General features: G+C 46.0%; 1 long non-coding RNA gene across 1 annotated transcript; it reads left to right on the top strand.

The window, feature by feature from the left end:
• The first annotated feature begins 25,465 nt into the window (after positions 1 to 25,465).
• LOC146191949 (uncharacterized) lies at positions 25,466 to 45,076 on the top strand. The gene is made up of 4 exons (XR_014706719.1): positions 25,466 to 25,731; positions 28,649 to 28,770; positions 32,876 to 32,972; positions 44,749 to 45,076. It is a non-coding gene; the product is annotated as an uncharacterized LOC146191949 (long non-coding RNA).
• Positions 45,077 to 72,089: the final 27,013 nt, after the last annotated feature.

Below are 72,089 nucleotides of genomic sequence, written 5' to 3'. Positions count from 1 at the left end.
CGGCGAGAGTGCAGTCGTCCGCCGCGGTAGCGGGCGGCACCACTTTATTAAGCGCTGCTGTGTGTGCTGCGAATTTGTCGTCTTCGTTCATGGTGCAGCTGAGGGCGCACGTTTTTCTTTGTTTTGCTCAACGATACGTCGTGCAAACAACGCTGATACGACGTACGGGACAGGGATGCGATGTTAATTGTTTCTCCGCAGGACGAACACATGCATGGCGGCATAAAAACGTTGATGGATGGCATTTTAGAGACTAATTCTTTTATTTGCGCTTCTTGAACCGTGGTTTAACTTGCAAATATAGATTCTTGAAGCTGGACAGCTCGATGGTATATCTCAATGGGTCGCACTTCACGTTAAATCAATGCAGCGATGTCTGGATAGCATCTTTCGTAGTATCTGTATTCCTCGTTCGGTAGCTGCCCGTACGGTTCATTCGCTGTGTGTGTGTGTGCTTGAGTGTGTACAGTTACCATTGCGATTATAAAATAAAATAAAAACTACACGTATCCTGAAAGATACAACAGATACATTCTCACAGTTAACTCTGAGGAGTTCGGCCTGCGGAAGCGGAGCACAGTCCTTCCTAGTCGCCGCGGCCGCTGCTGCTGTTTTCAACAGCTCCCGCCATGCCAAACGGATATTATACAGTTTGCTGGCGCGCTCAAAAGCACCAAATAGCACCAAGGTGTCAAATAGCTTTCACGAGCATCGCGGAACAACACTTTTACACTGCCGCATCGCAGCATCAACACGCACAGCACAGCCCAAGATGGTGTCAAGAGGAGCCGCAGCTGACTTTCCAGTTTGGCTTATACGGGGCGCCAGCAAACTAAGATGGCTGCTCTCAGGCATCGCAACTAAAATCGTAGCTCTTTTGGATACTGTAGAATTTCTGCAAATAACTTGTATGGGAGGTTTTACGTCACATCGTCTGTACATCATTGCTTTGATTTTTTGATGTGAGGCGAGCAGCAGAACCTGCTCTCCTCTACAGCTTCAGAACAATGGATAATGTCGTAACGTGTGAGCGCAAATGGGAATTTGTGTCCGGTTTCTTTACCCCTAGTTTCTGCACATCATGGGTAACATCAAGTAGAGACAAGCGTTTGAGGTGATTATTCTTTTACCGATTCCAAGCGTCAATTCTACACTCGGTACTAAGAAAACATAGAGGCCTCTCGAAACTGGAACACTAAACGTGCGTGTATCATATCTGCCCCGCTGGGGTGGTGCAGTGGTAAGACGCCCGACCACTGTGCCGGAGTTCCCGGGTTCGAACCCGACCGCGGCGGCTGCGTTTCGATGGAGGCGAAACGAAGTGGCGTCCGTGTGCTGCGCGATGTCAGCGCACGTTAAAGATCCCCAGGTGGTCGAAATTACTCCGTAGCCCTCCACTACGGCTCCTCTTTCTCTCTTTTCACTTTCATTCCCACCTTCCTCCCTTTCCTTACGGCGCGGTTCGGGTGTCCATAGAGCAAGTGTGACAGTTACTGTGTCTTTCCCTTCCTGTGAACCAATTTAACTTTTATTTTTTATCATATCTGCTTGTGCGCGTATTTATCTTTGCTTCCAAGCCCACATGTGCCGACCCTTCCCTTCGTGATAACTTTTCATTTCACTATGCCCTCTCGCCCAACGTGGCTTTATATACGATGCAATAAACGCCTTCTGGGATTCGTTCCCTCGACACGTACTGGTGTTCGTCACTCTGTCAGTCACGATGACTGATACGTGGTGTCAGAAGTGGGATCGAAACTCACGCCCACATCCGTGGACGTTCACCGCACTTTTCATTCATCACGTCTGATTTCTTTTTGAATATGTACTCAACCAAGCCCAAAGAAATCCCCATTTTTACTATGTGTGTGTGTGTGTGTGTGTGTGTGTGTGTGTGTGTGTGTGTGTGTGTGTGTGTGTGTGTGTGTGTGTGTGTGTGTGTGTGTGTGTGTGTGTGTGTGTGTGTGTGTGTGTGTGTGTGTGTGTGTGTGTGTGTGTGTGTGTGTGTGTGTGTGTGTGTGTGTGTGTGTGTGTGTGTGTGTGTGTGTGTGTGTGTGTGTGTGTGTGTGTGTGTGTGTGTGTGTGTGTGTGTGTGTGTGTGTGTGTGTGTGTGTGTGTGTGTGTGTGTGTGTGTGTGTGTGTGTGTGTGTGTGTGTGTGTGTGTGTGTGTGTGTGTGTGTGTGTGTGTGTGTGTGTGTGTGTGTGTGTGTGTGTGTGTGTGTGTGTGTGTGTGTGTGTGTGTGTGTGTGTGTGTGTGTGTGTGTGTGTGTGTGTGTGTGTGTGTGTGTGTGTGTGTGTGTGTGTGTGTGTGTGTGTGTGTGTGTGTGTGTGTGTGTGTGTGTGTGTGTGTGTGTGTGTGTGTGTGTGTGTGTGTGTGTGTGCGTGCGTGCGTGCGTGCGTGCGTGCGTGCGTGCGTGCGTGCGTGCGTGCGTGCGTGCGTGCGTGCGTGCGTGCGTGCGTGTGTGTGTGTGTGTGTGTGTGTGTGTGTGTGTGTGTGTGTGTGTGTGTGTGTGTGTGTGTGTGTGTGTGTGTGTGTGTGTGTGTGTGTGTGTGTGTGTGTGTGTGTGTGTGTACCTCCACCTGGGGCACCAAGACGACTTCTCATAGGTCTTACCTGCCCCTCCCTCATCATTTCTTCTCATTTCTTTCACACACATCTCACCTCCTCCCCCTCCCCTCCCCTTCTTCCCCCGCCATTCCTTTAGTTCTGGCCGCACCAAGACCCGCGCCATGCACCCCTGAAGAAGGACCCGAGCCGGTTTCGAAACGTCGGGGTTTTGTAAAATAAAACAGTGGTGGTTGGAGCATTTCAAAATTTCACTTAGTTATCAATCCAACCAGACCGGCAAGTCTGCCGAAATGTTTAGCTTTCTCCGTAATATGGTACTTACCTTACCTGAGGGCTGACAGTGTATGACCGGACGGATGCCTGCAGAATAAACTTATCAAGGAGGATGTGCAGCCTTCCTGTTTAACGGTAGTTTGAATTCAGTAGGAGAACAAATAAAAATCAGTGAAGGTACAAGGGAGCCTCGTTTAACGGTTGAATACCACGTATTGCACTCGAGTGCAAAACTGTGAATTTTCTCGTGGGTATACCTGCAGCTGGAGTTTTGAACTTCGAGGCTGACGCGCACTTTTTCTGCTTTGTTTTGTTGAGCTAAATGTTGGGGAAATAATTCAATAGTAATTGTTCGGGCTCCCTGGTGCGTAACTAAATAATTCAATCTGCTTTATAAATTCATACGGTATCTTGGGCGCAAAAGAAGGACATAAAGTAAGTTCTTCGATCGCTTTCATGCGTAATAATTCGCACATACTTTTGTTTACTGCACTCTGTCACTACTAAAATCTACTAGTGGAAAGCATGCGTATAAAACATCTAATATTAACAAATTTTGAACCTGTTTGCGAAGATAACAGGAGCCTTCTGGCTAAATGCAGAAACGCATATATTTCCAGCGGAAAATATTTTGAGTGTACATGATATGAATAAGAAAACAAGCTGACACATTAGTGATAATGCCGCAAGCAAATCATACCTAGGTGAAGTCAACGAAGAGATGGACATGGGCAGGACATGTAGTGCGAAGAGAGGATAACCGATGGTCGCTTAGGGTAACAAACTGGATTCCAAGGGAAGGAAAGCGTAGCAGGGGGCGGCAGAAAGTTAGGTGGGCGGATGAGGTTAAGAAGTTCGCAGGGGTCAAGGGGATGCAGCTAGCAGAGAACCGGGTTAAGTGGAGAAATATGGGAGAGGCCTTCTCCCTGCAGTGGGTATAGTCAGGCTGATGATGATGATGATGATGAAGTCAACGCAGCAAGAGCGGAACTATTTCCGAGCGAAGTGGAGCTCTCTTATGTGTCGGTCATATGGGGGCATCTATGGTGCTCAGTACACCCAGGAAGTAAGTGCACACTTGCAGAACGCACCACTCAATATACAATGGGCTCCTTGCTTTTTTGCTCCCTTTTACTTTGACAGTCTCGCTATTTTCATTCGTATACTTTGTGCATTTCTCGCTGTATCTTTCCAGAGGCTTCCATCGTCACCCAGCAAGGACATGTTTTAGCGTGGCGGAAGGATGCAACCGGCTGCAAACACGCTCGCCTTCGACACTGCCGTCCCCCTCCCCCCCCCCCCCCCCCCAAGTTTTCTTTTTGAATATTTTTTGTTCAGGTCCTGTATTTTTTATCTTCTCGCCACGTAAACCTTCAAACCATAAATGCTACCTTATTGGGGCCTCATTGTTTCGATAGATTCGCGCCTCGAAAAAAAGTGTCTGTAAGCGATGCAACTATGCATTTCACACAAAAGGCAGAGATTTTCATCATCCGGTCAAAAGGCTTTGCCCTTTACACGTAGCTAGTCAAACTGAAAAAGTGTTTTGCTACCAAATTAGGAAGAGTTTCAAACAATCACACCCAATATTTATTTTAATCACGTGCACTAATTGTGAAACCTCGCCCGCTACAATAATACGATGTGTTGAAGGCCGATGCGGAAACTGCTGCCATCAGTAAAGTTAAATTTTTTGGAGGCATAGTTTTCAGGCAGTTTGATTTTGTGGTTGATCGGGTACCTCTAGGAGCAAACATCAACACCATTTTCATTTTATCGCCGTATACTCAGTGAAGAATAGGTAACTACGGTAAGAGTCGCGAGTTGGAACGAAGAGTAAATGACTGCCAGCGCATTAGGTTCCTACATCTGTTGTATAATCTACGCTGCGGATATTTCGCCGCTCGCGTGTTCATGACCGCCATACAACTTTGCTACATAGCACGAAATCAACGAATGCGTTTCTGACAACTTACTGAGAGGAAACCGCGTGATAAAAAAAAATTAACTGATTTTAATAACACGCGTGACCTTATTAGTTCAGTATATCGGTGTGTAGTTTATAACTACTTGTAATTACGCGCGGGAACACGCAGATGCAGCGTTTCTCAATGTGTTCAGTGCCTCCGGACGCAATATACAGAGATAATGGTCATAGTTATGCTGCTTGTAACTAAACTTTAAAAGTTACATTGCACTTTATGTGGCATGCTGCAATCCCATTAAAAGCAGTATTGCGTTGGTGATCCCCAAATTTACATCTCAAAAGCGCAATAGGGCTTGTATATTTGTCGTAGAATAAACAACTTTTGCAATGGTCGCGCCGTGTTCCATCGCATGTTGAACGCCTGTATTGCATTGTGTAAAACAATAGGAAATGGGTGAAGAACGTTTCGAGCACCATAGCGCTTTTACAAACTATTTCAGTTGAACATGTCTGGAATTGAGATATGTTTCAAGACTAATGTTCAAAAGCCTGAACTACACGCAGTGTGCACTACAAGTTCGCACTCCAAGTTCTGTGGTGTGTTTTTGGTGGCCCTTGCATAGAGACAGAGGCCCGCGCATCTATGGCTCTATCAAGTGTATGCAGCACTTCTAAAATGAGACACGTAGGGTGCAAAAAGGCGCTAAGTAGGGCTTTGAGGGGCGAATGGGTATATTCAGACTGCGTAACAGGCAAGGGGCGGGAGAGAGGCTTCAGTCCGCTCATCATCTGAAGTTTCGGAATTGGGCAAACATCAGGGTGACACTACAATTGAGCAATTAAGTCAACAATCCTTATTACTAGGAAAGTCAGTCAACTGAAATTCTTTCAACTTGGCTCACGATTTGCCAATGCTTTCCTAATCTTCCATGTTGAAGTCAAATGTAGTATTCTTTTTTTTTATATTTAACGAGGGAAAGTGGCAGTTTGTGTAGGAATTAGAGCACCTCCTTATGTAATTCTCTTTGCACTCTGAAGGTAAGATCCGCTGTCAAAATTCGCGAGTCGGTATATATATTTTTGTCAAAAAAAAAGAGATTGCGCTCATTCAAGACTACAAAATGTAAACTAGCAACGCTATTGCGAATGTCCGCCACTAAGGTCTGCGTCGGGCATAGCAACACAATTCCCCAATGAATGTTGAATCCTGGCTACATCCCATACATTTCCTACAAACGCAGAAGTAGGTGGCGCGAGCCGGAGAAGCAGTTTATTGGTCACATTCCGTACGCAGGAAGAACGGTCGGGCATTATAATTATTATCGGCGCACTTAATATTTTCATATCCACTGAATGTTGTGAATACAGTAAGTTTAAGACATGCACAATGCATTGTGCAGTGTTCTCAATTGGAGGAAAATAGACGAGGCTATTTTTTCCGGTCTTAGAAAGCTGGCCATGCTCAAGTGACATTGGAACTCATTTAGCGGCATGCAAAGAAGTCGAAACAATAAAAAGGTAGGTCCTGTTTAAGAGAAGCGTATTTGAGCTATTATTCAAGCCATAAAAAATCAAGAGCGAATACTACTAGAAAGGTGACTACGCATTGTGGAACTCTTAAGAAACATTGCGCGAGCACAATGTCATGAATCGACCAATCATGGCCCTGAAATACTCTTTTGGAAGCCAAAAATGGTTAAACATCCTTTTGAAAGTTCTTTATTTTAGCTCAGATCCTCATATTGCATTGCCTAAAGGGCATTGGCCTGTGAGGTATTTACTGGATATTAGAGAATAATATCTGGCTCTGAGCTTTGAAATTTGCAGTGAGGAATCATATGATGATCGGTGCAATAAAACATATCCAATTTCTATCGCCTATCTCCGGGCTATGAGCTGTTACCTTTTTGGAGTAAAACTATTCGACGTATAAATTCAAGATTTAACGAGTACATTTCAGAACATTTATTTGCCTATGTTTTCAAGGGCTTGGCGCCTTCACCGTTAGCCATAACCTTCATGCCGGTCAATACAGACCGCTTCGAAAACAAAAATTATACACAAACCCTTTCTTCGCCTTATAATAGCAAGGCTACGAAGAGTTGCACTTAATATAAGGAATAACTTCAGAAAAAAAAAAGGGCCTCACAATGATTACTGTTCCTTTTCTCTTTTGCAACTGAAACTCTTTTTTATTATTCCATTATACAGCAAGCGCATCGTAGTAACTAATAACAGATTTTGTTTCACTTGCACAACGTATACTCGAATACACCCTCTCTCGCTTGGCGCCAAATTATTGCTGAAAATGCGAATTGTCTTAGCACCTCGGCCGCGATGGTAGAAAGCTGCTGCAGCTCAAAATGTACCTAATCGGCACATATTTTGGCGTTTGTAGTTTCCTTGACGGAAGCGGCGGTGGGAGCGGATGGAATCGCGCGCCCTATTGTTTCTACCTGTACATGCCCTAATTCTTACAAGAGAGCTGGCTTGCCGGCGGAGACGTTATGACGTGAACTGTTCTCCGGCGCTTTCTCGCCGCATTAAATTAGGAGCGTGCGACCGGGATCTATCTTTAATTAAATCTCTTCGCCACGCGCAGACCTGACAGAATTGGCAGGTTGATCTTTGCCCACCGGGCTTCAGCTTTTTTCTTGACAACTTTTTGTTCCCGCGATATCGTTTCTCTGCATAATACGATGGAATGAGAATAGAACGGTGCTTTTATTCTCTTTTGGTGATGGATAAGAAAAGAGAAAACACAACGTTAAGTTTGAGCACAGTCGTTCACAAAATGTGCCATTAACGGCAACAGCCACGAACAAGCCTGCACCTAAACTTCCCTAATCTTTGGTGCCGCGGGACAAAGTCCTAAATTAAATGCGATAAAATGCTGTGTCATTCTACATTTCCAGGAAACTTAGGAGGAACAATGCATTACCCTCCCAGATGTGTTCGGAAGAGCTATCGTCGACATGAGATCTAATATCAGCTTTTTGAATAGTCTGCTCGGATTACTTTATTGGAAAGAGGTATCCGTATCTTTAGCAACATTAATAGCTAAAACATTACCGTGCTTTGCACATTGCATTGTTCTTCGCCAAAAGCTCCTAGCAGATAGAACTGATAGCGACCAGGAGCAAGGATGCTTTTACTAACAGATCTCTTCCAGGGTTCACTTTCCTCGCTGGAAAGGGCGCTGGGCGGGGAGAATAGTTTTGAATCCTGTAGAATGAACTATTCTCCTTTTCTGGCACCCTCATGAAACTCTGTTTTCGTGCAGGCCAAGCAAAAACTTATCAATATTCAGAAGAGTAGCAGCGTCTCAAAGGACATTTTTCTTGACTGATAGGTAATGAAAAGCTCTGAGCAATAATGAACCAACCAAACGCAAGCCGATTGACAAGAAGATACCATAGAGCAGTAAGATTATATGCCTAAGCGTAGAGAGCATTTCAATCCCCCACGGCAATTGTGCTCATACATCTCCGCAATGTGACTTTTATGTTTATCGAAAAAATTGCAATCGGCTCTTGTGGGTGGGTAAGCCGTCCGGGTAAGCCGCCTCTCGGGCCGCAGTAACATGCTGCCTTTCGGTTGGGTAATTTCAGTGTCAACAGCTTTCCAGGATATATATGCGAGCGCACTGCCTCTGGAGATCGAGACCTTTATGAGCGTTCTCCGAGTACCGTGCCGCGTGCAAGTAGGGGACGCCGGCACGCGTTAGGCAGGCCGTTGCTGTGCGACCACCGTTCTGTCAGCTTAGTCATGAAACCCGACCCGATTTGCTGCAAATAATGACAGATGCCTTTGCTCATCTCTTCGACGCGGACTCGGTTTTATCACTATCACAAGGGAGAAGGCAGCTCTCGATCTCGAAACGAGTGAGGCGAGCTACGGGCCATACTCCTATGGCACAACAGGGCTAATAAACATATGCGGTCTCTTCAAACCTAGTGATGCTGCAACGAAATTATTTATTCTGACTTCCGTTCCTCAGCTAGAAAAATATCCTTGGCAATAAAACTATACTGGAAGCATTTTTGTGAAAATGTTTAAAATACGTAAATCATATTATTAGAGCCGCATAGAAATTTCAGAAATTATTTCGATAAATATCAGTGCGAGGTAACATTATAAAAGGCGTCACATGAGACGTAAAGCAATGATGTGCTTTTAGTTGTGCGACCGTACAGAAATACCGTTATGCAATGGAAGGCAGTCATCTTTGTTTGAAGGTTATCCGTCCCGGGCGTCTGGCTTCGTAAGTTGTTTTCCAACTCTTTTGCTTGGTTTTCTCAGGTTTTAGATTCAACATGGTTTAGCACTAACGTGGTGCAGATGAATCAAAATCAACATCTATGCCATAAAACGCATGAACATGAGAAACAATGAACATTTCAGTGACGGCATTTAATTAAAAGAAAACGTAAGAGTGACTAGCTTATAAGCATTTAAAACAATCTTTTCTAATGTTCATGGCTTTACACAAACACAATGCCTTTTAAAAGCTGACATCGCTTAAGATTTGGATAGCCTTTGGTATTAAAATATCGCGCTGACCACTAAAGGCAGAAATAGAAACAAGACAATTGAATTTTCTTTAGATAGAGACATTTCTTGGCCCTTTTAAGTAAAGCTGGGCCCACTGCTGTGAAACAGACGTCTCCACAATAACAATTGATGTGCTTATCAATGCTGAAAAATAAAATGCATGTGATATTTTTAGGCACCATTGTTTGCTAAAAAGTGTGCGTAGCTTTGCCTACTGCACCTATGCATAAAGTTGCTACTCGAGAGGAATTTTTTCTGCCTTAAGAAAATAAATATTGAGGGTATTCTTTCCGCAGCTAATTACAGCCATTTCGTTCATTAATTTTTCTCATCGGCAGCGATATTGTTAGCCATTTTGCAGTATCACAAAAAACTGCTACTTCTCAGCAAATAGCCCGAAAAAACATATGCTGATGAAAGCGTGGCCCTTCGTGCATGTCGTTATATTCAAGCCTGACTCGAAAGATGCCAGTTTAAGACCCGATTTGCATCCTGCTACACATCAACAACACGCTCGATAATCCAATGCATACTTTTGTGAGTTTGAGAAATAGGGCCATGTTTTATTCGGTCTTCAATCTTTAATTTTTCGTAAGTGTAAAACAGCCAATAATGTAGAGAGTTGATTGGAAGCATTCTGCAAAAATTAAATGCGTGTGTAAGGTTAGGATTATTTGAATGTTGCAGACCATTCCGCCTAAAACAGAAAATCGCCGCGCTGTGAAGGCGTCAGTTTGAGGGTTAGCGACCACTCAGGCTTGGACAATTTTCAAGGATTAAAGAAGCGTTCTACTTCTCTTTCCGTCTGATGTCTGGGCCGCAATAAGGTGTTCAAAGAGCACTTATTCATGCAGAGCATGTAGGCAACTTGTCCAAAAGGAACATCTACGTTGCTGGCATCTTGCTTCTATCTGGTTCGGTGCGGAGCAGAAGGAGGGAAGCAAACATTTACGGTAAACGTACCTCAATGGTCACACGTTTTTCGCCATTGAGCGCACGATATCATCACAAAAGTATAAAAGAGCCGGTTATATGCACGAAGTAAATAAAAAAGTGCACGGTTTCCAGGCGTTCCTGTCATAACAGCCCCAGAAAAGAACAAAAGCAGTTATAGCTGTTTCAAAGCCGACATCTCAAGAAACTACCTACGGTCTTCGACTAGATCATTACCGTCGCCCTACGGGTCTGACGGGATGGCAAAACAGTGACCTATAGGTTATAACAGCAGGTTTGGAGAAAGGCGAGTGTAGCTATCGCAGCCCCTGAGTCAGAAATAGCAAGCACTCTGCCTACTCGGAGTTTCGGATGATCCAAGCAATACCGAGACAAAAGTGCTACTCAAAGCTCAACTTTTGACGCCAGGACAGTATCAGCTCCTAAAACGTGGCACACACGATGTAGCTAAGTGAGGAGCAGAGGTGCAAATGACACGTGCGGAGGGGGAAAGGGGGGGAGCGGAGAGCAAGCGAGGCTAATCATGGTGCTCTTGGCAGCGAGTGCCAGTTGAGTCCCAGGGTGGAGCACGCTTGGCCCACCATCAAGTGTCATTGCGAGCCCGGTGTCGGGGAGCCGCTCATTTGCTCTGGAAGGAGATTAACAGCCCGTTGTTGCAGGACTATCCATTGTCAGGGTGCGACATACGCTTATACTCTTTCACTTGTCTGCGCAGCCGCCTAATTGCGGGAGGGCTTGGGATATCTCGGGTCGTACTGCCAGAATTCGTATGTGTCAGAAATTTGCAGGAAGAGGAGCAATGCCATTCGGCAATATGTACAAGCTAGTAAGCAAATGCGATTACGTTTTGGGGGAGTTTGCCACAAACATGTGCAGTTGTCTCTGTTTATACTAATCGGACGTTTTTGTGTCAAATTTTCAATGTAATTGGCGCGACAGATGACGACAAAGAGAGCACACAAATGGCATTACCAGCGTATTTATTGTGTATTTCACCATAAACCAACTAACCCGCATGTATAGAACATTGTCACGGACAACAGGGCTAGAGATGACTAAAACGACGGGACGAAGCTGTACCAGCAGGAAACGTTCGGAGCACCGCACGCGAGTCAACTTCAGTGTCGTCTTCTTCCAGGCGCAGCAAGAACATGCGGACACCAGGTGGCATTACTCCCCCTCTTAAAAAACGAAATAAGGGACGGAGCGCGAGCGATGGCCAATGTAAGCGAAAAGAAAGATCAGCACATGGACAGCATAGATAATGGAGGCGGGGTAAGGGGTCCTACGCGACAACGAAACAAGCGCATAGCGCACTACCGCGTGAAATAGAACTTCATGCGGACAACGTGCATGACCTCGGAGCGTGGTTGCCGACGCGAGGGCTGCAGAGTACCCACTGGAAGAACTTCGTAAGTCACTTCCGTGACTCGGCGCAGAACTTTGTAAGGTCCGAAGTAACGGGAAATCAGTTTATCACACAAGCCGGGACGACGCACCGGGGTCCACACACAAACTTTCTCTCCAGGAGGGTATTCGACGTGTCGATGACGGAGATTGTAGCGGCGTGCATCCGTGCCCTGCTGTTGTTGAATGTGAATGCGGGCAAGTTGACGTGGTTCCTCAACGCGTTGAGCAAACTGCTCGGCGTATGGCGTGAGTGGATGATCATCTGTGCAGTTCGGAAGCATGGCATCCAACATCGTCTGAACGTCACGTCCGTAGACTAGGCGAAATGGTGGGCTCATCGTGGCCGGAGGTTGGGCTCATCGTGGCAAGCAAAAAAGATATCGTCGCGAAGGTCGGCCGGCACGACAAGGAGGTGCGCTCGATCCACAGTGCTTTAGTTTTTTTTTTTGAATAAAACGCCATTCCGAAGACAGAATGCAGACAGGTGCCTTCCGAACTGGCGGGGGACGTCAGCAGCGCGACCCTCCAGGTGGTCAATGACAGGTCGAAGGTCTGGGTCAGCGCGCTGTCGGGTCATAATGTCTGAGGCATTCACTAGTCCAAGAAAACCTCTGTCGTCCGTGACGTTATCGACACATCCGACGGGTGCCCGGGAGAGCGCGTCAACATCTTCGTGGTTCTGACCAGATTTGTACACAATGGAGTAATCAAATTCTTGGAGGCGAAGGCTCCATCGTGCTAGGCGCCCCGATGGGTCACGGAGATTGGCCAGCCAGCACAAAGAATGGTGGTCAGTAACGACTGTAAACGCACGGCCATAGAGGTAAGGCCAAAATTTCATAGTTGCCCACACAACCGCGAGGCATTCCTTTTCCGTAGTGGAATAATTTGTTTCAGCGCGGGAGAGCGTGCGGCTGGCATACGCAATGACCCTTTCCACGCCAGCTTGGTATTGAACGAGTACAGCGCCAAGGCCGATGTTGCTGGCGTCGGAGTGGACTTCGGTGGCAGCGTCTTCATCAAAGTGCGCGAGAACAAGGGTAGTTTGCAGTCATCTGCGCAGCTCCGCAAAAGCCTCCTGTTGCTCGGCGGCCCACACAAACTGTGTATCATCCCGCCTGAGGCGGGTAAGGGGTGCGGCTATCTTGGAAAAGACGGCGATGAAGCGGCGGTAGTACGCACACAAACCCAGGAAACGTTTTAAACTCCTATTCGTGGCAGGAACGGGAAATTTGGCGACAGCGGCAGTTTTGTCGGGGTCTGGCCTAACGCCTGCGGCACTCACAAGATGACCGAGAAACTTCAACTCTTTGTAGCCAAAGTGGCACTTCTCAGGCTTGAGCGTCAAGTCAGCTGACCGGAGCGCATCTAATACTGCGCGAAGGCGTTCGAGGTGTTCTCCAAAGGTTTCAGAGAACACGACAACGTCGTCGAGATAAACTAAACAGATTTGCCATTTGAGGCCGGCGAGAACGGTGTCCATCATGCGCTGAAAATTAGCCGGCGCTGAACATAGGCCGAATGGCAGCACTTTAAACTCATACAGTTCATCTGGGGTGACAAAAGCTGTTTTTTCGCGGTCCCGCTCATCGACCTCAATCTGCCAGTTCCCGCTCTTCAAGTCAATGGAGGAGAAGTAGTGGGCGCGACGAAGCTTGTCGAGCGAATCGTCGATACGGGGCAGCGGGTAGACGTCTTTTTTAGTGATGTTCAACTTTCGATAATCAACACAGAAGCGAAGGGTGCCATCTCTTTTTTTTTCACTAGCACAACAGGGGACGACCACGGACTGTTGGAGTGTTGGATGACACCATCACGAAGCATCTCCCGAACCTGTGTCTGAATCGCTTCACGTTCCGTCGTTGAGATGCGATACGTCTGCTGGCGTATAGGGCGGGCATCATCGGGAGTAATTATACGGTGCTTCACAAGAGGCGTTTGCCGAATTTTCGATGAGGTCGCGAAACAAGCACTGTATTTTAGAAGGAGAGAACGCAGGTCGTGCTGCTGTGTTTCCGAGAGATCCGTACTTATATCCAGACGATCAAGGGATGGACGCACATTTTCAACTTCTCCGAACATAAAACATTCAGAAACGTGCGCTAAGGCGTCGGCGAATGCGACTGCGGTAGCGCGGAAAAGATGGCGGGGTTCGTTTGTGAAGTTAGTCACCAGAAGCTCAGATTGACCGTTACGGAGATGAGACTCCGCGCCGAGGTGATGCCCTGGGTGAGCAAAAGGGACTGGTTGCCCTCAGCGACCGCCGTTCCGTCACGTAGTTCATCGCAGTTAACAGTCGCAAAAACACTGGAACGTGGCGGAATAGAAACGCTCTCGGCAAAAATTCGAAGAGGGGCACGGCTTTGGCGGTCTGCGGTGTCAGTATCATCAGCTTTCTCGGTCGAAAAGGTCACGGTACGCTTCCGGAGATCGATAATGGCCCCATACTCCCGGAGAAAATCGACACCAAGGATGCAGTCGCGGGACAAGTCAGGTGTCACAAGGCAGCTGACAACAAACATGAAGCTGCGAATTTGGACTCTCGCCGTGCACTGACCGCTCGGAGTTACGACATGTCCGCCAGCGGTTGGAATCTGCATGCCAGACCATGGCGTCATCACTTCTTTTTTTTTAAAGCGCCCCTAGCTTCCCGCTTAAAATCGAAAAATCAGAACCAGAGTCTACCAATGCGCTAACCTTATAGCCGTCGAGGAGCACGGGTATATCCAGCGAGAGTCTATCTTCACGTGTACGAACTGTCGTCGGGGCCGTCAAGTCGCGGTCGCTCACAGGTCGCGGTGTCGGGGGGTCTTCGTCGCGTCGATTTGAAGCGGCCTCGCCCCCTGAGGTCGCTGACTTCAGTTTTCCCGGCTCGGACTAGGCGACTGTCGCTGCGCCATTCCGGAGGAGCTGGACTGCAATGATGGTCGGCGTGGAGACGGAGATCGTGACTGTCGTCTAAAAGTTGGCGCCATGCGCTGCTGGGCTACGTAGTCCTCCATATCCCGGGGTCGTTGGCCTAAAGGAGGGCTACGCATGTCGATGGGGAAACCCTTCAGTCCCAGTTGTCGATATGGGCATTGTCGATACAGGTGACCAGGTTCTCCGCAGTGGAAGCACAGGCGCTGCCGATTTGGGGCACGCCACAGGTCTGCCTTTCGCTGGGGTGGTCGGCGGTTATCGATGTACGGCTCGGGGTGGGCTGAATACAGTGAGCATGGGTAGGGTGGCAGTAATTGTGTGGAATCAATTGGGGAACGTCGCAAGAATCCGCATACGTTGGCCGACAGGACTCGGTGGGAAAGGATGGCGGGTTAGCAGATGTTAACGAAGGCCGAAGTGCTTGCAGGAGTTCTTCTCGGGCAATGCTAGCGACAGAGCCGACCATCGGCTGAGGAGCACCGAAAAGCTTCTGGAGCTCGTCACGCAAAATAGAGCGGATGATGCCGCGAAGAAGATCTGGACTAGCCCCGAAGGCCGAATGCGGCTCAGTGAGCGAAGCGGCAAGTACCGGCCTGTCGTAGGTCGTAGACCGCTGCTGGAGCATCCTTTCCATCGTGATTGCTTCCGAAAGAAACTCGGCAACTGTGCTCGGCGGATTGCGCACAAGCCCAGCGAACAGTTGTTCCTTTACGCCGTGCATGAGATGGCGCACCTTTTGCTATTCGGGCATGGTCGGGTCAGATCGTCGAAACATCCTAGTCATGTCCTCCACGTACATCGCTATGGTCTCTTTCGACATCTGTACGCGAGAGCGTAAAGCCCTTTCCGCTCGTTCTCGGCGATCCGGGCTGGTGTAGGTGTCCAGGATGCAGCGGCAGAACTCGTGCCACGATGTTAGGGCGCCTTCGCGATTCTCGTACTAAGTACGAGCGCCATCTTCTAGGCTAAAGAAGACGTTCCTAAGCTTTGCGGCGTCGTCCCACTGATTAAATGCGGCCACCCGTTCAAACTGGGTGAGCCAGTCTTCGACGTCTTCCGTCTGAGAGCCGTGGAAAGCCTTAGGCAGTCGTGGTGTCTGTAGAGTGTAATACGTTGGAGTTTGCATGACAGGTCGAGGGGCGGCTGCGGTGGTGAATTCCAACGGCCCGTGCTCAGGCGGTAGGCCTAGCTTCCTCCTGCTAGCGCGGTGAACAGGAGTGTCGATTGGCACAGGGCCTGAATCCTGGGTATGCGGAGGTGTGCGGGACATATACTGGGATCGACACCCAGCACCTCCACCAAAATATGTCACGGACAACAGGGCTAGAGGTGACTAAAACGACGGGACGAAGCTGTACCAGCAGGAAACGTTCGGCGCACAGCACGCGAGTCAACTTCAGTGTCCTCTTCTTCCAGGCGCAGCAAGAACATGGGGACACCAGGTGGCAATATCTTGCACTTGAACATTTGTTTTCTGCGGCATATGATGTTACACAACGTGGGGGATTTTATAGATGTCATGGAAATAAACATATTCCTAGATTGGCCACTAAAACACTGCACACTACGTACAAGCAATGCAAGATTTGTTTAGCTTCTCAATCTGTTAACGAATAATGAACTCTGCATGGAAATTATGAAAACAATGTTATGGACGACGGAACTGGTGCGTTACGTGCTGTTTAGCAAAGGTAGTACTTCAAGCCCCTGAGACGCCACGTGCGGCTGTGCCGACTTTTTTTAGTGTGTTTTATTGACACGTTCATCTTGGCCACGTGCGGTGGCTGTCATTACTACGCATTCCGCTTCCGTTTTAATCGAAGCACTCTCTGTTCCGCCCTTTAACAAGCTTATGGAGCCCTTATTTCATCAGAAGCGCATCTAGTCACTGTGCTCGTTATTGCCGCCGTTTTATATTCTTTTAAAGAAGTATATGCAATTCATTCCGGTCCGCATTTGCTCGTAGGTTCGGTATAACAGCAGAGTATATTGACTGATGTTTGCCGTCTGCTGTAATGCCGCTTTTTCCCCACGTTGAATTACCGGAACTATTCTCAAGTGAACGGTTTTCCCGCTAAATGTATGTCGAATGTTGGAACACACCTTGAACAGGTGTTGTTGTGCATATAATCCGGTGGATTGGGACTAGCCAGATATGTGTAGCAGCTTAGGGAAGAGTGGCTGCAGGAATCTAAATTTGGACGCTGGTTACTGGTAGTTCCAAATATACATTAACGGTGCTTGTAAGCAGCTGTTCGTCCCCTTCATAGAATTCGCAAGTGTCTCACGAGAAAACGTCCCTGCCAGTTACCTTCAGTTGAAGAAATCACTAACTGCAGCTGTAACCAGTGTGGAAGTATAGCTGCATTCGTGGACACAATGAACAAATACGGGGATGTTTCTGACGGCAACGCTTTCTTCGAACTGTCCGAGTTTGCTGATGTTCTCTGGCTGGAAGCAGGGGTTGGACGCATGCAGATTCAACTGAACATTGCTAGATATAAACAGGAATTCTATTATGAAGAAAAGTGAGGGATGCAATCATAACTATTCCAGCAGGACTCCGAAGGCAAAATAATTGATGTTGAAATTGATTTGTCTGTAGATGTAATGCTAAACATCGGCACGATACGAAGACGTATGTTACCGGAAGCGTTGGAATCCTGCCTAACACAGACAATACTCATCGAGCGAGAAATCGAGAGTGATCGGAAAACCATGGTAAAGAAGGCGGCGCCTTTAAGCAAGTTAAGGTGCATGCCGTCGTTCCTTTTATTCAGGAAAGAAGGGCTTTCGGATCATTAAGGCTAGCAGGATGTTCCAGGGGATGATATTCGTAGTCCAAAATTTATAGTCGTAAGGAAAAATAGCTAGTTTCCAATATATTGTTACGGGTAGAAACTACGCAGAGAGAGAGAGAGAGAGAAGGCAGAGAGGTTAACCAGGAAAGCTTCCGGCTTGCTACCCTGCACAAGGCAGTAGTGTATAATACTAGTCCAGGCTCAATGGGCACTGCTTATCTCCCCACACTCAGCGTTGTCTTCGTCAGACCGACCAAGAAACTTCGTCTTCCTTTTAAGCAATGCCAGCATGATACGCCAGACAACATTATCTTCTCCGCGAAAGCACAATCCCGGTGTGTTATAGGTGGACGAAGCTGAGCGTGATACGGCTTGAGGCATGTCAAATGCAGAATGTCGGAGGCTGGTGGTACAGAGGATTTCGCGCTCAGAGGCGCGATTTCGCATGTGACGTCGGTGACTCGGCGCAAGATAAGTTAAGGCCTGCGTATAGCGTGGGGCAATTTTTTCACACAAGCCCACTCAGCAGAATGGGAGCCAAAGCAAAGCGAAAGAGTCGGGAGCGTAGTGAACATTATGGTGGCAGCGTCTACTGCAACGGGATGCCTTGGAGCCTAGGAGGAAACAGCCTATGGTGAGTAATTTGGCTGGCATCATTAGTGCGGGCGATGGCATCATAAGCCTAAGTACTGATGGCGGCGTCAGTAGCGGGCAGCGATGTGTCAAAGAGGAATAACGGGTGTCGGCCAAGGAGCAGATAAAAGGAAGAGTTGCCAGCGGTATCATGCTGAAAAGAGATGTAGGCGAATGTTACAAACAGTACATTAATGTCCCAACCTGGTGGTCGTCAGAGTCATACTTTGATAACAGATCTGTGAGCGTACGGTTGAGGCGTTCTGTGAGGCCCTTGGTCTGAAGGTGCACAAACGAAGAACTTCGTCAACTACTCTGGAGAGGAAGCAGCGACCATGATCTGTGAGTAGTTCACAGGGGCACATGATGGAGTATCACGTCGTGGAGAAGGAAGCCAGAGACGTCTGGTAGCGCAGCTCGTAACGATTGCGCGTTGAATGCGTAGCGCGTAGCGCGTAGCATAATCGATCACGACGGTGATCCATTTGCTGCCAGAGGTCGATACTGGGAAGGGTGGATATTGAGCAAGTCAACGCCGACACGGAAAAACGGGTCAGTCAGGATGGAGATTGGCTGTAGGTATCGTTTTCTTCCTAATTTGAAGTGTATCAGTTTCCCGTATGTGAGAGGGGTTGAAGGCTCTGGAGCAGCCGGCGCAGGAGCCCGGAAAGTATGCCCCCGGGCTGAAAAATCCAAAAATAACACATGCCCTGCATGCGGTGAAGTCTCTGACATCCTGCATATGATATGGTATTGCAAAGAGCAATTAGAGTAATACAAAGCTCGAGAACTCAGCCAAGCGGAGTGGGAGGCAGACCTGGCCCACACGGCTCTAAGTGAGCAACCCAATCTGCTCACCAGGGCCAGCGAGGCAGCCTAAGGTAATGGTATCCTGGACTGAGTAAAATAGCCACGAAATTCCGTTTACCAATTAAAGTCTACTCTCTCTCTCTCTGGAAATAAGGATGGTTACTTCCGGCACTGACAAAGCTCACATTAGGCCACACAATGCTGGACGGAACGATAGAGACCCAGCCAGTAGAAACATCGGCGCGAGCAGTCATAGGTGTGGGACGCGCCAAGGTGGCCAGCAGTCGGAGCATCGAAAGTGTTCGACAATGATGGAGCGCAGATGTAATACTGAATAGCAGGATAAAGCGCGTAAAAATGATCTGTTTAGTATAATTACAAATTTAGTGGTTCTTTAGCGGGTTTTAGGACTTTCTGTAGCGGGTTTTGTGTTTTTGAGTTGGAAACACTGGTCTCCGGGGCTGAAATAAAAAGCCGAAACTATATATAATGACTACAGCACATTAAAGCTGGTGAGAAGCGAGCGCGGGATCTCCTGACACAGCTGTTAGCGCCTCTCAATAGTCATTTGACACTTCTTTTTTTCTTATCACACCACCTCAACACGTCACGTGCCTCCTCCACCACCTAGAAATGTAGAGCTGCGCTCTTAATTTCCAGGAATGGCATTGTTGGACAAATATGTCATCGACTGCAACTTAGCACAGCTTCTGCCATGTTCTTTGAGACGCCCGTTTATGCACCTCTTGATATGGCGTGTGCAGCAGGCACAACACGTTAGATGAATTTTGTCTTAGACTACTGTGCAAGGACCTCTGCACTGTCAATAAACCAGGCCGAAATGTACGCGCAACCCCGGGAACAAACTCACAGCATGCGGCGCGGTTTACAAAATTGCTAATTATGAGTATATCTTCAGCTTTCTGTCTACGCTGCTCAACATCTTTTTTCCTGGAATGAGCAGGCTGAAGCCGAAATTTGATGAAAATGTGTCCAAGTAAACTTTAATATCAAACTATATTTTAACAGCAAACCTCTAGTGAGTCGCTACGACTGTCAATTTCCTCGATTTCTTCGTTCATACCTAATAAGAGTTGTTGTTTATGGGCAAGAAAAAAAAAAAGTTAGCGGCTCGGCCACACTGTCCAGTTTCATTTTAGCACTATGCAAGCATGGTATATACTCCTTGATTAGATGCTGGGTTTCAGGCAGCTTTTATGTTTGTCATTTAAGTAGCGCCTGTTGGTACTATACGCGCTGCGGAGGCAAACTGGTCACCGGACAAGGAAGTTAATAAACACAGCAGCAAGTGGCGCCAAACTCTCTTGTCCTTGTTTTTCTGAGCCCTTTCATATTAATTAGGCCTCAAGGAGTGCATGCATATATAAAATGTAGGCGAAATTTTAGTAGCTCTTTAGGCTACTAAAACTTATTACTGAAGAATGAATAGATATTTAGCACTTTTATAGGGCAAGATTATAGGAAATATCGGCATTCAAAGCATGTATTAGGTTTGGCGCTAAAGGTTCCGTCAGCGAGAAAACCGTCGCCATACCACAGATTTGAGAACGTTTTGGAAAACTTTTCGGCGCCAGCGTGCAGCAACCACAGGAAGGTGATCGAGACGTATTACGCTGTTGCCAAGCAGGTGGTGCCGCTACTTTCTAAGCTTTAAGCTGACTTTCACATTACAAATTGCGTTTAAGTGTCCATTTCTTCCTTATATGTTTAAAGATAAGATACCATCCCTACTGAAAAAGTGTATGCGAAATGTACGAGATTGCTACGATGTGTACGAGAAATGTGGGAGATTTCTAAGAGCTATGCGATTTGTACAAGAATTCTATGAGGTCTCTTAGAACGTCTACGTTGTCTCGTAGAGTTGTACGAGGATTGTACGATGTCTCGTAGGGCGTCTACGGTGTCTCCTAGAGCATGTACGATGTCTCGTAGGGTTGTACGAGGATTGTAGGATGTCTCGTACAGAGGTACGAGGGCTCAAGCAGCTTGTAGAAGATCTCGTACAGTTCACGTAAAACCCCCGCAGACGCCGTACGCGGTCTCGTAGAGCTCGTACGCTTAGTTGTAGGAGACATCGTAACGCTCGCTTAAAATCACGATGCTCGTACAGCACCAGCACTCGATTTCGCAGTGCTCATTCAGGATCCATGCGAGTTCAGTTGGCTCACTAAGCCTCCCCGTAAAAAATTAAACCAGTTATAACATGGTTCCATTCGGCCCCACACGGACCCAATTAGATACAGCCATATATGAGCTCAAATGGGCACAAAATTACGACCAATTTGGCAGCTAACGGAATTACCCAAATGGTTTTGCAAACAATGGGCACTCCCAATTGTTCTCACGTTCATAATGATCATTTAGAATCCCAACTGGATTTTCCATATTATACAGGATTACAATTCATATATGTCCTACCCTATTGGATATTCAAAGTGGTTCTGAAATTTGAATTGGTCCCGGGATTTCAAATGGCACTTCATATGGCACTTCATGGTATATATATAGTTCTCAATTGGATGTTGTAGTTGGCTTGGAAGATATTCATAGGTGTATGTCCTCATCCGTTCAGTTCAGTTCAGTCGTTCAGTCGTGTCCGACTCTTCGTGACCCTATGAACCATATCACGCCACGCTTTCCGGTCTCTCACTATCTTCCTAGCATCACATAACTTCATCTGCAGCGCCTCGAGGATGCCATCTAATCATGGCGTTCGCTGCCTACCCCTTCTCCAGTGACCCTCAACCTTTCCCAACATCAAATCTTTCTCCAGCGACTCCTCTCTTCTCATCAGATGACCAAAGTAGCTGAGCTTTAACTTTAGAATTTGATCCTCCAATGAGCAGTCAGGGTTTATGGTCGACAATATCGACTGATTTGATCTTCTGGCCGTCCAAGGAACTCTCAAGATTCTCCGCCAGCACCACAATTCAAACGAGTCAATTCTTCGGCGGTCAGCCTTCTTCACAGCCTAACTCTCGCATCCATACATCACAACTGGAAAGACCATAGCACGAGTTATACGGATCTTGGTTGGGAGACTAATGCCTCTGCTCTTTACTAGGCAGTCAAGGCTAGCCATGGCTCTCTTTCCCAGAAGTAGGCGTCTCCTAATTTCATGGCTGCAGTCTCCTTCCGGGGTTACCTTGGAGCCCAAGAAGAGAAAATCTGTCACAGTTTCCACATCTTGTCCCTCTATGCTCCAGGACTTGATGGGGCAAGACGCCATGATCTTTGTCTTTTTAATGTTCAGCTTAAGTCCAAACTTCTCACTCTCTTCTTGTACGCGCATCAGAAGTCTCTTGAGCTCCACTTCACTTTCTGCCATTTAGTGGTATCATCCGCATGTATGTCCTCATATTTGACAGTTGAATAGAAAAGATCATTAAGAGAATTAAAGTTTGTGTCATAGTTTTACAGTTTATCACCGAGTTAGACAGTTGATACCAATTTCCTTCATCTGGTTGGCGAACCATATTGTATTTACGTGTTAATTCCTGAATAATCATTGATATATATGCCATATATATTTCAAGTTTAATGCTTTCGTATATCTACATGGGCGTGCTGCTTACATTGAATGTAAAATATAGGCAATAGAATACATATTCTTTAATAAATACAGAGTTCAGCATGAACATATCACAAAACAAAAATGTATCCGCAATATATATATTATGGCATGAAAGAAATGCGGAAGAAATAAGATGAACGAAGACAAGATTTGAGCATTGTAACTTAATTCATTGAACGCACATCAGTGGCATAACATGCAGAAGATCAAAGATTAATTATAATGATCAGTGCAAAATATAAGAAGAGAAAGTAGTTACACAAAGTTAAAATAATTTTGGAGCTTCAGCTAGTTTACCTCAATAATAGACGTGACAGCATCTTAAACATGAACTGCATTTTCATTCTGCAAATTTTTATATAATTTTTCTCGTTTAAAGTTATCTCCTTTTCAAAATTATTACCAATGTAACAGCATTTCCTAAATGCCCCACTAACACACCTTTGACCCTACATGGCTATAGACATTGCATGCAGAGGGCACACATGGGTTCGAGCTTTAGTATCAACATATATTTGTTTTGTTAAACTACTATTTTCTGAAATGTCCTCATTAGAAGAGCTTCCTTGATAATTGGCTTCATTTGCACCCTCCCTATTTTGTTAGCTTTATTTCACTGTGAGATGTTTGAAATTCTCACGCGAGGTCATGTAACTGTGATGTCATGACCAATATGTCGACTAATCAGGATTTTTTTGGTATTTATTGTGCAGAATCTTTTCAGTCGAATGAGAACTGTTCACTTAAAGTTTAGTAAATGATGTTCCTGCTGCACACCTTGACACTAGCACTGCCCTTCGTTCATTGTATCTGCCACTATGCTGTGTGCACAATGTTGATGTGTTGCCGCTGCCATGTATACGATAGTCAAACTGGCAGTCAAAATCACCCTTATATTGTGTTTTGCATATGAATGGAGGTGACGCACTATAACTGCACAGCTTTACCACCGTCAGGCATCAAAACTTTGTATGAAGAATTGGCTTGGAGTTTCATCTGTAGAAGGAAAAGTAAGTGTGATAACAGAAATGTGAAAGCCAACTCCAGTACTGAACTTCACGAACTCATAACCCCTTGCAAAGACCACAGAAAGACAATTCTCAAATGACTGAACAGCACTAACAGATGGGATGGGAGAGAAGATGACAACAATTCTGCTTCTTTCTCTACATCACTCATTTGGCTGATTATAAACAACCGGACTGACTCTTTTTCAGCACAAGGATATGCCGAGCAAAAAAGTTGCTACAGCCTTTTGAGTTTTGACTTGCACATCTACATCTATACGCCATTTTTAAGTTTCCTGAGACTATAACAAACCCTTGCTGAACTGAACTACTCTGAATTGAAGCTTTCTGCTGCATAATGACACTTGCAAATGCTGTCCATCTCATTGTCAAATGAAAAAAAAAAAAACGATTGAATCGGTGATCTTAGACTGATGAAAAGATGCAAAAATCCTAGTACTTTATGAGGGGCGATACCAACAGTATATGTGTTGCATCTCGAAGCTATGCATACTATACACATCTATGCTGCAACATAATATTGCAAGGAAATGTCTTTTAGATGGCACATTTTTCAGTGTCACTGTAGGCGGCGTCACGCGAGATGCGTAACCTATTGAAGAAAGCTGCACGTTCAACGATCGTCCACCAATATATGCTGTGCGGTTTCCAACAGCAGTGCATAATTATTTATGCTGCATGGAACAAGCAGCTTGGCTGCTTTTGCTTCTTTACTGCATGTATGCCGTAGGCCACAGAGAAGTTGAAATATTTGTATGGTCAGTTTCATTAGTGCTTAATTGAAGTAACGTGCACGCAAACAGGTGTAGGTAAAAACGTCCCCGGAAAAAACGTCTCCGGAAGAAACGTCCCCTGAACAAGCGGCAACTAGGAAAAAACGTCCCCAAGGCCAAAACCGGTCCTAAAAAAGATTTATTCTGGAACACACATGAAAAAAACCAACAAATGTTATGCCATTCTTTCTCGGCTTTAAGTTAAATGTAATCATCATATGGAACCTGCGTCCTCTGGGGGCCCGAAATGTTTACAAGAACTGCGTAAATTAAAGCATGTCACTGTCACTGTATTACCGCTGCCATAATTTTTTTTTGTCATGAATGCCCGCATCAATTCGATGTTCGCGGTCAATTCCAAGCCGACAGGTGAAACCGCTGTAATAAAGTTAACATGCATCATTCATCATTGCAGTTCGCCACGGAGAGACGTAGTCTACGTCTTATAGCGAGCCCCGTTCGGGGACGTTTTTTCCTACTTCGCCAATAGGGACATTTTTTCCGGGGACGTTTTTACCGGATCCCCACGTAAACACCCCACACTGTCTTCGCTTGAAGCTTGACCGGTAAGCTATTTTTGCATGTCGCATATCTTGCCTGACTGCAGGCGCCATGCTTTCACACAACTGTTTTTGCTTTTGCTATAAGCTAGAGCCATTAAAATTTCATCACCATTCAAGAGTTAAACACTGATAGTAGTGATGCACACATCACAAAAGAAAGTATCGCTCGCGGGTGACCAGTGGAACTGTGTGCGAGCAGGATTCGGCGTCTGTTTCCAAACAAATCACTTGATCTTCCAATATAAACACACAACTAAAACAATGGCCACTGTCGCTGTTTATGATCAGGAATTTTCGCAAGGAACTTGGCGATGCATTGGGCCAAAGCTCCGACTTGCTGAACCACCGCAACGCATTTCTTATCTGTCAACCCGTCGACAAGCACGCATAGTTTTCCCAGCATCGCAAAAAAAGAAGCGAAACTCACGGTGGTCTTTTCCGCCACCGCTAGCTTTCGCTAGCACCGCCACATTTCTGAATGCGCAAACTACAGGCGCGCATACACGACAAACATGTAGCGTTAGCGCGTAGACACTTGACATCGTGCTTGCCGCTGTTAGGCGAACAGCAAAGCCGTTGAAGTCGGCAACTTCCGAAACCGAAACAAGTCGAAATCAGCTGAAGCAGCCGAAGCTGTAGTGCTAGTCATAGCCATTGGTGGCGGCGTCGCGGCGTCGCGCTTTCTTTTGTGCTGCTGGCGGCGTCATGCTCTCGAGATTTGCGAGGCACAAAGCGCAGCAAAATAGCTCGTGCGATGTGCAGAAGCGTCGTCAGGTTCTGTGTAAACCTGTGCAAAAGGTGTGCCGGCGTGCCCAACAGATAGTGCGTCTTCCTTTGTGCGCTTTCACTGGAAACACTACGCTGACGGCGGGACTATTGGAGGGCGGTCACCACCCGGGACACGTTTGGCATCTCAGATGTAAGTAAATTTTCTTCTGTCCTGCACATTCTTCCGAAAACAGCGCAGAACTGGTCATGCATGCCAACACAATGCTAGTTTGTTAGTTCGTAAACAACAAGACGCGTTCTTAACAAACGGTTGTTTGGTTTTGACAAAGTAAAGGGGGGGGGTGTTAATGCGTTTGCAGTGTCTTGGAAAAGAGACAGTGTCATGGGCTGCACGATTGGAGTAGAATATGCCGTACAAATCATCATTCGTAAGCTCACTGCGGGGTGCATGATGCCGGTGCCGTACTGCGATTCAGCCTTCGGCAAGAATTTAGTATGGGCAACTTCGTAAGTGCCTCGACCCGGTCCTTACGTTGTGCTGCAGTTGAAGCTCCGGCGCTTGTGCATTGAATTTACACGGACTGAAGCGGTAAAACCTACCTGCGTTACGACAGGGCTAGCTCATTATTCAAATGTTCTATAAATATTGCGGATTATGGGATAAGGAGCCGGTGAACACGCGACGGCAGTATGATTCAGCTGTAATCGTACTTAAAGCACCATTGTCGAGCCTTGGGTGCAAGTAGAAGGTAAAAAAAAAAGTTTTTTTTAGCTATTTTTGAATTTTTTCACCTGTATTGGCTTCACATTTTCTTTTGCATAATTTGTTTTGACTGAAGTAATCCACAAAAACTGCAAAGTGCATATAAATGACACACCAAACTCAGGCCTTCAGTCCAAAAATAGCAGTAAGGTGTAAAGTTAATCATGCATTCAACAGTACCAATAGTATTGCTTTTCTTGTGTTATTATCTACAAATGAAGCAAAAAAATCTGAACTAATTGTGCTGAGATGCCCCATCGACATCTTCCCTGATATGAAATGTGAATCAAAATGTGTGCAGGTTTTTTTGTGCTCAGTGTATGAAATTCATGCAGGTTTTAAATTGAGGAGTGCATGCAGGATTCCAAGCAAAACAAGCCTTTGCTCAAGGTATCATTCCAGTGTGGTGTTTTTGTTTAAATTTATGCATGTTTTGTAGAAACAACTGTAGATGTTGATAAGGAAGTGGTTTCGGGGGGTGGCTGCTCCTGGCCCTACGGTGCTGCGATTGGTAGGTCACCGCAGCTTGCGGCGGGGGCTAGCCTGCCACTGGATTTCTATCTGTTGTAGGCAGTCTTTGTACCTACTACCGTTTCAGTGGTGGACGACGGCTGTCGCGACGTGCCTCTCTCTCCCACTTTTTTCTTCTCTATTTTCTCATCTGTCCGCACGAGGCAGTGGAGGTGGCTCAGCTACAGAGCCAGTAGTAGGCCCGTGCATTTTCGTTATCTTCTTCCTTTAGTCGCAACAACAAGTGGTGGTGTGTCTGGATCTAGCTCATGAATGGCTACCACATTTATGAATCGTTTGGTGGCCGCATGCACTTCCATACATGGTTTGAACAGTCACGTTACATTCTGCAATTTACTTTTTTTTTACTTTTTGAATGGATGTGTTTCCACTTTTGAGTGCGTAGCCTTTCACAATTCATAATTGATCGGGTGAGCGTGTTTTGACATGATAAAAGGTTTGGCAGTTAGATAGCATTGGCCCGTCATGATGCACAAGCAGCAGACTGCTTGCTGCGCTGGTGCCAATATCTTCCTAGATATCACTTGATCATCATGTCAGTGTTGAGATCATTTAATGGAAGTGTGCAGATAGCTATAATCCCACATTTTCTTCACTGGCTTGCAGGCAGGAACTTGTCAGCAAAGCAGCTTTAAAAAGGAAAGCTCACAAAAATTATTTCTCTAATTGGCTGTTAAAACTGGAGAAAATTATTGTATAACTAGACTGCTCACTCACCATGTCAACTTCAGCAAAAAAAAAAAAAAAAAAAGGTTGGATAATAGAGGCAGTTGCACTGCAGTCCTGATAAATATGTTGAAGTTGTTGAGACATAACTTGAGCTTTGAGTGCAAAATGAATCCAAGCTAGATCTGCTAGAGAGCAAGTAAAGACTCTGTACATTCTTCCGAGTTGACGTAGTGGGAGCTAGGGATGAACTTTTGCCTTTCTTGGTGCACTACTTGTGTGTAACCCGAGTTGGGGTGGAACATTGCATGTTCAGAGGGTGGTAGGGAAGCAAACTTGGTGGCACTAGGAAGGCTATGAACAATATGAGGATGATAGGCTGCCTTTAGACTAACTGGCTTGCATTTCTCGGTGTGTTTTGTATGTGCGAATGTTCCATAAGCTGCCACATATGTCTTGGATTTGATGTTGAGGTGACTGAAATGATCAAAAACTCAATGTTATGATCGAAGTCCTCAGAACATGCTGTGATTTTACTCCTGGATTAAGTTGCAGACATTGTTTGCGGGGCATACATACCTTTGAGAGGAAATCCAGTAGATGAAGGTACGGGCAGAGTGCTTGCTTATTATTCCAACCTAATTGCCCAAACAACGTCACCATTTTCTGGAAACAGATTGTTCACGCTTCCAGCTTTCCGGTTGTTCACTCGTGCAATACAGTGAAGCGCATTTACGCCTTGGCACATGGCAGGCTCAGGGGCTTGTTCATCGCTACTGTACTAAGTTAGACCTCAAGTGGACTCGAAATGCCTTTTTCCATTGCCATGAAGTAGGGTTTAAAAGGTTTGATGACGGACATACTGTTCGCTCTGCTAGCAAGTAACGAAGAGTTAGCATAACATTTCTTACAAGTTACACTATCTGGCACCTCTTGATGTGTGTTGTGCCTGCTACGCCGCTGAATCCTTTGTGTGAGATCGGAGGTCCCTGCAGGATCACAGACTTTTATAATGCTACCTAAATTATGAGCAGATCGAGGTGGTAGATAGTAAAACTCTGTTAATGGTGAATTCCAATAACAGACTGTGGTCACTTACAGAACATTCTTTTCTGCTCATTTTGGACCAACTGTATTCCAAATGCAGATCCGGAACACAGGTTTCATCTTCCAAATGCAGATGAGGAGCGATTGCTGAGCAAGATCGCTCCATGGAGCAGTCTAGATTGCTCTGCCGAAATCAACAGGACCGACTGGAAATTTACTTGAGTATGTGTTCAGCTGCACCTACCATTTCCAATAGATTGTCTCTGCTGCGCTTGCTGTGCCCTCTGCAATAATGGACTATTGGTACTTGCCGCTGCTACAAATGCAAATTGCTGTCATGAACTAGTGCTCACTTTTGAGGACAGCAAGTCTGAGAGCAGCAGTATTCTGCAATAATCTTTTTTAAAGACCTCAGCTCAGAGTGCGACTGGAAAACTATGTGCAGAAACAATCTGTGTGCTATTTGTGAACTCGAAGCCATTCCTCAACTCTGAAACAGTGAAAACAGTGATGTGAGCCTTTGTTTTATTTGAGAATAGTGCCAAAGAAATCTTACCGTGCTTGCCCGCACTCGACTATCTGAAAGAATGGCATAAACTGTTGAGGTCAACACCATTCTAACATCTATTACAGGTTTAAAACAGACGGCATGTGTACACGAAGCACAGGCTAGCGCACAAAATGACTGGCAATTCCTCTGTCAGTCCATGGGCACTACCTACTTGCGCTAGCATGAGTTCCAAACACAGTCGGGACACAATCTGTGCTGGATGCAGGTGCTCTGTTGTGGAGCGGGCAATCCACTTAAGTTCTGGGATTGTAATTCACTATGTGTAGAGGAAAAGCAAGTGAACATCTCTCTGCTGGCGTATGTCACATTGCCTGCTGCCATGGCTTTTGGTTTCAATATGTGCTAGTGACAGGAATGCTCACAGCACAAGTGGGAGTGGAGACACTGATCTGCGCCATTATGGAAATGCCAAGATGTTAGCATGGGCAAACATCTCTTTGCATCACCACGAAGGTTGCTAAGGCTCAGCTCCATGTATGAGCAAGCGAGTACATTGCGGGCATATGTCAGACAGCTCGTTAACTATGGGCCTACAGCAACAGCTGCCATACCTTTAATGAGAACTCTTGACTAAAAAGGCACAATTTTACAAAGAGCAAAGTAAATGATGATAATGACTTTTTTTTATTTAACAAAGCAGGGGGTCCGAGTGAAGAACTCATGCCACGACTGTTAATATGCCTCTACTGCTCCATTTGTAAAGCAAGCAGACTGAAGTTCTCGAATGAGCATGTTTACAGTCGTGAGCAGCTCTGTTAGATGTGTGTCCATAGGGTGGCACATTGTTTCGTTGTTGAAAAGAATACTAAACAAAAGGTGGTTTGGAACTTAAAGGGGAAAGAACAGAGAAGCTGGCTGTATTTTTGTTTTGTTTTTTCCTAAAAAAAAAAGCTGGCTGTAGATGCAGAAATACTGTGAATGGTGAGAGGTGGACAGGTGCCAAGCAGTCGTGAACTGCACCTGGACTTTGCAAGGAGCCTCATGCTACTCATGAGCCACAGTTTGGCCATACCTAGCTTATATAAGCTTGACTTGTACAAAACATGCCTGCAAATGTAACCCTGCCTCAAGGCTGCCTACACCCTACTGTGGCAGCTTCAGCGTTTAGGACATTGAACTAGTGAGCTGGGTGACGCGGGCTCGGTCTTAGCTGGGGTGGTTGCATTTCGATGGTGGAAAAATGCTAGGTGCCCATGTGCTTTATAGTGTCAGTGCACATTAAAGAAGCGTAGATGGTCGAAATTATCCAGAGCTATCTACAATGGCTGACCCTCGAAGTCAGTTTCTTTGGCATGTTGAACCCCATGATCAAATCAAGGCTGCCTACTGTTAGCATTAGTAGAGTACCTTCGCAATGCCACAAAGTCTGCCCCTCACCACACTCCTAAATTTCGTTGTTTGCAACTCTACTCAGGTTACTTAGTTTGATGACCCCTTTTCCTGAAACAGTAGCAGTTGACGAAAAGAAGTGTAAAAGCATATCTCACGCCCATGCACTGAACTCCGAGAAAGGTGCTGATTTGGTCATAATTTTTTTTCATGAGAATTTGGTCAGTGTCATAATATGACCCTTGGAAAGTCATATCTCTACTGAAATGTTCATGTGATAATCTGGGTAGCTTTTATAGATGGCTTGGATGATATCATAAGTGCTATGATGGTGAACTGTGCTTAGTGTCTGCAATACCTTCATGATGAAGATGGTGAATGCAAATTAGACAGATTTTTGCTCTACTTTTGGTTCACCAGTGGGTGCCTAGTGAGTCGTCAGTGCAAGCTATCCGTAGGTTCACTTTCTTCTTGCAATTTACATAGCTGTGGAGTTCTCATAATAGCAGAAGTATCATATTTATGGGTCACTAACTTTTTTTTTAATGTAAGATTAGTAAATACGCCATCAGCAACCTTAGAGTGCAGTATGCTCTTTACCTGTATTACCTGTTTATCATGGATAGAATATTGGTGCTGTACTCCTGTGCTACTTTCAATGTTCAATTCTACACGGTAGCACATCACTATACTCAGGGTTAAATGTCTGGCTATGCAGCTGAAGCTAGGCAAGAAAGTGAAGGCAACATACCTCTCTTCCCTTGCCATGTAGAGTGGGTTACTTCAGCGCTAGTGACCTTGCATTAACTCTCCAACTTTCTCCCTTCACTTCAAGCCTGCACATGCGTAGCCCAAATAGTGAGCAAACCACTCTCCTCGGCAAAGAGACTAAAACTTGTCTCCTTTCCTTTCGTACCTTGGCTGCATAGCCCACAACATGTCTCCGTGTATAGCAAGATTCAATGCCATATTTCCTCTTACTGTCGGAGCACCCTCTGCTTCTGCTGTACTACCCTTGCAGCAGCCCAGTGTTTTGTTTACCACAGAAATTCATGTCTGTGCAAGCTACACTGGCATGGAGAGGTGCATTTCTGAGCCAACTTTCATGCTTTATGATGATGCTCTCTTTGATCGCCTTTAAGTTGCATCAAACCTGGTCATGTGTGTTGGTCAGTACCAAATGAAGTAAATTTCTTTGACTAACATACTTTGAGAAGGATGGCAATTTGCCTGAGTTGGTAAGGCGTCATCTTGAAAGTAGCAGCATGAAAAAACAAGGATGTGAAATGAGGCAAGCAGGCAATAACTCGCAACTAAATTTTATTGATGCAAACATGAAATATATAAAGCCAAGCAACGCCGCAAACTGCTCAGTCACTGATAAGCAGACAGCAAAACATCAATCACTAAAATATCCGAGCAGTTCCATTTATGTAGATATAGGTAGAGGTACCAACTTGGCTCTGCATCGTAAATAATGCACTGGTTGCTTTCAGTTTCTTTCAGCTGCGCACATTCTGGCTGTCATCCATTTCAAATCAGCTGGAAAATCATTGAAGCTGAAGGCATTTCACGACTAGGTAATGAATGTGCTAGTGAGCCGTCCATCGTGTTAACATGCAGTGAGTTGGGATATCTAGATTAGGGAAGTGCTCTTAAATTTTAGTGACTCATGTTTTGCTTTCTGCTTATAAGTGATTGAGTGGTTTGCATTGTTGCTTGACTCCTTTATATGTTGCAAGTTAGCGCCTGTCTTGTCTCCTTTCACAGCCTTGTTTTTTCGGGCTGCTTGTTTCAAGATAAAATGCAATTTCTGCTACTTAGGTCATAAAATGAATTCTAATGAAGTTCCACATCTCTTAGAAAAGTAGTATTGTAGTTACAGGCATGTATTAAGGCCCTGCACTACAAATTAAGAGGCTCACTCGATATAAAGCATAAAGGGAGAGCTTGTCTGATCTTGGGCCTAGTGGGCATTAGTGGATTATGGATAGGTTGATGTTAAAATGTACTTGCAGTTAAAATCAAGTAAATGCTTTATTTGTAACTAGGGGCACTGTGATGCCTGACCTGTTCTTTTGCCAGGCTGGCGACGAGATGGAGTGAAAGGATTTATTTCAGTGTTGGTATGTCTCGGGTGATGTCAACATTGTTTCTTCTCTGGCTTTATAGGCAGTCGGCCTTCAACGAATTCAATCCTAAAGTGAAAGTTTGAATCCAAAAAAATATTAATCTAGGATTACTTAGCAGGCAGAGGCGAATTCATACAGTGACTTACACCAGCATGCCACGCATCATTTCAAGAAAAAAAAGTATTGTGGTGTTCCTATTCTATGCCTTTATTTCTTGCTCACAAAGCCTCTGCATGTAGGTCTTACACTATATTACGCTTTAATTTGTTGGTTCATGGTACTTTTTACCTTACAGCAAGCTCCATGTGGCTTCAAAGCAATGGCTTCTTCAAGCTCTACAATACCCTTTGCCAGAATCGCACAGTGCTATGATGGGCAAGTAGGACATTGATGTAAGTGCTGAAGACATTTTTCAGCATGTGTAGTTTCTTATCTGCCTAACCTACTATTGCATTTGTGGCTCCTTATGTTTATTTTGAGGTTCAGGTTTCTTCAGTGTTTTCTTTGATTGCTGCCGTTGCTTACTGGCTATGGCATTTGGCTGCTGAGCCTGAGAATATGGAATGGAATGGTGCCTGGGGCCTGTCGATACAGGCAAAATGCAAATTTGCCTACATGTTGGGCAGTGCCAGTGCACAGTTTAAAGAACTTTTTGTGGAAGAGGGAGGGCTCTGGAAATTAGCCCAGAAGCGCTCTTTCATGATGTCTCTCATAGCTCATGTTCAGCTTTAGGGTAATAAAAGGACATTGAGGACAAGCTGAAGCTAGCTTGTGTTATACATTTCTGCATTCTATTCACTAAAATGCTATTTTACAGAAAATGCAAGCTTCTTTTTAAGGTAGGAAAAGCCAAAAGTTTTGAAGCAGATCTCATTACCAGCTGATTTTATAAGATGTGAGGATAGTACACCTTGAAGTGAAGGCTCATGCACCTTCACTGTGGTTGCTGCAGTTGTTGGGCTAGTTATACTCCTCTGACTGCAAGTTAAATTAGCAGAGTACAGTAGGGGCAATGCAGTCGATATAGGTTTCAGTAGTCTTGACATTGCACTGCTTTCACATAAGTACTACCATCTTTGATTTGAAAATGATTGACAGTATTCTGAGTAGTGGCAGGCCGGCCACATGTGATCAGAGTTCTTGAGTGCATACTGGTTGCAGATTTTCACCATACCGCCATGGCTGGGATGCCACGTACCGGGATGCCAGTAGCACTGCAGCAACTGAGAAGGAAGTGGTTGAGCTTTTAATTGGATGGGAAAATTCAGTGTTATCTGTACTTTTAAGTGTTAAGCTGATGTAATTTGTGCATGTGGAATCACGTCAAGCAGTTATTACTTCTCGGCTAGCTGTATTGGCGGCGGAGGTACTACAAACTACTGAGGAAAGTGTTGCTGGCTTCTGTCCTCATTGAAATGCAGCTGCTGATGATAACAAATGTGGCAAGAAACAGGTGGCCTTGCTTCCACCTTGAAATATGTGCGTGTTTGTGAAAAGCATTGTTTTGAGGCTTAAAGGTAACCGATACCATACCCCTTCCATGGAGAGTAGACCAAAGCACATCCTCATGATTTGTGAGTGAGGAGGGAGAACTCAAGTTTCAGCAAATGTAAATGGCGGTATGGGGTTGTTCTGGCAGAATACTTCTGCAGTGCTTCTCTCCTCAGCGAAAACCCCTTCACTGTGGCGGTAAAACCTGTTTTGGGGGCAGAAATAGGGTGCTGCCGGGAGACATCTCTTGTGACATTGACCACATCCATTACCTGCTCCACTCTGCCTTGGTTTGCTCTCTCTATTAAAGGGATTAAGCGCTTAAGAGCACCTTAACCTTACAGGTACCATTCATAACCCCCTTCCCTTCCCTTCTGGTTTTCAATAGAGAAGGCATGCTCCTCCCAAGATTCGTGCATAACATGAGACTTAATACAGAAATATTCAGCATTGCACCCAACTTCTAACATGAGACTTAATACAGAAATATTCAGCATTGCACCCAACTTCTGCCGCAACGGGGATTGGGAGAATATTTTTGCAGGTCCTTAGTGCACAATCACATAATACTTCATTGACATAGCCTACTATATGTCACCTACACATTACTCGTGGAGTTTGTATTCTTTTTTTTCTTGAGAGAAAAGCGCTGCTCAGTCAAAAGGCACGATGCGGGGGAATGTGGAGTGAGCACTGATTCTGTGTGTTCGCAATTTTTGCTTAGCTTTCGTTCTTTTTCTTCTGGTAATTTGGCAGGGTTGCTGATATTCGAGCGACACAAGAACTGAGTCATGAGTCTGCTTCTTCGCAGTGGGATCGTGCGTTTGTTTTCCTCATTGTAATGAAAATGTGCAAGGGTACTGACCCTATGTGGGGCTGCGAACATATTTATAGTGCATGAGTTATTTGCACACATGCACACCACACACTTGCAGTTTTGTAGTGGTGAAAAGAAATAGCTGTCAAGACTGAGAGCATCTTCTAAGGGCACATAAATGTTGATGTTTGAAATTAAGCTGTGAATTTATACAAAATGTGGCTTAGTTATTGAACAAACAATTTTTTAGCACTATAGTTGTTTCATGTAACGGGTTTAACTTAAGGCACAAAGGTGGCCGATTGAGCCCTGTGCTCTAACACACTGTGCACAGAAGCAGTCAAATCTTTAGTCCTCCCTATCTTCTGCTCAGGCCCAAGCAACTTATACCTTGTTGACACAAAAGTGACGTGTCTGTATTATTCCTGCGTATCCTGCGTGGCGGTTTTTTTTTCCTTTTTCATTCTACTGGGAGGGAGTGAGAAAAGGGCTGCAAGGTCTTTCTCGTCTATGCGGGAAGGACGAAAGGGTACTGGGAGGTTGGCTGTCAAGGTGCTTTAAAACGAGTGACTGCTTCAAGCTGCCCGGGGCGCTCAATAAATTGTGGGTGGGTGGGAAGGGGGAGTGGAGGTAGTGGGAGGGGGGTCTAGCTGCTCTCCGAGCTAAGCGCACAGCAGCATGTATGCTTCTTCCTTTTTTTTTACTTAGTAGTGCGGAGAGGATAAAAAAAATGGGGGCGGGGGGGGGGGTTTGGCCAGCGCAGGTGGCGCTGTTTCAAACGAGTGACCACCTGGAGCTGCCCTTGGCAAAGCACAGAGCAGTATGCACGCTTGCTCCTTTTTTTTCCGTAGCAGTGAGGTGTGCGCTGCGATAGCCTGAGTGGCAGTGGAGGGAGCACTGAAGATTTGGCTGCTTCTGTGCCCGTGCACTGGGGCAGGTTTTGTACCTTAAGTTAAGCCCGCTATGTGATACAAGCCTGAATCACTTTGGGGCATTAAACCCCATAAACCAAACCTTATGTGAAACATCTTGTATACTATTTCATGTCTTAATCCAAACATCAATGTTTATGCACCGTTCAGAAGATACTCTGTCTTGACAGAATAATTTTTTGCGCCACTACAAAACTGCATGTGTATGGACGTGTTCGCAAATAACTCAAGCTCTGGTACTGAATATATGCAGCCCCACATACGGCAAGTACTCTTGCACATATATTACACTGCGGAGAGCAAACGCACCATCCCGGTGACATGATGCGATAAAGCCGACTCAACTCCAGAGTCCCCGCGTCGCTTTGCATACCCATACAAGCTGTACACTAAACTATCGAAAGAAACAGAACGAAAGCAAAAAATTGCAAACGCACAGAATCAGTGCTCACTACATTCCCGCACATCTCGTCTTGACTGAGCAGTGCGCATCTGTTAAAAAAAATCTAGGAGATACATATATGTGTCGTATAGGCTACGCCATCCATGTGTGACGTGACTGTGCACCCAGGACCTGCAAAAATATTTTCCCACAGGAATTACGCTATGCAGGATAGCTGATACTCTTCAGTTTTGAAAAGAGCCTTTGTAGATAATTGTGCCCCCATTTTCACCCTGGTCAGTTCAAGGAGCAAGAGGCACGTAGGAGCACAATTACCTATTATAATCTGTATGATCCTGAATGGGCCAGGGCTCCTGTGCCATTCGCAGGGCAGCGTACAGCTTGTGAGATTGAGTATCGTGACAGGAAATTAGCACTTCATAAAAAATACTTTCACTTGAACTTCAACTCCATGCAGCCCTCAATGCCTGCTTTTCATTTGTTGGCAGTTAGGTGACCTTGAGGGCTCATCGACTGCCACTCAACTTGTAAACATGGGACATTATATCATTTGCTCGCTATTTGTGCTTTGTTCTGCGAGTTTATCCAGCTTTTCACAAAAGTGGATGCAGTGAGTATGCACAGATCTGTTTTGTGAAGCATTGGCTGAGTGGCGGCCCAGGTCAACCCTGTTCAACCCAGAACTTCTGGCATATTGTTTCGTGGATACAGCTTTGGCTACCCTCCTGACATCCCAGCTTTTGACACCAAGTATGCATTACCATGGCCTATCACAAACTGCAATGCTGTAATTGATCATCACATACTTCTGTGGTGCTGCACATTTCGAATTGTCACTATATGGGAGCAATGTTTCAGAACCTACTTAATGCAGAGCTATGATACACATTTGAGGACTAAGAGCAAGTTTGCTCTGCATGGTGACTTCCAGAGACAGGGACACACTTGTGGGGAAAGGCATGTTGCGTACATACCTTCCAACCCTTTGATTTTCCAGAAAACCAGATTTTTGACCGAACTTTCTGATTGCACGATCACTGCCCTAAATGTTCCGATAAGGGGCTTCTGCCTGCAAAGAATGGCTTTTGCAAAACCGGCACTGTGGAATCAGCAGCCACGTCTTAATTGCCAGCATCTCCATCAGAGGCCCCACTAGCACCGTTGGCATCATTGGCTAAGCAGGAAATCAATCAAAGCAGACTTTAGCTGAGCGAGAGTAGGTGTGGCTGGCTGCACACACAGTTGATGTACTGCGTTTCTTGTAGGCAGCGGTGCACAGCTAGTGCAGCCACAGTAGATATAGATGCTTTGCTGGCTTCGCTTTCGATCTGAGCTAAGGGCAGCTGCTCGGTGCACTTAACGTTAAAGGGTTTTTCCAAATGTCACCATCTGATGCTCCTGTATTGAGCTCAGCCGCATGCCTCATCTTACCAAGCTGCTCTATGCACAACAATGGCGTGATTGCTCTTCTTTCAGAACCATCACAGCCAACAGCGGTTGCAGACGACATTACGTGTAAAAGGGCTAGTAATGGTTTTGCATTGAAGACTTACAGCACTCCGATGGTGCTGAGAGAAAACTGTGGTGGTGGGCACGCAGATCAGTTTTGCGTTAGCTATGGAGACATAGCGAGAACACTCGGTGACGGCCTGTAGATATCTCGGCGTACACCTTTAGACATGTATTGCACGCTTGCTGCTGCATGTGTGTATGCTCAGGATGTTTAGATTAGGACTCATCAGACACTGCCTGAAAGTGGCAGCCGCCCCCCCCCTTTCGGACATTGAAACATCAAACATGGCCTCTTCTTCACCTCCTATTGGGCAGTCTTCCCATTTTTGGTCTTAGCACATACGTATAAAGGAAGCTGGGGGCCCACTAGCAGCGCAGTTGAGCCTTTGGAACAATGAACATTTGTGCTAGAGGGATCAATGGCTTAGTTGTCATATCAGGGTAGTACAGACGTCTTCAGACTCGCGGTGCTGTCTAAGTGGCTGGTTCGCTCGTTTTGTGGAGACACATTCACGGTAGGCAGAAGGCATGGCTTTTCAAGCACAGTGACCATTGTGGCTCCCAGCTTTGTTTGTAAATCAATCAGGGAGTTCAATTTGTTTGTTTGGGTGCATACGTTGCAAAGCAGCATGCATGTTTTCTCCCCTTGCCCCTTAGCCCTGCAAGGTCAAAGAGCAAGTGTAGCAGCAACTTCAAACCAAACCTTAATAAACAAATTTGGTCACTAAATTTCACATTTCTCAATGCATATGTCATGCTCTACATGAACTGTATCACAGCGGCAGTGAGATTTCCTGACATTAAAGTGTTTTCAGCTGTTTTTCACAGCTGCCTTTTCATGCATCCTGGGAAACATGTTCTGTTAGCCTGTGAATATAGAGGTTGCTTCTGAACGTTCAGAGGACTTGACATTAGGGCATGAGTCTGTTATGCCTGTGGAATAGTTTTTAATTCAAATTTTGCCCTTGGGGTCGAATTCACAAGCATGTCTCGACTTGACACTACCTCAGCTCTATAAAGTGAAGAAAACAGTCTTCTCTACTCAAGGTCCAGTTGAGATTCTTGAATGCTTTTCAGCATTTCTTATGACTTCGTATCCTCTAGAAATATCCCTCCACTCTAAGCAGCACACGTGGCTTACAGGAGCACACATGGCTTACAGGCACAAGACAAAGGCCAAAATTTAGCCTGGAAAGTACATGCCACTACGTGTAACCTGGTCATTTTCTAATGTGAAGTCCTTCTGAACAACATCAACAAGCTGCTTCAAGAGTCGCAGCCTAATAGGTTGCGGCAGCTGCTTTTTGATGGCGACGAAAAGTAAGGCACCCGTTTGCTATGCAACATCAGTGCACATTAAAGAACCCCAGGTGATTGGAATTTCTGGAGCATTTCACTACTCATAGCCTGAGTTGCTTTATTGCATAAAAAAAAGTCCCAGCCTAGTAAAACTGCTCTGTTGTGGCCGATGAAAGACACGAATGCAGGCAGCTGGGAATGGAAGTGAGTTTTATTCACCAGCGCCTCGGCCTATATAGCCCTTGTTTTGCGCAATATCAGATGTCAGTTTAGGCGCATGCGCAAGACAAGGGCTATATAAGCAAAGGCATTCGTGAATAACACTCACGTTCCTGGCTGCCTGCGTTTGTGTCTTTCTTTGGCCACAACGGAACAAAAATATGTTGCAAACTGCATGAACAAGGCAGCTGTGAAAAATGGCTGAAAACAATTCACGTCTGGCAACATTTTCTGTCATTGACATAACGCTTGTGTAGAACAGGATTTAGGCATTGAGAAGTGCTGGAATTGCTGTGAAATCTAGTGACCTAGTTGCGTGTTTGCACTCGAAGTGCTCGGCGGTGAGCGTTGAGCACATGTAAAGTGCAAAGAAGCATATTGCAGCGCATGCACCCCAGCCAAGAAATTTGGCTTTCCAGAATCAAATGCCGCTTGTTTCCAAGCAAGCTAGGAGCTGTAATTGTAAATGTACTTGACTGCAATATCCCTGAGCCACTCTGAAGACAGAATTGACCCCCCCTCCCCACAGCACCGTGCGTCTAAAACATTATGCACCGAGGCAATCAGCAAGCCATCGATGTGTGCAGCACAGGTGTTCCATGACACAACTGCACCTCCGGTACCTCCCTCTTCCTATTTACAATATGCCATTCCCTACAATTGCACCACTGTTCGCAGTGGTTCATAGAAACCCCTGCACATGCTTTGTTTGCTGTTAGCCGTCAAATGCTTGCTGCAATTTGGCACTCGGCACGCTCTGAAATGTTGCTGAGGCATCCGGTGACAACTTGAAATATGCCTATACCACAGCAGTATAATGCGGTGATCAACTACAGCATTAAAAGCTGCACCTGACAACAACTATCCATACTCATCGTTAGCTGCATGGACTTCGGGAGACTTGTCTTGGTCGTACTTGAAACAATGTTTCAGTATTTTCGAGTCAGATTGAGGTTCCCACAGAGCCAATGCTTCAAAGAGTGGGTCTGTGAATCTTATTGTATCCGTTAAAACAGATGCTTGGGCAAGTTGGTAACTCATTTTGACCGGAACAGCGCGCACTAAGACACAGACAAGAAGAGAGACACGACACACACGAGCGCTGTCTTTCAACTGGTGTTTATTGTTTGGAAAGAGGCATATATACACAGTTCCAACAACACAAGGAAAACAACCATCCTTTATAGATTCATAGTCAATTCATGCATGTCACACTGAACAAGGACGATAACAACATTATCATTTTCCCTTCACTAAAAATGCCAATTCCTTTGAACTGATCGATAAAGAGGGGCTACTGACGCATGCGTCTTTAGACCAGGCGATGTGCGCTGCTTCAATTATTTCGCGTGTTAATTGGTCACTGTGTTTACTTAAAATTTGAGTGTTAGTGAAGTCAGGGTGGCAAGTTTTGTTTTCACAGTCTCTACAATGAATCCCGAGATGCCCTTTTACTGTGTTATGCACGTTATTATTGTGCTCCTTCAGGCGTTCATTGAAGGAGTTGATGCGCTTCTGCGTTGCAAGGCCCCAGTGAACACCGTCTCGGTTCGGCGAACTGTCTCGCATTTGAAAGGAAATTCGCTGCGTTTGCTCCCAGCCGACAAGGAAGGGGGATTCCTAGTGCTACCCTCCCATTTGTACGTCAAGAAGGGTAGGGAAGCTATTCAGTCTTCGTTTTCTGTGGCCAAGAACCTTAATCTGAAAAGAATTAAAGCTAAGGCCAAGAGAGTGTGCAAAAAACTTAACCTTGATCTGTTAACGAAAAAAGCCGATAAAAGTGAAGGCCTTAGTTTACAAGTGTTTTTTAGCGCAAAAACCCACAAACCAGAGTGTCCGTTTCGTGTGATCGTATCTGAGAGAGGCACATGGCAAAAAAATGTAGCCGTTTTTCTAAAGAAGATCTTAAATTCACTCACGCTGGACGATCCTTTCCAAGTAAAAAAATCGCAGGATGTAATCCAGTTTTTAGAAACTAACAAGAACAAGGGACTGACGGCCTGCTCCTTTGACGTCAAGGACCTATATTATTCACTACCACATGACGAGCTCTTCGCGTGCTTAGAAGAATGCATTGACCAGCAAGGAGTAATTGAATTCCAAAACAAGAACGGCATATCCGCCGAAGGCTTTTTAGAACTACTTCAACTGTATTTAACTTCTACCTTCATTTCCTGGGATGGTGAGTTTTACCTGCAAAAACGAGGAGTTTGCATCGGGTCATGCATAGCTCCCGTGCTTAGTGACTTGTTGTTAGCACAAAAGGGTAGAATGCTTCAAGAAAAATTGAAAGGGTCAAAGGTTGTACAATGTTTTCGATATGTAGATGACTTTCTCGTTCTTATAGACTCTAATGTGGAAGAATTTGACGCAATCTTTACGCAGATCAAAGCTAACTTTGTAGAGTGCCTTCATCCTCTCATACTAACTACTGAAGTGCCAGAAAACAATGTCATCCAATTTTTAGACCTCCAACTCAGATTAAAGCATCATCACATGTGTTGGTCTTACCAGCCACGAAGCAGAAAGCCATTGCTCTCTTTTACGTCATCTCATTCTAAGCTGGTGAAACGTGCTGTGGTGAAGTCATGCTATCACAACGCGCTTAACAAATCCTGCATGCACTCCATGCAAGATAGTTTCCTTCGCCAAACCGATCGGCTCGTTAAGGCTGGGTATCCCAAGCAGCTACTAGTATCAGTGTCCGAATCTATTCTCAGTAGCTTGAGCAAAAATGGAAAAGGGAAGCAGGCAGATTCAGAGACGCGAAAGGAAAAAGAAATAATTACTGTTGTGCCTTACATTCATCATTTCTCCCACAGACTAAAAAAGATAGCGAATAGAGCAGGAGTTAAGGTTATATTTTCGGCTCCAGATAAGCTTGAGAAGATGTGCAAAATGGTTAATGCTGATTTTGTTCCCAGAGATTGCGACATCAAGCATGAAAATCGATTCGTGTCATGTGAAGAAGGTGTAGTGTATGCCATTCCCTTGTCATGCGGCAAGCTGTATGTGGGTCAGACGGGGAGATGCCTCAATGAACGCCTGAAGGAGCACAATAATAACGTGCATAACACAGTAAAAGGGCATCTCGGGATTCATTGTAGAGACTGTGAAAACAAAACTTGCCACCCTGACTTCACTAACACTCAAATTTTAAGTAAACACAGTGACCAATTAACACGCGAAATAATTGAAGCAGCGCACATCGCCTGGTCTAAAGACGCATGCGTCAGTAGCCCCTCTTTATCGATCAGTTCAAAGGAATTGGCATTTTTAGTGAAGGGAAAATGATAATGTTGTTATCGTCCATGTTCAGTGTGACATGCATGAATTGACTATGAATCTATAAAGGATGGTTGTTTTCCTTGTGTTGTTGGAACTGTGTATATATGCCTCGTTCCAAACAATAAACACCAGTTGAAAGACAGCGCTCGTGTGTGTCGTGTCTCTCTTCTTGTCTGTGTCTTAGTGCGCGCTGTTCCGGTCAAAATTATTGTATCCGCTTTAATGAAAGGCTTTGTATGCAGTAGAATGAAGTCCGCACAGCGTGTGAACGCTACAATGCCTCATGTTTGCAAGTGGATGTCGAAGTGGCCCTATATTAGCGTCATTGCAACTTTGAAATTCGTGAGAAAACTTGAGTTTTCTCCTGCACTCGAGGAGCGATTAAAGTAAAGCTTCATTTCTAAAAAAAAAAAATGCCTCGAGGATCGCTGGGTTTCAGTCAAGGTCTCCATGCATTCTTTCCGCATGGTATTTCTCAAGAAGACTTTGTTGGAAGGAACGCTCGGAGGCCGTCATGAATTCTAACCAAGCCTTGAGTAGAGGAACAGCTGTTTCCTTCACTCTGGAGCAGAGGCAGAAGGTTGAGTCGAGGTGCATCTTCATATGATCATATATGTTGGATTGCATAATCTTTCAGGTTTGGTTTTATTCTTTAGCCGTGTATGCCGAGTCGATCATATATGTAGGATTGCATAATCTTTCAGGTTTGGTTTTATTCTTTAGCCGTGTATGCCGAGCCATATCCAAGAGTGCACACTTCTACTTCTCGAAGGCCGTTTAAATCTCCAGTTTTGCACTGCTCTCTTGACTTTGCAGTTATTGTAGCTTTTCATGAAGCGGTGTACAAATGTCATTGATCAATAGGTGAAGAAAAGAAGCCAGCCAGTCGGCGAGGCCAAGGAAAGCACTGTGGATTGTACTTTGTGTGTTTTTTTTTTAATTTTTACTTTGGTAATCACACAAATTAGTAATGTAATCTGTTTAGGGGAAAGATAAATGCAAAGTAGAAGGAAAAACAACGTGCCGATGGTGGGGACCGAACCCACGACCTCCGAATATCGCGTCCGGTGCTCTTCCAACTGAGCTACACGGCCGCTGTTCCACCTGCTACTTTCTTGGGTATTAATGTTGTCTCTATATGAACCTTGAGAGTGTTCACCAGCGCCACCCTCAGCCATAGCGGTGGACGTGGACGTGGAGATGAGGGTACTCGTCTTTTTTTTTTTAATTTTTACTTTGGTAATTACACAAATTAGTAATGTAATCTGTTTAGGGGAAAGATAAACACAAAGTAGAAGGAAAAACAATGTGACGATGGTGGGGACCAAACCCATAAAGTACAATCCCCAGTGCTTTCCTTGGCCTCGCCGACTGTTGGCTTCTTTTCTTCATGTATTATAATGAGTACCCTCATTTCCCCTTCATTTATCTGCTTGTCGCCTACGGGGGTCTCGGTTCTGGAAGTCTTGAAGCCATAGGTAGCATAAGAGGGTTCTAGCACAGATTTTGCCCTCGCTCTTGATCACATTCTATGTGACGCTGGCGGTAACACAGGACATTCCACGTCCACCGCTATGGTTGAGGGCGGCGCTGGTGAACACTCTCAAGGTTCGTATAGAGACAACATTAATAAGGAAAGAAAGTAGCAGGTGGAACAGCGGCCGATGTAGCTCAGTTGGAAGAGCACCGGACGCGATATTCGAAGGTCGTGGGTTCGGTCCCCACCATCGGCACATTGTTTTTGCTTCTACTTTGTGTTTATCTTTCCCCTAAACAGATTACATTACTAATTTGTGTGATTACCGAAGCAAAAATTGAAAAAAAAAAAAACAAAAAAAAAAAAAAAAAAGTACAATCCCCAGTGCTTTCCTTGGCCTCGCCGACTGTTGGCTTCTTTTCTTCATGTATTATAACGAATACCCTCATTTCCCCTTCATTTATCTGATTGATCGATAGGATATGGTTTGAAGGCCCTTGAAATATCTGTTCGACTGAAATATTAAATTTTGTGGGGGTCTGATGCTGAACAGTCTGTATGCTCGTGTCAGTTCCTCAGATTTCTGTAGTTCAGAATCGAAACTTTTTGAATTGAATTGTTGTCAAATAATAGTATAGCACCTACTTGTCCATTTCCCAAAATGTTTGGAAAGACATGAGCTGAATTTTTGGATCTGGGATATAGTCCTGCTTTTTTTTGCATTTTGCAGACGTCGCACAGTGAAAACCTGTATCCAAGCCCGAACCCAACAGGTCAAGAGCAGCAGAACAAGGGAACCTATATCCAAGCTCCAACCTGGTGGACCGAAAGCAGATGTTTTGTGACCACAGTGTGTCAGCCATGCTGAGACATGGCATGAATAAAGCCAATCCAGGTGACCACATGTGTCTTTTCCAAGCATGCATGCTTTACACATGAGGCATATCTCATGGAGGGCATCATTTCGGCAAAACATTTTGTCACAACTGCAGCAAACACTGATTGAGGCCTTGCACAAGGCCTAAAGCTGGGATATTAGTATTATGCGCAACACAAACATGAGGAGTAGTGTAGGAGCCTTGCAACCATGCAGAGTATCACTAGCATGGTAGCATTCCTATGTCAATGTCTCTCGTCCTCTGAGATCACACTGCTGTTTTGCATCTTTTGAGTCCCGAGTCTCGAACAATCCTCACGCTGTGTGCGGGTCGGTAACCACACACAGGTTTTTGCATGCCGTACCTTTTGAAGCGAAAGCTTGTCTGCGCGTATCAGACTGCAGCTTCGAGTGGCTTCACATAGCCTAGTTCTGCGCATGAGTGTGACGTCACAGCCAAAGCCAGCTGTGCAGCCTCCTCGCCAAGCTCTGCCAGCTTTGCCTAGAAACGCTTAAGAGGTGTGCGACTCCTCCTCAAAAAAAAAATTTTGTCTTCACCGGGAATCTAACCTCCATCCCTTGGATCCCCAGCCAAGCGCTTTACCACTGTGCCACCCCCAGATCGTTAAACGCTGTTCAGAACTTCGCTTGTCTACCATGATCCAATGGCTTGGCGCCACATTTGAATGTATCAAATACTAAAATATAGTTAAGTCAGTCAATTAGGGTGCGGCCGAGATGTATCAAATACATGTTAATTAAACCAGTCAAGCTGACGCCACGCTACCTGAAGTTGAGCCAAAAAAAGGGCATAGGAAGGGATTGGGCATGCAATTTGAAAGTACCAAAGACTAAAACAGTCAAATCAGTCAATTAGGGTGACGTCAAGGATGTGACACGCAACCGGAAGTAGGCCGGAAAGGGGCATAGGAGGGTGTTGGCACGCAATTTGAAAGTACCAAAGACTAAAATGGGTAAACAAGAAGTGAATTAAGCAACCAACAGCAGCATCCGTGCTTTCATATTACTCCAATGCAGATTCTGCACTGCTCTAATTTTTTACACACCTGTCATGCAACAGTACTATGATACATATCTTCAAAACATATTGATGCAAATACAAGAATTGTAACGCAGACTGAAGAGTCTCCAAACATAAATTGTGTGACATTACACTCCTGCTACATATTAAGGTTTGCACTTGATCGACGATGTCAAATACATGACAAGGAAGTTCAACTTCCCAATTCAACCTGCGAAGGGGACGGGCAAATCAGGTGGTGATAAACTGATTAAATTTTGGCATGCAGCAGACCTCAAGGAGCAGAAGAAAATAGGACATGAAACATCTGGCCCACAGACCAGTGGCAGCTCTTAACATACAGCTCTGCATATATACGCGTTTAGTTTTGTGATGGGATTACGCAGTCATGCATGTCATGTATGTCGTACACTTCACGTAGGCTGTACGACCACGTTGGGTGTACGTTCACCTAGGCTGTACGTTCTCCTAGGCTGTACATTCTCCTAGGCTGCACGTTCTCCTAGGCTGTACGTTCACCTAGGCTGTACGCAGCAATAATTGCGTACAGCAGTCTTGTACAAATCTCGTACAATTTTTCCAGTAGGGATGCGAGTATATTTTGCTTGATATGAACTAATTACCTACTGATACGGTCGTGCAAAGAGTCATTATCATGAACGACGAAGCGCACTCGTATTGTGCTCCCATACGTGGCAGGCACTAGTGAGGCGCTAGCACGCATCCTGCGAAAACACGTCTGTGTGTTTCACTAACCTGCCTCAACAGTCGGCCGTTTTCTACCGCTACCAAAAGACCGCATCCCCAGAGTAAAACAACTAGGCGTTGTTTATAAAATCCCATGCTCCGGGTGCCCGGCCTGGTATATCAGCGAAACAAAATATCTCCGTCAGCTAATATTGCAACACAGACATGACGTCTTACAAATGAACTCGGAGAGCAGCCATCTCTCCGAGCACTGCGAACGCACCGACCACAAAACCGGCTTAGAGGATGTGAGCGTCCTTGCCGTGGAAACCAATCCTTTCAAAAGACGTCACGTCGAGTCGTGATTCATCTGGCTGACAGCTGCAGCAGTAAATAGAAGACCGGGGACGCTACCCTCCGCGTACACAATTGGACTCTGCCACCCCTAGCGAAAAAACCTTATGAGTCACAATAACCTCATACCAATTTCTCATACTAAACTCGTATAAATCTCATATAATCTCATACAAATATCATTCAACGTATGAGAAATATGTGAGATTGTATGAGATATGTATGAGTTTAGTATGGGAAATCTGTATGAGGTTATTGTGACTCATACGTTTTTTTCGCTAGGGACATGTTGGGAAAGGGGAAGCAAAGGTCACTGCTTGGTACTTCGGGCATCGAACTTCAGTCGTCCCTCAGGAAGGGATCGAGTTGGTCCCGAAACTTCGGGTTTTAATAAATATTTTTGGTTGGTGATAGTATTTCTCAAGCTTTTGTTTCAAGAACCCAACCAGGTGGAGTTCCGCCGAAGATGTTCAAGTCACTGTGCTAGCTGCATTCACATGACCCACTTGACTGCATCCATCTAACTTGGAAAGAGTGGCTGCAGTGATAGTGTTGCCTGTGCTCTAACAAAGACGCAGACACGCAAAAACGAATAAGGCTCAGATTGTGGAATTATTTTCTGCACCGAGAGCTGCTTTTCTTCCGGTTCACCTATGTTTGCGATTGAAACGAACGGGCTCACTAAAGAGCTTCCTTTTTCTCTGTCTCTTTCAAATGGATTGAACACTCCCACCTTCATCCCTTCCCTTACGGCGCGGTTCAGGTGTCCACATAGCTAGTGTGACAGATACGGCGCCTTTCCCTTCCTGTGAAACAATTATTATTGTTATTATTATTATTAACACTCACATCAGGTGCATGAACAATTGCTCTGGCGTTTACATAACAAAACACCGATGCACAATATTTGTCCAGTGTTCAGAGCACAGGCCGTCTGCTTCTAATGCGTGAGGTTACATTCCTTTGGCATTTATCGATGTCGTTCTCAATGGAGAGGCTAGGACTGAAAAGCTCACCTGCCGAAGCTTACCGCTGGAAATACTTTACGAGACATGCGGTATGTCTAAGGAATCGCCCAATGCTTTAAATTTTTTTACAAAGCCTCTAATTAATAAACCAAGTCGATATTTGTGTTCACAGCTATATTGAAATAATTCAGATGCAAAAAAAAAAACATCAAACTAAGCCTCTTTGTTTGGGCCGGCAATTTCACAAAGTTTATTCTTAGAATATCTTTTCAAAGCCTGAAAAGGGAACAGTATCTCTTGACAGTTGTACCAGTGAGTTCCCCCCAGTTATAAAGAACAGTTGTTAACCTAAAACTCGAAATTGCCTGAAGAATTAAAACACTGAGTCAACAAAAGGGTGTATATGCGAATGCCTAATGTTCAAAATTAGCAGTGCTTGCGAGAGGAAGAAGACGTCGATTTTCCTTACCACCCTTAGTTATGAGAACACTTCTTTCTGATTTACCCCGCCGGGGTGGCGCAGTGGTTACGGCGCTCGACTACTGTTCCCAAGGACGCGGGATCGAATCCCGGCCTCGGCGGCAGCTTTTCGATGGAGGCGAAAAGCAAGGCGCCCGTGTGCTGTGCGATGTCAGTGCACGTTAAAGAACCCCAGGTGGTCGAAATTTCCGGAGTCCTCCACTACGGCGTCTCTCATAGCCTGAGTCGCTTTGGGACGTTAAACCCCACAAACCAACCAACCAACCAACCAACTTCTTTCTGATTTCGGAAAACACAATTCAATCACGACGATTGAAGCACCCTGCTAGGTGTTGCCTTCTTGTATCTTCGTTATTAGGATGTAACTAATTACTATCACTAAAAAACTGCGTCGGTTCCCAAAACCTAACAGGCTAGGCATTATAATATGACACCAGGCAATCGCTCCGTTCTGTGTTTCTTTTGAAAACAAATATTGAGTTGTCATTCATATCCATTTTAATTCAAGGGATCCAGGTCGACGACTGAGCGAAGGACATGGCTGGGACAGAGCTGCGCCTCGGATCCTCTCCAACCTTTTGACGGGTGCAAATAAATGTTATTTCTCTATATCTCTCTCTTTATCCATTTTAAATACATTGTTTAGCTTCACATTTGATAACCATCACAAACACGACACAGAGGAGCGAATGTTGCATTGCCACCAAGATACATTATTGAGCAAGCTTGGTTTCAGCATGTTAAACCATTCTTAAAATGTTACCAGCAAGTTTTCTGTTTCAAATTATGTGTGACAAGTGTTTAGAGTTTTCGGAAATTATGAAAAGTTACAAAGAACAGAATGATAATTTGACAATATTCCAATATGTAAGTATGCTGGAATAGTCTTAAAATATAAAGAAACCGCCAGGAGATGAAGGGTTGCATTCTTGAAACTTTGGCTTTGTAGTGTTGGTTTTACTCTAAATATACAAAAGAAAATAAAGCAATCGTGTCTGTGAGCACAATAAAAAAAATTGTGCAGATATTTCACATTTCAAAACTAAATACCTGAATAGAGTGGCGATAAACTTCCGGTTTATTTCTATATCACAGTGCTCGCAGGAAAAAATTTCAGTTCTCACATCGAGGTTGTCAGAAGAAAATGTTGCAAAAGTTTTTTACCTTACTGCAGAGACCACATTTTGTTTATTTATTTATTTATTTACAGATACTTCAGCCTCGATAAGTCTACTGCAGGAGTGGGCAGGGAGAGAAACATTTATCAGGAAAATACAAACAAATAAAAAATAAATAAAAATGTCACTAAGAAACAATGGCCGTTAGCAGCACTTCCATGGGTATCGAGAGGGCGTTTCCAGGCAGCGGATTCCAGAGTTCAATCGCCACAGGAAAGAAGCTGAGTTTGAGTCTCAGTTTGGGAGAAGCAGGTGATGGAAGGCTTGGTAAAGTTTAAATAATTTTACAGTGAGGGAAGGGGCGAAGAATTAACCAGTGTATGCAAAAACTTGAAATATACTAATCATCAGTGAGATGACAGTATGTGAGACATAAAATTGCATAATAATAAGAAGAAAAATCATGGCCTTAGTTGGGAAAGACGAAGTGTGAATCTATTCTTTCAACTGTTTCTAACTTTTTAATATCAAATTTTGCATGAGCGTTCCATACAATACCGCCATAATTAACGATTGGGTGAATACGTGCTTTATATTTCAGTAGTTTTGTGTCCTTGGTGCCTTGCGCAATGTGCGATGTACGTATACCCTAAACGTTTAAAAGCTTTGAGCTTTGTTACATATGGTATCAACGTGTTTGGAACATGATATCTATATATGAGAAAATTGAAGACCGTGGTGTTTAAATCCAGTGACTATTTCTAAAATCGCGATTCTAAAAAGTGTACGTGAAAAGTAAAGGGGTCATGCGTCTACTAAAAGACAAAAACTTTTTTAGAGAAATTTATATTCATTTTTCATTCCTCCCAGCACTTAGAAAAGGAAGTAACCCTTACGGAAATGCCATATCTGGACTTATAAAAAAAATCCAGATCAGGTATATCAGTAATTGGGCAGATATGATATATTAGGACAGATCTGGGCCAGATAAGGCATATCTTTCCAATTCCTGATTTCGAGTACCAGATAAGGCATATCTGGTTGTATATGCCTGATCTGCCCAATTCCTTATTTCGAGTACCAGATAAGGCATATTTGGTCAGATATGCCTTATCTACCCAATTCCTGATTTAAAGATCTAGCCCGCATGGCAGGTAGGTTTTGAACTATAGATCTGTATATCTGCATATCAACATAACACTTTATTACAACACACACAAAACAATTTCAGTATTCCAGCTAAACGCGTGCTCAATCAAGTTTGCCAAGGGAAACCTGAATTTCCCCTTTTATTTCAAACCTTACAGGAAAATAGCTTTGAAATCACAGGTTTTCTTTTTTCCCTGCCTATATGGAATCGCTCAAAGACGGTCCTGAATTACGTGTGTATACCAAGGGTCAAAGACATGCTCATCCGTTAGTAAATATTGTTTCTACTCATTTACGCGCGATACTATTACAAACTAATGAGATATCTTAACAGAATAATGTCTACACGAGAAGCTAAAGTGAAATGCATTAACCTATTAAATTAGATATTACATTTTTATTCTGCTCTTTTACACACAGCTTTACCCAGTAAATGCTTTTAGTTTGAGCTAGTTTACTTGCGAAGCTAAATAAAATAAACGGCTATTAATCCAACTAGACTCTTAAAATGAAATTTAAAGGTTTGTCGACTCCCGGAAAAAGTACCGCTAAACCGTAGGGTGATAAAACACATGCTGCTGGGACTGCTGATAATACCTAAACCTTAGCAAAGTACATATAGGCTGTCAGGAAGTACTGGTGTTACCTTAAGCAGAGACTGCAGTGCAAAATGAGCGAACGCGCCTAACTCGTGGTTGCTTTTCAAATTAGGAGAGAAGACAAAAAAAAGGCATGTCCGATGGCATTTGTCATGACAGCGACAAACTGCCCCTAAACCAAATTAAGCATGAAGCTACTTAGGTAGTGCAAATAATAAGAATAATAATAAACAACGAAGGACCGTATCCACTCACTGAAATTTGTCAAAATTGCTAGAGCGAAAGACAAATTAGCAACGAAATGTACGGAAAAATATCCCATACTGGCAATTACCATCCAATTTACTGATTGGAAAATTATTTTCCCTCAAAATAATAAAGTGAACAATATCCTGAGGCTGGCAAGTGCTAGTTCCCGAGAAGTCTCACGCTCACGGTTTTGGTGATCGGGCGTGAAGATGAGGCGGCACGATGAGGGTGCGATCCGACACAATAGTGAAGATTTGGCCGGGCCACCCAGCGCAGAGTCCCCGAAAAGCTCAATCGACCATCAGGTTCGCTGCCAAGGCTGGGGAGGCAGCTTCCACCCGCAGTGAGACACAGTAATTTCCTCTGTGCCAACGGTCAGACTGAAGCTCTTGTAGGTTTGCTGTCGCATTTTTGTTGCATGCACACAGCTAATAGCGAACAGGCGCTGGCACTCGCACACACACCAGCATACACAACATGCAGCACGCCCGCCAGCCGCACCGAACTCCGATGTCTGCCACCGAAAAGGAACGAGATACCAAGTGCTTAGGCGCACGGAGTTGAAAGGGGAGGGGAAAGAAGCAAGCACACACAAAACGGAGAGCGCGAGGCCTACGCGGTATAGAGCGTGGCAGCGAGGAGGAGAGATGAAATGCGAGCCAGCGACGCAGGGGCCGCCGCTGTCTGAGAGGGAAGAGGGGAACGCGGGAGAGGAGGAGTCACTGCCTAGCCACTGCGGCCCTCGACGAAGCAACCGCCAGCTGTCTCTGAGGATGAGTCACCGTCTGACAGCGCGGAGGGGGCCGTATACTGAACTGCCATCATTTTCTTGATATTTTGAATCCTCAACTTAACCGACCATGCTTTTGACTGCGGCCGCATTTTAAATGAAAATGCGAGTTAGTAGGCGGAAAGAGGAGCATGTAGCTATAACCCAGCGCCCTCCTGGATTAAGGAACACATGGTGTAATAACTATAGTGCAGCGAAATCTGCAGAATATTTGAAATATGAGTCGCAGCTATTTTCTAAATTGGATACAATTAACACACAGGCCATGCATAGTGTAGAAAAATTGAAACTCGACCACATGATGCCAATATTGGATATTTGCAGAAGGTAGACGAAGGCCATATATTGCTAATATACAATAACTATGGCGCCTACATAATTAAGGCCCCGATGAGGTTATATAAAGTCCTGTTGATGCTAGGCATATGCCCTGGTCTGTCTATATAAGGTCATGACGATGCCATATATACCCTTTATCCGGCCACAAAAGGTCGCGAGGATACCATATATGCCCCTGATCAAGCCATATAAGGTCCCGTTAGCCGTTCAGATATGGATTATATGTTGCATGATATGGCCAAATCTGAGCCATATAAGGGCAACATTTTGCACATATACGACCTTATCTGGCCCAGATAAGGACTTATTTGTTGCCTTATATATTTGTATCTGGCAGCATATGTTCCATATCTGAAGCAGATATGGGATTTCTGTAAGGGAAAGGAGTCTTTTAGCAATTCATAGTGAAGCAATGTGTGAATGCTGTGATACAGGATGCATTTATCAGCGTAAATGCCGATTCGAACGAATACGCAGTGTGGAAGGTCAATAACACATAACAAGAAAAGAAGTGGACCTTAAACAGAGCCTTATGAAAAACCTGATGACACACTAACAGGAAAGGAAGTAGGTGAGTTAAAATGTACCGACTCAGAACACTTGATAAAAAAACTGGATATCAAACTTTAACCGGGGAAGGATTATTTAGAATAGATTCAAGTTTGCGGAGACGTTTTGGATATGGGACGATGTCAAAAGCTTTGGACAAATCAACAAAATTGCCGTCAACTTTTCCACCTGGCTCTAGCGACTGAGAAATTTCATGCGTAAATTCGAGTAGTTGGGTAGTGGCGCTTAATTCTACACGGAAACCATGCTAGTAATTATTTAGGATGTCAAGGCTCTCATAGAATTCCAAGATGTCTTTAAAATAACATGTTTTAGTAGCTTGCATGAATCGACAGGCAAGGAATAAGTCTGCAGTTCTGCAGGTATTGAACACTACCGGATTTGTACAATGGAATTACTTTTACGAGCTTCCAGGGGTGGGATCAGCGCTAGTGGACAATGATTTAGAGAAGATTATTGTTAGGTGTCAGCTTGGCTAAAGCCAATAGCGGACAAGGAAGGATTTATGTATGCCATCTGGGCCACATTTCTTTTTAGTGCCTAATTGGAGGATCCTGTTCAGGATACCTGCATAAGAGACGGTGACATATTAAACGGGAGAGGGGCGGGGGAGGCATGAGCCACAGCTAAAAGAAGCAACTGAAGAGTTCCTCTTTTTAATGCACGTCGTCCAGAATGTACGCAGACAGGCAAAATTGTGCTATTTTCAACGAAGATGAAGTTTGTTTTCTTGCTCAGTTCAATGAAAATCACAACTAACGGCACCCGACCGCTCTATCGGTTACCGTAAAATTGTATGTATCGTTGCTGCTACTTTACGCTCGTCATATTAGATCGGAACTGGTGCAAGGTGCCGCTTCGGTATCCGACTAGCGTATGCCCCAGCCTTTCTGATCGGCGAAGCGGATTGCATGCCGTCTTTCACGGTGCCGCAACTATGCGAGAGGTCATGAGGCCTAAAATTGTTTTCTCGGTTCCTCTTTAAGCTTCGCTGGTGTAGTGAACTTTGAATGCACGCACGCCGATTGAATGATTGCGCAAAATTTTGAAATACCAGGACGGCCAAATGCTCTTGGCCAGAAAAAATCCTGCAAAACTGATCCCTTTTCGAAAAACTCAATCACGATAGACATACTCGCAGACGAATATGTGCCATTTATTTTAGGCCCACAAGACTGCCAATAAAATTAGAGGGTCTCTTAGAAGTCTCTTAAGAGGAGAATTGCGAGAGCTTACCCTTACTATCCTATAATTTGTCTTCCATCCTTAGCCTTTTGTCAGCATTCGTCGCAGTGCTACATATAATTTAATGAGTTGACAGGAAAGAAAAGACGCAGTGTGTGTCACACTTTCTCAGCATGTGTGAGTTTGGGCGGAGTGGGACAGAACGTGGCTGGTCCTGGCCCTGATGTTGTTGTTGTTGTGGCTGTAGGAAGAAGGAAAAGAAAATGCACGGGTCTGCTACTCAGTAGCTGATGGATGGATGGAAAAACTTTATTTTCGTCAGAGAGCATGTATGGATGATTCCGTGTTAGATAGCCATCAACCCATGGCTGACGGCGACCTGGGTGGCCCACTCCACGGCCCTGGTCTGGACGATCGGGTCTGAGCTGGCCAACACGGCCTCCCACTGCTCGAGGGAAGGATCACGCATAATATCCGCCGGTGGCGGTGCTATGCTACAGCTCCATAATATGTGGTCATAGGTTGCTAATTCCTGACACCATTTGCACTCCGGCTGAATGTCCGGGTAGATTTTGCTCAATACGTATGGGTTGAAGAAACATCTAGTCTGCAATCGTCGCCAGACGCATTCCTGCGCCTTCACCAATTGCTTGTCTTGGGGTGGGTAAATCCTCCGCTCAAGTTCGAAATGATTAGTAATGTCATGAAAGGATACCAGCCCATCTCTCGTGGACCTTCCTGGAACGTCCGGCTCACCTACTCGGCTGACGAAACCTCGAGCATTCATGTGAGCCGCCTCGTTCCCAGGATTCTCAGAGTGTGCTGGTACCCAGACAATTTCCGCCTCCGTAGTCCCTCGCCCCGTGGCCCGATTCAGCAATCGCGCCGCTGTGACAGATATTCTGCCCCTCGCCAAATTTCGGATGGCTGTTTTGGAATCGCTGAAGATCAAGTCAGCATTACTACTAGTAATAGCTAGTGCTATCGTCGCTTCCTCTGCAGTTTCTGGGGAGCGGGTTTTGACTGATCCGGAGGCGATCAAGCGTCCCCGCCCGTCCACCGCCGCAATTGCAAATGCGTCCTTGTCCTTATACTCGGCGACATCTACATATACTGCCCCGTTGTACTTCCCGTAATTAACATGTAAAGCTTTGGCTCTTGCCTTCCTGCGGTCCTCGTGATGTATTGGATGCATGTTCTTGGGCAAAGGTTTTATGTACAAACCCTTGTGCATTTCCCGCCTAATCTGAATTTTAGTGTCACCAGCTGGAGCGTCAACTCCTATGCCGATCCTTTCCAATATGTCCCTTCCTGCTTTTGTTTTTGAAAGCCTACCGAGCTGCATCACCAAGTGCGCCTCCCGTAGTTCTTCTAGGGTGTTGTGCACCCCTAATCCCAGCAGCCTTTCGGTAGACGCATTGTGAGGCAACCCAAGGGCCACTTTATATGCCTGTCTAATCATAGCCTCCACCTTGCCTTTTTCCATCGCGTCCAACTTCAAATAAGGCGTCGCATACACTATTCTACTGAGCACAAACGCCTGTACCAGCTTACACAAGTCCTTTTCCTTAACACCTCTCTTACGATTAGCGATTCTCCTGATTAGCCTCACGGTAGCATTGACCGTATTTTTAAGCCTTTTCAAGGACTCGCTATTTTTCCGGTTAGTCTGCAGATACATACCCAGGATCCTGATCGTTTGGACCTCAGCGACCGGTAGCCCCCACACTTTGACCTCTAAAGGCGGTGGCGGCACATAGTGCCTCGCATGTATCCCTCTTGGCTTGTCCCTCAGCACAAAAAGCTCGGACTTGGGCTGAGAGCACGAGAGTCCTGCTTCCCCTGCTAGCTCCTCAACAATATCCACCGCGTGCTGTAGAGTTTCTTCCAAATGTGCGTCACTGCCTCTTGTTAAAATAAACTTGCATCTTGAATCTTGAATCTAGAGTAATGTCATCCGCATAAAATGTATGTTTAAGTCTCGATATTCCTTGCAGCCTGGGTGGTATCTTGATCAATGCGAGATTAAATAGGAACGGCGATAATACCGACCCTTGCGGTGTCCCCCTGCCCCCCAATGGGAAGGGATCCGATTTCATTTCTCCGACTATGATCTCCGCAGTCCTAGCCTACAGAAACGATCTGATGTACCGGAAGGTTCTACCCCCCGGTCTTATGTCCGATAGGGTCCTCAATATTGCCTCATGGGTAACATTGTCAAAGGCCTTAGTTAGGTCGAGTCCCAAGATAGCCTTGGTTCCCGTGCCGTACTCAGGATCAACCACGTCTTTTTTTAGCTGTATCATGACGTCTTGCTTTGATAAATTAGCCCTGAAACCAATCATTGTTTCAGGTATCAACTCCTTGTTCTCTACATAACCCTGAAGCCTCTTCAGGACCACATGCTCCATCAATTTGGCTAAACACGACGTTAGCGAGATGGAACGCAGATTCTCAATGCAGAGCTTCTTCCCTGCTTTAGGAATAAATGTATTTCCTAGCATGCTTCCACTCTGGCGGAATCTCCCCGGCCACCCAAAATTTATTCATCAAATTCGTGAGTGCCCCAATTGACTTGAAATCCAGGTTCCTCAGCATCTTATTAGTAACCCCGTCCGGACCCGCTGCTGACGTGGTACGAAGCTGACCCATTGCAAACTCCACCTCCGCCACCGTAAAGTCTGCATCTAATTCAAGGTTTTCCTCTCCTGAGTAATCCGGCAAGCAACCGCCCGCCTCTGCGTTTATGCAACGTCTTCGGAGTTCATGTATAAACTCCCCAGTCGTGCCTTGATACCGATGCACTAACCTAGCCATTTGCCCCTTCTGCGCAGATTTGGTTGCCGTCGGGTCTAAAAGGTGCCTCAACAACTGCCATGTTTTTTGCATCCGAATTGCCCATTCATCCGGTCACAAATCTGCCCCCACTGTTTGCACTGCAACTCCAATGTGTACGTTTCGATTTCTCGTTCTAACTTGGCCATCTTTCTACGGGGCACACCATTATGCCTTTGTTTCCTCCACCTCCGAAGGAGACTCGCATGTGCTTCTCACATGTGTAACAATCTGGAGTCAGCCGTAGAGCCCTCCTCCTCCGCTGGAACCTCTTTTGTGGTACTCTTCACGGCCTGCTTGAGTGCCTCAACCCAGGCTCCTAAGTCCTCGATTTCCCCGGTCACTGTATCATTCCTGACTTCCCGAAATCGGTCCCAGTCCGTCACTCGAGTTCCTTTCACCTTGTCTTTGTGCTTAGCAGCACTAAATATCGTGGAAAGGATATAGTGATCACTTCCCAGTGGCTATCCCGAGTTTACCCACTTTGCATCCCTGATACCATTCACAAATGTGAGGTCTGGAGAGGTGTCTATGCTCACGCTGTTGCCTATCCTCGTATGATATAGCGGGTTGTTCAAGATCGTCCATCGCAGGTCCTGGGCAACCTGCCAAAGTTTATTTCCCTTCGGGTTGGCTCGGATGTAGCCCCACTCCGGATGAGGTGCATTGAAATCCCCCACCACGATGAGTTGAGACCTAGCCGCTAGCCGTTGCGTCTTTATCAGGAGGTCTGGCAAGCCCACCCCCTTATCTTTTGGAGAAGAGTATACATTAAGAGCAAAGAGACTCTTATCGCCTTTTCTTTTGGGTAAAATCTCCAGCAGGACGTAGTCCTCCCTGCTGCCATCTATGGTATGCTGAATCACTGTGGTGTTACGATGGACTAGCATGGCCGTAAAGACGCTCGATACGCCCCCTCGATCAATCTCTGGTGGTGTAAATGTCTTAAATCCCGGTAATTTAACCGAGCCGCTAGCCTCCTGCAAAGCTATAATGTCCGGCTTACTATCTAGATTTTGTATGTGCAACTGCAGGTTCCCCCGCTTGCGACGGAAGCCCCTGCAGTTCCACTGCCAAACCTCAATTTGCTGGCGAGGGGCCATGGTGAGGCACTAGGTTCACTTACATCGGCTCCTGGCCGACTACGGGAGTCAAAGCCACCTCCGCTGTCTTTTTTTAATTGATTTATAGGAAGGCAACGGTGCGATAACTGCCTCACTTGTATTCTGCGGATACCTCAACCACACCGTACCAAGGCCTCTTCATATCCTCCTCCTCCTCGCGCCTACGTCATCACATTACGACGGAGCTCTTTCGTCGTCTCCCGTCTCGGCGCATATCCGGGAGATGGGTGCGAGGGGTTCGAGTGGTTAGTCTAGGTGGTGTTGTTCATGCTCCAACTGCAGTGCGAGCTTTCGCCTTTCTGCAACGTGTGTCGCAAACGTTTTGCTGTTTTTTTTTAGAAATAAGCACTGGATGAGTGGCGGTGACAGGTCTGCGCTGATGCTGCAGTGTTTTCATCAAGTGTGCACGTTTTGAGAATGCCTGGGCATTGCTGTGTACCGCGGTGCCGCGGAAACTATGATGGTGGGGATACAGTGAGTCTTCACGTTCCCATCGGACCCAGTGAGAAGTGGGGCTCAGTGGATAAAAGCCATCCATCGTGCCGAATAAACCAGGAAAGCGATCGGTGGTAAGGCAAATATTCCTTTTTACTATTTGTTATCGACAACTTCTTTGCATCATTAACGCTACATAGATACTCCGAGATTATGTGTACGTGATACATACCTTAACAATAACGAGGGACTTTAGTAAGTAGTGGAAGGCGAAAGCCCGAGAAATCTCATCTTGTCTAGCGTTCCTGACATCTGCAATCCCCCACTTGAACGAGCGCCAAGGAACGCCACGCAACAGGATCGCGATGGCGTACCATCCAAACGCACACTCGGAGAAAGTGCGACGGATACTGCGCCTTTCCTCCAGAAGTCTCACCTTGTCTAGCGTTCCTGCATCCGAATTCCACACTTCAACGCACACCGAGGAACGCCATGTGACAGCTGCCGCAAAAGCGGGACACACTTTGTCCACGACAGTATGATCCATTAAAGGCTTCCGCCTTAAAAAAGAAAGTTTCCATAGGTATGGTGCGAACCTTATTCTATACTACGTGAATGTGACTTAGAGACACAGTATTACTGATATTTAGTGCGCGCGGACTTTAAACTAAATTGCGATCATTAGAACCTTAAAAGATAGGGCTGCTGGGTTTTCTTTTTTTTTTTTACTTTCAGCCCTGCGAGCGTCCCTTTAAGCCTGCGGATATGGTCGACAAAACAAGTTACGTGGATGCGAAGACAGGAAAAGTGATTGAAGCTAAGCTGAAACTGGTACGACTTCGACCTGACGCAGTACCAAGCATACTCCCAAACTGCCCAGCGTATATTTCTGGTCCAGCTACAAGTGCCTCTCGAGAGTATTTTTTAATAAATACTTTCATATTCGATACATTTTACGTATTTATTGAGCTGAAATCAATTCTGGAGCCAAAAATGAAGTCCACTGCTGATCGTAGAGTTACATGTTTTGAGTGCTATGAAAGCATTATGAAACTTTCTTCCCATTTGTTTCCAAAACGAGTGCAGAGACAAGAATGTCCCAGCATTTATAGAGCTGACTTGCTGAAGCTATGTTTATATCCGTAGCGTTATACTAACACTGGCACAATAAAAGCTGTGCTGCTGGCTTTTCATAGACTCATTTAGATTATGTGCTGTTTCCTGAAACTTTAATCTTCTTTAGAAAATCCGCTGCACGAATATACAGACGTTTACTTGCGATATTGCAGCCGACTGAAAAGATATGTATTACCTTCCTCCCTTCCCTAACGGCGCGGTTCAGGTGTCCACAGAAATGTGTGACAGATGCTGCGCCTTTCCTTTCCTATGATCATTTCCTATTATTATTATTATTATTATTATTATTAATATTATTATTATTATTAAACAACGGAGCTTAAAAATAAATTGGTTCACAGGAAGGGAAAGGCGCAGTAACTGTCACACTTGCTCTGTGGACACCCGACCCGCGCCGTAAGGGAAGGAAGGAAGGTGGGAATGAAAGTGGAAAGAGAGAAAGAGGAGCCTTAGTGGAGGGCTACGGAGCAATTTCGACCACCTGGGGATCTTTAACGTGCGCTGACATGGCACAGCACACGACGCCACTTCGTTTCGCCTCCATTGAAACGCAGCCGCCGCGGTCGGGTTCGAACCCGGGAACTCCGGCACAGTAGTCGGGCGTCTTACCACTGCACCACCCCGGCGGGGCGGAGCTTAAAACACCAAAGAATATTTTCGCATGCGGCAACAACCACAATTCTAGTGAAACAAGAATAAGCTCTCAGCAAAGCGCAGCAGCGCGCAGCTTCCGCGTTCGTCGTAGTGTGATGACGTCACGGAGGAGCGGAGAGGCCTTGAGTAGTCTAGGTGGTGTTGACCGTACGCGGAGGAAGGAGGATGGGAGTGAAAGTGTAAATAGAGAAAGAGGAGCCGTAGTGGAGGGCTAAGGAGTAATTTCGACCACCTATGGATATTTAACGTGCGCTGACATCGCACAGCACACGGACGCCTCTTCGTTTCGCCCTGAATCAAACGCAGCCGCCGGGGTCGGGTTCGAACCCGGGTACTCCGGCACAGTAGTCGGGCGTCTTACCACTGCAGCACCCCGGCGGGGCCACCTCCGCTGCCTCGTGCGGACAAAAGAGAAAATAGCGAAGAAAGGAAAAAGAAGAGGGAGAGAAAGATTCACGCCGCAACAACAGCTGTCCTCCACCACCGAAGCAGTGGCGGGTGCAATGACGGCCTACAACAGATAACATTTGGTGGCTGGCTATCACCTGCCGCAAGTGGCGTTGACCTGCCATCCCAGCCCCGTGGGGCCAAGAACTGCTACCCTTCACCACCTCCCCAACCCCCTCTTACTGGCCCTGATGGTTCTGGGATAGGTAGTTCATCGCCGCTTGCGGCGGGGCTAGCCTGCTACCGAATTTCTATTTGTTGTAAGCCGTCATTGCACCCGCCACCGCTTCGGTGGTGAACGGCGGCTTTTGCGGAGCGCGTCTTCCTCTCCCTCTTCTTATATTGCGAAAGCAATTCTACTTTCTCTCTTTCCACTTTCACTCCCATCTTCCTCCCTTCCCTTACGGCGCGGTTGCGGTGTCCACAGCAAACAAGTGCGACAGTTCCCGCGCCTTTCCCTTCCTATAAATAAATCAGTTTTTTTTTTTACTTTTCAGCCCTTCGCTTAGCGATGCGGTAGCTACCAATGACCTTTAGAGTGACCTTTGGCGCGCCACCAAACACAGCTGCACAAAAACAGGGGCCCCAACTCGCGCGGTCAACTCGCGATCCGGTAGCTACCAAACGCGGCCTAACTCCCGCTGCCTCCGTGAGGGCGCGCTACAGCCGCAGTGACGTCATCCCATCTGCCGCAAGAACAGGGGCCCCAACTCGCGTTTCAACTTGCGAGGCGATATCTACCAACCGCAACCTAACTCCCGCTCCCTCCGTGAGTTAGCGAAACAGCCGGTGTGACTTCAACCCATCTGCCGCAAAAACAGGGCCCCAACTCGCGCCGTCAACTAGCGAGGCGGTAGCTACCAACCGCGGCCTAACTCCCGCTCCTACCGCAGCTACCGCCGGGGGTGCAATGTTCGATGCTATAGGCGGTGGCCTAGCGGCAGGTGGAACCAACGCAGTGTCCAGGGATGCTTTCATTTCTATTGGCGTAAATAATGCCGTTGCAGCCGGTGCCGGAACGACAGTTGTATACTCTGCCTTAACCTCACCCACAACCAAATATGTTGCAGCCATGGCACTCCTTGCCTCGCAACTAGTTATACAAAGAATAACCAGGTAGCACCCCGCAATAAATAGTGTAACCATATGCCGTGGCCAGAGTGAATCACTGCATACCAATAAGCATAACCGCAAGCACCACAAGCAGCTACACCACCAGCTGAACCTAGGCGTAGCCATAGCTATTGCTTTCACAATTACCAGGCTTAACCAAGCTAAGCCACTATTTTCTTCTCTATTTTCTCTTCTGTCCGCACGAGGCAGCGGAGGTGGCTCAGCCACAGAGCCAGTAGCAGGCGCGTGCATTTTCTTTTACTACTTCCTAGAGCTACATCGTTCCTGTCGCGTGGCGTTCCTTAGCGCGGGTTCAAGTGTTTCGTTAATAAGTAATAATTGGTTCACAGGAGGGCGCAGTATCTTTCGCACTTTTTTATGGGGACACCTGAGCCCCGCCGTAATAGAAGGCAGGAAGGTGGGACTGAAAGTGGTAGAGAAAAAGAGGAACCGTAGTAGAGGGCTACGGAGCAATTTCGACCACCTGGGGATCTTAAATGTGCGCTGACATCGCACAGCCCACAGACGCCTCTTCATTTCGCCTCCATCGAAACGCAGCCGTCGCGGTCGGGATCGAATCCGGGTACTACGGCAAAGTAGGCGGGTGTCACCACTGCACCACCACGGCGGGGTTAAGTGTTTCGTTGCAGATGGTAGGGATGCATCTCGCCTCGCCCAATAAGAACGCCGCTGAAGCAAGACACACCATGTCCACGAGAGTTGGTTGATTGGTTGGTACATTTTTTTTTCGGTGGACACCTGAACCGCGCCGTAGGGGAACGGAGGAAGGTGGGAGTGAAAGTGGAAAGAGAGAAAGATGAGCCATAGCCGAGGGCTAAGGAGTAATTTCGACCACCTGGGGATCTTTAACGTGCGCTGAAATCGCACAGCAGACGGACGCCTCTTCGTTTCGTCTCCATCGAAACGCAGCTGCCGAGGTCGGGTTCGAACCAGGGCAATCCGGGCAGTAGTCGGACGTCTTACCACTGCACCAGCCCCGCGGGGCATCCACGACAGTATGACCCAATGAAGGGTGGCTTTTTCTGGCCCTACGGAGCTGATACTGGTAGGTCAACGCCGCTTGTGGCGGGGGCTATAATAATAATAATAATAATAATTGGTTCAAAGGAAGTTAAAGGCGCAGTATCTGTCAACGTGTGCTGTGCGATGTCAGCGCACGTTAAACCCCAGGTAGTCGAAATTTCCGGAATACTTCACTACGGCGTCTCTCATAGCGTGAGACGCTTTGGGTCGTTAAACCACACAAACCAGCCAAATAAATAAACGCATACGCCGCCAAAAGATTGTTACACACGTGAAACCACAGCAGCAAAAGAAGTATACAAAAAAACGAAATAAACCGCATTACAGACATATACAACAGAATCATAATTGGCCATCCAGTCATAAGCTGCTAAATAGGCGATTGATTCATTTGCTCCAACCAAGAAAATTTTACCAAAGTGTAAAGATCAACATACAGAAATCTTGAAATGTTAGTGTTCGCAATTAGGTATGCTTTAATGTTACGTTTGAATTTGTTGCTTCTAGCAGAGTAGTCAACATTAAGTTTGGGCCTGTAATAACAGTGGGAACTTGGTAGGTTACTGTTCGTTTGCCGTAGTTAGTTCGAACTTTAGGGGTAAGTTGCTTGTGGGTTCGTACCTCGCTAGGCTAGGATCTGGTATTGACGCATGTAGCCTGTGCCGTTGGATGTGTTTTAACAAGTGGAAATAAATCTGAGTGGATTTTAGCGTATCATGCTTGATGAATAACGGTGCAGTACACAAATGTTGTGGTCTACCATAATACCCCTCAATCGCTCTTAGAACCCTCTTTTGAACGATCATTATTCTCTCAAGTATATTCCGATACTAAAACAATATTCTGGAAGAGGGGACCGGTAACTTTGCTGATGTCATCAACCAGTTTGGAAACATGAGCGAATGAAACATGAGGAAACTTACTGATAATTATTTTTCGGACACAACATATCGCCCCCCCCCCTCTATCGATTGACACCACTCATTAACCTCTACCACTTCTCAGTTACAGCTTCTGTGGACATTTATATTTTTTGCATGTAAATAGTTACCTTTTACCTTCCCTGTCGAATTATTTTTCGGCAACAAGATTACGTCTCCTATATCGATTGACACCACTCATTAACATAGACCACTTCGAAATTACAACTGCTGTGGACACGAGTTTATGGACACGGCCTGCGGAAATGGTCTGCGGACAGGAGGAGGAGGAAAAAACTTCATTTCACGAGCGAGTTGGGCCCTTCAAGGGCCCAGGGCCACCGCACGGCCCTCACATTACGCGCATGTGTCCAGGCCACGTAGGGCCATGGCACTGGCACCCCGGTCCACACAGCGAATTCGGATGTCCAGGTCCTGCGACGTAAGGAGGGCCTCCCATTCCTCCCATGATCCGATGGCGGGCTGTCCCTGCGGGGGAAGATCGGCAGGGCAGCCGAAAAGAATGTGGTCCAAGGTGGCGTGCAACTTTCCACAGAGAGTGCACTGAGGGGAAACGGGTCGGTAGTAGGATAGGCGTTGAGGGGGTGAGAAGCATTCGGGTTTGAAGACGCCTCCAGAGGATTTGTTGGAGGGAGACAGCTGGGAGTGGGAAGGGGGTAGAGTCGACGGGCAAGGCGTGCTTGCTGTGTGAGTTCAGAAATTGTATGTGCCCACTTCCTCAAGAAATCCCGACATGGGTCGCCATTTGCCCGGCTAATAAGTCCTCGGGCTATGTTATCGGCGGCCTCATTTCCGGGATTGCCAGAGTGAGCCGGCACCCATATAAGCTCAATACGCCTGTCAGAATGCAGGGTGTACATTCTCAATATTCGCCACACGAGAGGATGGACGCGTCCGTGGGCAAAGTGAAGTATAGCTGTTTTGGAGTCGCTAAGTATGTAAGCCGCATCTGTTTGCGCGATTGCTAAGGCTATAGCCACTTCCCTGCTTCTTCCGAGTTACAGGGAGGGTCTATGAAGTGAGTGAGGGGGGGGGGGGGGGGGCTGCTGTATTGTAGGCCACAGCTACCGAACGGTCTGAACCACATGCTGCGTCTACCCAGCGGACATCCTCAAAAACAAAGCGTTTGCTGTGTGATGTCAGCGTTCTTATGTTGTTGTTGTTGCGGCTGTAGGAAGAAGAAAATGCACTGGCCTGCTACTGGCTCTGTAGCTGAGCCACCTCCGCTGCCTCGTGTAGACAGAAGAGAAAATAGAGAAGAAAGAAAAGGAAGAGGGAAAGAAAGACGCGCGCCGCAACGTCGTCCACCACCGAAGCGGTGGCGGGTGCAATGATGGCCCACAACAGATAAAAATTTGGTGGCAGGCTAGCCCCCTCCGCAAGCGGCGGTGACCTACCTGCCCTAGCCCCATCAGGGAAGAACTCTCGCCGTTAAATATCCCCAGGTAGTCCAAATTACTACGTAGCCCTCCACTAAGGCTTTTCTTTTTCTCATTCCAATTTCACTCCCACCTTCCACCTTTCTCTTACGGCATGATTCAGGTATCCGCAGTGTTGTGGGCGCCACTGACGACAGCGCCCAAAGCGGCAAGCTAACCAGGCGGACCGCCGGGAGACCCCGGCATGGGCGACCGCGCCAAGCAGAGCGAAAACGGGCGCCATTACCTGATGTATAAATAAACAGTTTTGCTTGTTATACCGGCCACGTCTACCACATGGTGTCATCGGCGGGATAACCAACGCAGCGTGACACCCAGAAGGACAGCGAGCCCAACGTAAGCGGTCACAGCGTCATGCCATACACTCGATGTGCGAACGAAGAGCGCGAGAGCGGCACTCCGAGAATGACGTTCAACCCGCTCGCCGTGGAACTGCCGACAAAGCTCCATTTCCGCAAGCCCGAAGATTGGACACGATGGCACTGCTGGTGGGAACGCTACCGACTCATTTCCGGTCTGACAGGATTGGACGAGACGACGCACATCAACACATTACTTTAGGCCATGGGCGAAGAAGCGGAGGACGTGCTCGTTGCTTTGAAACTGACAGATGAACAGATGGCATCATACTCCGCCGTGGTGCGTGCTTTTGAAAAGCATTTCCTACCTCGAAAGAGTGTCATCTATGAGAGAGCGCGATTTAACTCTCGGAAACAAGAGCAGCATGAAAACGTCGACGCATTTGCGACTGAACTGTTCAGGATGGCCGAAAGATGCGATTACGGAACTCTCAAAGACGAACTGATTCGTTGGGTTCTGCTAACCACCTAGCGAAATTTCTTCCACAGCTAGCAGACTTTACGAAGCCTCTCAGAGACTTGCTCCACCAAGACGCCGACTGGCACTGGGGCCCAGCTCAGCAGCAGAGTTTTGACTAACTCAAGCAAGCTTTAAGCAGGACGCCAATTCTCACTCACTACGATGCTCAGTCGCCTCACACAGTGTCTGTGGATGCTTCCTAATACGGTCTTGGGACTGTACTTCTACAGCAGTCGCACGAAAAGCTCCCACCTGTGGCATATGCATCACGCTTCCTTACGGATACAGAACAAAGATATGCCCAAATCGAAAAGGAGGCACTGGCAAACACATTGGCTTGCGAACATTTCCGCAAATGCCTGCTGGAATCAGCCTTTCACGTGGAAACGGACCACAAGTCGTTATTACCGCTGCTGACGACTAAACGACTTGACGAGCTGAGTCCTCGCCTTCAACGTTTCAAGATGCGCCTTTTAGAGTACGACTACACCATGTCCCACACTCCTGGCAAAAAGCTGTACACAGCTGACCTTCTGTCCCGGAAGCCATCTGGGAAACCAGCAAAGAAAGAACTCTCGAGTGTGCAGTGCGCGAGTCTGAAGAATTAGCACTTGAACAGCTCCCTGCTTCAAACCAAATGTTGGACAGAATCAGGGCAAGCATCCAGTCAGACGAAACACTTTCCAGGGTGGCTGCCGTCTGCACTACATCATGGCCAACTGTGCATGGGCTGTCACCTGACCTGAAAAGGTACGTCGAGGTAGCTTGTGAGATTTCGCTTGTTGATGGTCTGCTATTCAAAGGCGACAGAATAATCATCCCGCCAGACATCAGAGTAGCGGTTCTCGAAAAACTCTATGCAGACCACTTTGGCACAACGAGGTGCCGAGCGAGGGCAAGAGAATGCATATGGTGACCAGGCATAGGCAAGCACATTGAAGACTACGTGGAAAAGTGTCCAACTTGCAGAGACCACAGAAAGCCAGAAACAGAACCCTTGCTTCTAACCCTATTGCCAGTACACCCTTGGGACACAGTCGGCATGGATCTCTTCACGCTGGAGAGGAAAGAGCATGTTGTAGTAGTAGACTACTACTCCCGATTTTTCGAGCTGCAACAGCTGCCGAGGACAGCTACAGAAAACATAGCCCTAGTCTTGGAGCCAATGTTTGCTCGGTACGGCGTTCCATGGACAATACGCACAGACAACGGGCCGCAGTTCACTTCAACAGAGTTCAAAGAACTAGTGCATCAGTGGGGAGCCACACACACAACCTGAAGCCCTTACTACCCGCAGAGCAACGGTATGGCTGAGGGGGCTGTGCAGACAGCAAAGCAGCTTTTGAGGAAGTTTTCAAACATACACGAAGCGCTACTTGCCTACAGGGCCACACCCAGCGTGGTAGGGTTTTCACCAGGAGAACTCTTAATGGGTCGTCGTATGAACACCACAGTACAAACCACTTCGAAGCTGCTAGCCCTGAAGTGGGACGACAGCGAATTCAGACAAAATGATGAAGCCTACAGAGCTCGTGCAAAACGATCATACGACACCAGGCACAAGGTACGGAGTCGAGAGCGCTTACCACCAGGCCAGCGGTGCGCATCCTCGCTGGAGCTGCATCACACGGCGGGGTAACACAGCCAATATCAGAACCAAGGTCCTACGTTGTACAAACCGACAGAGGACAAGCAAGACGTACAGCAAGACACCTGCAACCGTTGCAGGACACGAGCACCACAAGAAGTGGACGTGTTTGTAATCGACCAGAACGCCTGGACCTGTCAGATCAAACCTTTCAAGAAAGGGGGGCGTTGTGGGCGCTACTGATGACAGCACCCCAAGCGGCAAGCTAACCAGGCAGACCGCCGGGAGACCCCGGCATGGGCGACCGCGCCAAGCAGAGCGAAAACGGGCGCCATTACCTGATGCATAAATAAACAGTTTTGCTTGCTACACTGGCTACGTGTACCACACGCAGAAACAAGTCTGACAAATACTGCGCTTTTCCTTTCCAGTGGACCACTTATTAATATTTTTATTATTATTATTATAGCGAAGTAATGCTTTCGCATTAAAAAACGAGTTTTTCTCAGTGGGCGGCTTTCATCCGATGGGGCATATGTCTTTGTCGACTGCGTAAAAAAATTGGCAGTGGCTAAAGCACAGTACACTGGTTCGATACGTTTTGAAGGAGGAGAAAGGAAGTGGCCTCCGTGTGCTGTGCCATGTCAGTGTTGTTGCTTGTGTATCCGTAAGAAAGGAGGAGGAGGAAAGGCAGGGAGGTTAACCAGTAAAAGTAACCGGTTTGCTACCCTGCACTGGAGGAAGGGATGAGTGGATATAAAAGTTATGAGAGAGGGATAGTTGAAGTTAATACAGTAACATAACAGACACGCCACATCACATCACGTTACAGTCATGTCATTGCAAACTCATAGTCTTTCGATTAGGCCTGTGCTTCTCATAAAGTGGAGCAGTGCCTGGGAGGCCTTCACCGCAGACAATCGCCGTGGCCAGGGACCTAAAAGCTTAGTTTCACTCAATGGACGTCCCCCTAGATACGGCACAGACACTGCTTTTCCTGACTGTATATCGGGCACTCACAAAGCTATACAACATGAACTGGAGGGCTAGTTGGTCTAACATCTTCAAGTGATGCAGCGCCACGGCACGAAGCCTGGGCGCAAGGAAGCTGAAGCCAGCAGATACATTTTCGATGGAGTGAACGTCTTGCAACGCCTGAGACCACGTGAGAAGAGCTTGTCAATTGAGAGGTCTATCTCTTATTTGCGGGATAACTCTCTGGTTCGCTTAACTGCGGTTAAAGAAGGGGGCTTTGCTGTGCTTTCAAGGAATGGCTTCAAACAGAAAGCAGGTGAAGCGGTGGGTTCTTTGTTTAAAGAGTGTAGAAAGATTTGCCTCGAAAAAGCTAGATTGCAAGCGAAAAAAATGTGCAAGAAACTCAATTTGAAACCGCTGTTATCCTCCATAAAAAAATGTAAAACGCTCAGCCTTAATATGTTCTTCGGCGCAAAAACACATAAACTAGGCATGCCTTTAACGCGTAATTGTTTCTGAAAATGGCACATGGCAAAGGTGCTTAGGCAAGTGTTTGCAAAAGAAACTAGCTCTGCTAACCATTGACGATCCTTATCGGGTGAAAAAGTCGCAAGAAGTGATTGAATTCTTAAAAAACGACCGTGCCAAGCCACTGCAAGCGTTTTCTATTGACATTAAAGACTTGTTTTATTCCATTCCTGATGACAAACTATTAGAGTGCATTTGTGAAGAAATTGACCGCTATGGAGCGATAGCATTTCAGAATGCCTCTGGCATTGCGGCAAAATTTTTAGAACTGCTACTTGCTTGCCTTCAATCTACCTATGCCGAATAGGAAGGGAAAAGTTTTATACAAAAGAAAGGGATATGCATTGGTTCATGCATCGCGTCATTGCTCAGCGACATTTATCTTGCAGTGATTGACAAGGCACTCGAAAAACGTCTTGTGGGTATAAATGTTAAACGTTTGTTTAGGTTTGTTGATGATTATCTTGTTTTAGTAGAGTGTGACTCGGCAGGTTTGACAATCAACGTGGATTACCTTTGTTATGTTTTTTCTGATCTTATGGCACCACTTGAAATAACGCACGAAGTGCCAGCAAACGGTCTTACAAAGTTTCTGGACCTGACATTGCATTTTACCGCTGTTCATTGTTGCTGGTCATTTGAACCCAGAAATAAAAAGCCATTGCTTCCATACAGCTAAGCTCACTCGAAACTACTTAAAAGGGGCATAGTGACGTCATGCTTAAGCAATGCTGTGAAACAAACCTGCACCCAGAAAGTAACCTGCAGCTTTTCAGGTCAAGTCTTGTTCAGGCAGGATACCCTCTTGAGATGCTTGCTTCAGTAGCAGAAGGAAAGTTAAAAAAGTTAAAAGTTGGTGACAGGGTCAAAGAAAGTAACGTGGAAAACAATGTAGCCGTTATACCATACATCCATGTTTTGTCCATAATTTGAAAAGAATAGGAAAAAGAGCTGGTGTTAATGTGGTGTTTTCAGCCACTATGAGAATAAGTTCCATGTGCTCGCGGGTGAATAGATACTGGTAAGAATAGAGAAGATGATGTTAACAATTGTAAAAAAATCATCTCAGCAAATATGTGTCTTGTATAAATAATGTTGTTTACTCGATCCCCCTCTCCTGCGGTTCTTCGTACATCGGATAGACTGGCCGTTGTCTGAATGACAGACTTAGGGAACATCGCACTAATGTTAAGAATGCTGCTTGCCACATAGGAATTCACTTCCGTGACTTCTCGTGTTATCCTTGATTGAACAAAAGCCAGATTGTCACCACCCACAAATATAAATTAACAAGGGAGATTATTGAGGCACCGGAAATTAAGCAGCTTGGTGCAAACTGTGTCAGCACACCATCCGTTGCCATATCAGAGAAAGAGCTCAACTATCTGCTATCTTATAATTGCCGGGCTTGAAAATATCTGCATGCCAGAGTGATACGGGTTGACTGTGCTGTCCCATGTTTTTATTTCATGTTATGTCTGCGGCGCCAGAGTATATATAGTGTTGGCACCCTCAATAAACTTATGTTGTCAGTTCAGCGCTGTGTCTGTCCCATTCTCTTGTCTAGGCTTCGTGCCGTTGCGCTGCACCACTTGAAGGCACTCACAAAGAATGTGGCCTATAGACTTGTCGCATCCACAGTTTGTACATGTTGGGCTGTTTGCCATGCCTATCATAAACGAATACGAGTTTGTGAATGCTACACCAACCCACAGGCGGCACAGCAAAGTGTCTTCGCGTCGGGGGGCTGTAAGAAAAAGGAAAAGGAAACGCATGGGCCTGCTACTGGCTCTGTAGCTGAGCCACCTCCACAGCGTCACGCGTACAAAGAGAAAATCAAGAAAAAGAAGATAAATAGAAAAAGACGCCCGCCGCTACAGCCGTCACCCACCACCGAACGTCTGGCGGGAGCAATGACGGCCTACAGCAGATTAAAAAATTACGAGGGACTTTACCGACTAAAGCGGTGAAAGGCGAAAGCCTAAGGTCTCTCCTTGTCAAGCGTTCCTGCCATCAGTTTTTGGTTTTGGTTTTGTGGGGGTTTGGACATCTCAAAGCGACTCAGGCTATGAGAAACGCCGTAGTGGACTCCGGAAATTTCGGCCACCTGGGGTTCTTTAACGTGCGCTGACATCGCACGTTAAAGAACCCCAGATGGCCGAAATTTCCAGAGTCCACTACGGCGTCTCTCATTGCCTGCCATCTGCAATACCACACTTGAACGCGTGTCAAGGAACGCCACGCGCCAGGAGCGCTGGCGTACCATCCAAACACACACTTGTCGGAGAGTGTGACAGATACTACGTCTTTCCTCTAGAAATCTCTTCGGTAGTGTTCCTGCCATCTGCGATCCCCTACTTCAACGCACGCCATGTAGCGCCACGCGACAGCCGCCGGATAATTCGGTGGCAGGCTAGCCCCCGACGCATGCGGCGTTGACCTACCAGTCCCAGCCCCGTCGGGCCAGGAACCAGCCACCTTTCACAGAGCGCGCGTTCAAGTGTGGCATTGCAGATGGCAGGGATGCACCCCGCCTCGACCAATCAGAACGCCTCAAAACGGGACACACACTGTCCCCGACAGCA

This window comes from Amblyomma maculatum, chromosome 4 (genome assembly GCF_055883805.1).
Source record: "Amblyomma maculatum isolate TAMU_Amacu chromosome 4, ASM5588380v1, whole genome shotgun sequence".
NCBI classification, from domain to species: domain Eukaryota; kingdom Metazoa; phylum Arthropoda; class Arachnida; order Ixodida; family Ixodidae; genus Amblyomma; species Amblyomma maculatum.
The sequence above is the reverse complement of the archived record's forward strand: the minus strand, read 5'-3'. Positions and strand labels throughout refer to the sequence as shown.